The sequence below is a fragment of the Dipodomys merriami genome, unplaced genomic scaffold (genome assembly GCF_024711535.1).
Source record: "Dipodomys merriami isolate MVZ:Mamm:240054 unplaced genomic scaffold, mDipMer1.0.p SCAF_29, whole genome shotgun sequence".
Taxonomy (NCBI): Eukaryota; Metazoa; Chordata; class Mammalia; order Rodentia; family Heteromyidae; genus Dipodomys; species Dipodomys merriami.
Genome location: NW_027204381.1, coordinates 14,467,783 through 14,539,871, shown reverse-complemented (window position 1 = coordinate 14,539,871; position 72,089 = coordinate 14,467,783). Strand labels below are relative to the sequence as shown.

Sequence of the window (72,089 nt, the reverse complement as noted above, 5' to 3'; positions counted from 1 at the left end):
TCAGTGCTCTTTTCTAGTATAAGATGTAGATAATAAGCATCCTGGTGGAATGTTAGATAGTGCTGTATAAAATCCTCTTCTTTTTTATCATCTTCTTTCTTTTTTATTTTTTAATTGTGAAAATACAATACAGAAGGGTTATAATTACATGAGCAAGTTAATGAGTAAATTTCTTATCAAGCATTGTTGTCTCCTCCTTTGTTTCCCCTTACTATCCCTTCCATCCCATCCTCTCCTCCTTGTCCCCCCACCCCAACAAAGTTCTACAGTTCATTTTTTGAAATAACGTCTTGAACATCTCATTGTTGCAATGGGTCCACTCGTATTCTTATTTAAACAATTTGTTTTTTCCCTTCCCCTCCACAAAGTATACCAACATCAAATACAGTGAAAACAGGGGTTATACCATGGAGGAGGGACATACAAAGCAATGAAGAAATCATATTATAAATATGTTAAAAACAATAGCAAGAAAGATAAAACATTTGAGTCCTTATCTTGGGTTCATTTCACCTAACATCAACCTATCTGACGATTTCTGCTTGTCTCAGACATATACTAGTTATTGCAAATAAGGGAAACCATGGGACTTATGTGCCTTTGGGCCTGGCTTACTTCACTTAATATAATTTTTCCAAGTCTTTCCATTTCGTAACAAATGGGGCAATGTCATTCTTTCTGATGGAGGCATAGAATTCCACTGTGTATACATACTACATTTTCTTGATCCATTCATTTACTGATGGACATCTAGGTTGGCTCCATATCTTAGCTATAGTAAATAATGCTGCAATAAACATAGTTTTTCTGGTAGCTTTAGTATGGTCTTCTTTGTGATCATTTGGGTAAATGCCCGAAAGTGGGATTGCTGAGTCATAGGGGAGCTCTATGTGGAGTCTTTGGAGAAACCTCCATACTACTTTCCAAAGTGGTTGGACAAGTTTACACTCCCACCAACAATGCAGTAAGGTTCCCTTCTGTCCACATCCCCTCCAGCATCTGTTGTTATTAGAGTTCTTGATTATAGCCATTCTAACTGGGGTGAGATAGTATCTCAATGTTGTTTTGATTTGCACTTCTTTCATGGTTAGGGAGGTTGAGCATTTTTTCATGTGTCTATTGGCCATCCTTCTTTCCTCTTCAGAGAAGTTTCTCTTTAAGTCTTTAGCCCACTTATTTATCGGGCAGTTGTTTCTTTGAGGATTTGTTGTTGGGGGATTTAATTTGTTGAGTTCCAGGTATATTTTAGATATGAGACCCTTGTCTGTTGTATGGCTAGTGAAGATCTTCTCCCAATCGGTGGGCTTTCTATTGATCTTGCTAGCTATGTCCTTTGCCATGCAGAAGCTCTGTAATTTCATGCAATCCCATATGTCCAGCCTTTCTTTGATTTGTTGTGTTTCTGGGTCTCTATTATGAAAATTTTGGCCTGTGCCAAGGAGACCTAGGGTTTCTCCTATTCCATCCTGTAATGTTTTCAGGGTTTCTGCTTTGACTCTGAGGTCTTTGATCCATTTGGAGTTGATTCTGGTGCAGGATGATATATAAGGATCTAGCTTTAGTTTTCTACAGGTGATTGACCAATTTTGCCAGCCCCATTTACTGAAGAGGCTGTCTTTCTTCCATTCTATATTTTAGCTCCCTTATCGAAGATTAGATGGCTATTTGTCTGTGGGTTCATTTCTGGGTTTTCAATTCTATTCCATTGGTCCTGAGGTCTGTTCTTGTGCCAGTACCAAGCTGGTTAGATTACTATGGCTTGTAGTAGAGTTTGAAATTTGGTATTGATATTCCTCCAGCAATGTTCTTTCTGTTAAGAATCGTTTTTGCTATTCAGGGTCTTTTATTGCTCCATGTGAATTTTTTGATTGCCTCTTCTATTTCCTTGACGAATGAGGTTGGAATATTGAATTTGTAGATAGCCTTGGGAAGTATTGCCATTTTCATGATGTTGATCCTTCCAATCCAAGAACATAGGAGATTTTTTCCACTTTCTAAGCTCTGTTTTGATTTTCAGGTTTTTAAAGTTTCATCACACAGGTATTTCACTTCTTTGGCTAATTCCTAGATATTTTATTTTTTGTGGAGCTACTATGAATGGAGTTGCTTTCCTGATTTCAGCCACACTTTTCTCATTGTTGGCACACAGAAAAGCCATTAATTTTTGAGAGTTAATGTTATACCCTGCTACTTTGCCAAAATTTTGAATAAGCTCGAGTAATTTGGGAGTGGAGTCCATGGGATTCTTTAAATACAAAATCATGTTATCTGCAAAGAGGGTGAGTTTTACTTCATCTTTCCCTATTTGGATACCCTTTATGTTTGCATCTTGTCTTATTGCTGTAGTTAGCTAGACATTCTAATACTAATTTGAAGAGAAGTGGAAAGAGTGGACATCATTGTCTTGTTCCTGACTTAAGAGGAAATGGCTTTAGTTTTTCACCATTAAGTATAATGCTGGCTGTAGGTTTGTTATATACAGCCTTTATTGTATTCAGGAATGTTCCGTGGATTCCTAGTTTTTCCAGAAATTCCAGGATAAAAGGGTGTTGGATCTTGACAAATGCTTTTTCTGCATGTCTTGACATAGCCATTCTTATCCTTGTTCTTGTTGATGTGATGAATTATATTAATTCATTTGCATGTGTTGAACCAGCTTTACATTCCTGAAATGAATTCTGTTTGATCGAGGTGTATGATTTTTGGATGAATTGTTGAATCTGATTTGCCAAAATTTTGTTGAGAAGTTTTGCATTGATGTTCATCAATGCAATGGGTCTATAGTTCTCTTTCTTTGATGAATCCCTGCCTGGTTTTGGGATGAGGGTATGGTGGCTTCATAGAATGAGTTCGGTACTGAACTTTCTCTTTCAATTTCATTGAAGAGTTGGAGGAATATTTGTGTGAGCTCTGCTTTGAAAGCCTTGTAGAATTCCGCTGTAAAACCATCTGGTCCTGGGCTTTTCTTTGAGGGGAGGTCTCTTATTGCTTTAACTCATCTTGGTTTAGTTTGGGCATGTCAATATTTGCTAGGAAAATGTCTATTTCTGCCAGGTTCTCAAACTTATTAGCATAAAGGCTTGAGAAGTATTCCCTTATAATTTTTTGAATCTTTTTCTGATAAGGTTTGCTAAAGGTCTGTCAATTTTGTTAATTTTTTCAAAGAACCAACTCTTTGTTTTGTTGATTCTTTCTATGGGTGTTTTTGGATTCTAATTCGTTTAATTCTGATTTAATTTGAATAATTTCTTTCCATCTACTGGATTGGGGTTTAGTTTGCTGCTCTTGTTCAAGGAGGTTCAGATGTCTCATTAAATTGTTGGTTTCAGATCTCTCCAATTTGTTGATGTAGAAACTCAAAGCTATGAAATTCCCTTTGAGCACTGCCTTTGCAGTGTCCCAGAGTTTCTGGTAATGTACCTGTTCATTTTTCTGTCATGAATATCATGAACATTTGTATTTCCTTTCTAATATTTTCCATGACCCACTTGTGATTCAACAGTGTGTTGTTCAGCCTCCATGTGTACAGAACTTTCTTTGGTGGCTTTTGGTGTTGAGTTTTAATTTTATTCCCTTGTGGTTTGAAAGAATGCAAGATATAACTTCAATGTTTCTGAATTTGGACAAGTTTGCTTTGTGACCTAAAATGTGGTCTATTTTGGAAAATGTTCTGTGTGCTGCTGAGAAAAAAAGTGTATTCTGATGCTGCTGTGTGAAATATTCGGTAGTTGTCTGTCAAATCTAGTTGATCTTTGCAGTTGTTTAGCTCAGTTGTTTCTCTATTGAGTTTTTGCTGAGTTGATCTATCTAATGGGGATAGTGGTGTGTTAATGTCCCCAACAATTAATGTCTTTGGATCTATGTGAGATTTGAGGGAAAGTAGTGTTTCTTGGATAAATCTGAGTGCTCCGTTGTTTGGCGAATAGATATTTACAATTGTAATATCCTCTTGAAGGAGAAATCCCTTAATTAGTATGAAGCGACCTTCTTTATCTCTTCTCACTAATTTTAATTTGAAGTCTATTTTATCTGATATTAAGATTGCAACTCCCACCTGTTTATGGGGGCCGTTTTCTTGGTAGATTTTGTTCCAGCCTTTCACTTTCAAAATATGTTTGTTTGGGGGGCTGGGAAGGTGGCTCAGTGGTACAGTACTTGCCTTGTATGCCTGAGGCCCTGGGTTCGATTCCTCAGCACCACATAAACAAAAAGAAAAAAGCCGGAAGTGGTGCTGTGGCTCAAGTGGTAGAGCACTAGCCTTGAGCTGAAGAGCTGAGGGACAGTGCCTAGGGCCAGAGTTCAGGCCCAGAGTTCAGGCCCTATGACTGGACCTCCCAAAAAAAAGTATGTTTGTTTTTATGGGCAAGGTGTGACTTCTGAAGGCAGCAGATAAAAGGATTTTGCTTTTTAATCCAACTAGACAGTTTATGTCACTTAATTGTCAAATCAAGTCCGTTAATGTTGAGAGTTAGGACTGAGAGGTATTTGGTAGTTCCTGTGATGTTATCCACCTTCTTGGGGACTGTGGCAACTGGGATCTTCCTATGGTTCTTGGATTCTCAGTTTGGGTGCAGTTTCTTGGCCTTTATTGTGGTCTTGTTGGTTTTCTATGTGTAGGACATCTTTAAGTATCTTTTGTAGGGCTGGTTTGGTGGAGATATATTCTTTCAGTTTTTCTTTGCTATGGAAGGTTTTTATTTGACCTTTGGTTATGAAGGAGAGTTTAGCTGGGTACAGTATTCTTGGTTGATAGTTGTTTGTCTTTAGGACATAGCATACATCATTCCAGTCTCTTCTTGCTTTAATTGACTCTTCTGTGAAATCTGAGGTTATTCTAATTGGTTTCCCTTTATAGGTGATTGATCTTTTCTCCTTGACAGCTTTAAGTATCCTATCCTTGTTCTGAATTGATCTTGTATAGATTATAATGTGACTCTGGGATGTCCTGTTCTGGTCTGGTCTATTTGGGGTTCTAAAAGTTTCTTGTACCTGAATAGGTGTATCTTTTTTGCATGTTTGGGAAGTTCTCTGCTATTAAATAAATTTCCTAGACCCTTAACTTCTGTCGCTAGGTGCTCCTCTACACCCATTATCCTCAGATTAGGCCTTCTAATGGTATCTTCCAAATATTGAATAGATCTATCATATTTCTTGGATTTGTCATGGATAGTTGTATGTTCTTTCTCTATAACATCTAGGCTGTCTTCAATCCCTAAGATTCGATCTTCTGCATGTTCTAACCTACTGTCAAGACTTTCTACTTTGTTTTTTATCTCTTTTCCTTCTAATTGGTCAGCTATGATGGCATCAAATTCTTTGTTGGAGCTTTGTTTTAGATCTTGTATGAACTTCTTTACTTACTTAATTTGGTGTTCAGTGTTTATTCTCAAATCACTTAATTGATTGGTTATGGTTTCCTTGTCCTCCCATTCCTTCTGTTGGGCTCCATTCAGTATTCCCTTTGTGGTCTCCCTGAATTCTTTCACCTGTCTGTTTATGGATTCCATGAATGCCTTTAGTGATCTTTGTGTATTCTCATTCTGCTCTTGCAATTCCTGTATTACTCTTTGATTAGCTTCCTCATGTTGACACAATTTCTGTAATTCTCTTTGACTGTTCTCAGCCTGCTCACACAATTCCAGTCTTTCTCTTTCACTGTTTTCAGCCTGAGAGAGAATGCATCATTTGTTTCAAAAGTATTTGAAAAATTAAAATATAAATAAATATAAAATAAATATAAAATCAAATCAAATACAGACAAACATACACTGACATTTATCATACAAATAATGATACTTTTCTAGAGAACATGCTTTGGCAGATCTCCACAAATGTCTTTTTCCTATTCATTTGCCTCAAAGGCCTTGGTTTTCACCATGAACGCAGAAGTATCAATCTCAGAGCTAGAAAATGGATGGCAATGCTAGGACTGGTTAAAATACCACAAAGCTTTCTATTATACTGAGTCAGCAATAGTCCTTGCTTAAGTGCTTCCAAATGGAGTAAACAAAAAACTTAGGATAAATTTTAGAATTCTGACTTACCTAAGATTCATTGTGAAAGGAGAGAAAGTTAATATATATATACTCTGCTGTTCTCCCAGATATCACTCACAAAATCATATTTTGTTACTAAAAGGTTCACCAAAAGGAAACCACCACATGGTTCAGGTAGAAAGGAATTTATTGGTGGAAGAGCAAACTGCTGGTCTGCCCTACAGTGGAAGGTGCCTGAAAAAGGGTAGACACCTGGCAGGATTGGAGTTAAGTAGGAAGAGGGTGGGGAGGAAGTGTGGCCACAGCAGATGCAGAAATGATCTCAGCATCTGGGAACCTCCCATGGTCCTAAGGAGGGCATGACCTCAGAGAAAAGGGAGGTAACTTCTCCCCGGTATTCCTGTCACCTACATAATGCAAATGCTAGCAGGAGACTTCCTGAATAGAATACAATGTGCAAGTGAAGTGGGGGGGGAGGGAGAAGCCTACAGGCAGACTGGCATGGAGAAAAGCGGCCTTTTCCCCAGTCAGACTTAACATCCCGGCCTTTTGATAATTATATGGGGGATCCTGACTCTCTCTGGCTACTTCCTTCCTGCTGGTAAGGAACATCAACCTTAGGGTAAAGGCAGAGATGTGGTCCCATCCAGGAGAGGGAAGCAAGCAGCAACTATTCCTTGGTGGTGGACTCAAGTATGTGTCCTTGGATGAAGTCTGGAAGAAGTCTTATAAAGCAGGGGTCTCATCTTCAGGGATGAGACAGCTTTAACTTGGTAGGTCTGAGAGAAGAGCTGGTATACCTTGGAGCCCATGTCAGTATAGAAGAGTCAAGAGCAAGAGCCTTTTTTACTCTTGACAGATGAAACCACTATGGCTGTCCATGAAGCTTAACTTCAGTGAGAGTAGACAGCAGTGTCAGATGAGGGTCTGTCCACTTAAGATGTAAACCAGACAGATAAAGGGTCTTGAGAAAGACTTTATTTCCAGGCAAATTTTGGGGAGAAAGTGAAATAGGGAGTTCATGTCTGGCCCGTGCCATCTTGGCCACATGGTGGATGGTAGGATCTGGCATTTTGTCTCCATAGTGGGGGCATTTTGTCTCCCAAGTGATGTGTATGGCTGAATCAAGGCAGGGGCAGGCATTTGGCTGATAGGTTACTATACCTGTCAGTCCAGTAACTGGGACTGGGAGTTTCCTATCACCCTGCCCCCTGACCTGACCCTATTTAGGCCCAGAACAGCTCAGGCACCATTAGACCACACTACATGTCTCCGTGATCCTGTCCTGGCTCCTGGATCCTGGATCTTCTCCAATAACCATGGTGTCCCAATTCAGCTTTTGGTGTGTCGGTATTGTTTCTGTTCTTTCTTTCCTCTCTGGGCTTCATGGCTCAGTTTCCTAATAGTTTCCTAAGTGTATTTGCTGCCTTCTGGTCTTTGAGACAGTAGTCATCCATGCAGTCACTGACCTTTTAATAAAAACTCAAAGATTCAACCTCTCAAAATGTGGCTTCTCTGTTTTTTCTCATCTTACAAGAAAAGGTGAGGCTAAGGGAGACTTGCAATTTAGAGAGTAAGTCCCTCCCTAGAAGGGGTATGGGTCAGTGGGGTAAGATTAGAAAGGAGATCTTGCCTTAGAGTCATTCATAGATGCTTTGCATTTTTATGTTATTTAATATTTTTGAACCGTTATTTACTAAGTATTTGTTAATTGACTTGCGTATATTGACATTACATTTGCTAAATTATTAGGCCTTATAGACTATCCATAAACTTGTTTATTTTTGATGGTGGATTGCTCTTCCAGGCAGGTACTCTACCACTTGATCCACACATCCAGTCCTTTTTGTTGCAGATTATCTTAAAGGTAGGGTCTTCATATTTATGCCTAAACCATTTACATTTCTTTTATAGATTCTCCCATTTACATTTCTTTTATAGCTGGGATTACAGGCATGAGCCACTGTTCCTGACTAGAAACTTGTTTTGAGTCATGTGGAATAAAAAGATGCTGTAATGTATATACATTGGTTCTCTTATTTCTCCCCCTCCCCCTCAGTCTTGTACTTTTGTTTTTGTCTTGCCTTGTTTTACATTGACTGTCTTCATGTTGAATGTACATAATGACATAAAGACAGTAGCAACCCTGGTTTGTCTTATCTCAGGAATGGCTGTTTGATCTTTTGCCATTACATATTGTATTTGCTATTATTAGATCAATGATGCCTCTTCTATTTCATTATTATTAAACATTTCAAATCTTATCTGATGCCACCATCACAATTGTTGAGACAAATTTCATCATATTCTCCTAATGCACTGACTTGTATTGATTGGCTGGCAAATATCAAATCAGTCCTGTAAACCCATTTGGTTAAGATGTATAGATAGCTGTATTCTATTGGCCAATATTTTATTGATGATTTTTACATGTTTAGACTTGGACCTTTGATAGGTCTTTAAACTTTCTTTTATACAAATGACCTATTAATGTTGTTGAAAGCAAAAATGTGGCTTCTAAGCCCCACACAGCTGAGGTTCCAAATGACAATTAAATTTAAGCCAGGCATTGGTGGTGGTATCTCCTGCCACTCACCTTGCCTTTTCCAGTTGTCACATGGTAGTTACTGTGGTTTTAATTTTCTCATTTGCCCAGTCCACTAGTTTATGAGTTATACATTCATGAATCTGTTAGTTGGTACTCTAGAGATTATAGCCTGTCTTTCATTTACAATAGTTTAATTGAAATTACTATAGGGAGGGAGCAAGAGAGGGATTAAGCTGATTAAGATATTGTATATGGCCAGGCACTGGTGGCTCATGCCTGTAATCCTAGCTACTAAGGAGGCTGAGATAGGAGGATCTCGGTTCAAAGCCAGCCTGGGCAGGAAAGTGTGAGACTCTTATCTCCAATAAGCCACTCAGAAAACTGGAAGTGGCACAATGACTTAAGTGGTAGAGTGCTAGCCTTGAGCTGAAGAGCTGAGGGACAGTGGTCAGGCCCAGATTTCAAGCTCCATGACTGACAAAAAAAATGATATTGTATGTGCATGTGTGACCTGTCAGGGTGAACCTCTTTGAATAATTAACACACATTGATTAAATGAGTGGAAGGAATTAAAATCAGGCTCTGGCTGAATTGTGGGAGGGGAAGGATGAACGGAGAGGTGGAGGGAATATGATGAAAATTCTTTCTGTGCATTCATGGAAGGGGAATAGAGAAGCTTGTTAAGATTGGACAAGGCATCAGCTGGCCAGTCTGGACCCAGCTCTAACTAGGTATTGCTATCAGGGTCTGCAGAGTAAAACTCCAACTCAGTCACTGCCTTGAGAGCCAAGATGGAACTGCCTCAGCCTGGGTTTCTGTTCCATTTTGCCTGGGATTCCATGGACAGCCACATCAAGTACATAGCCTCCTCTACTTCTTCCTCCTTCTTCACATGCTCAATGCAGACTGTACCTCTTCAGGTGCCACCTCTTCTGGGAAGGCCTCCTTGAGGTTTTCACTCCTTCCTCCTGGAATTTGGTCCCTGAGCTCAGCCATCCTAAACCTGTAGATTATCTTGGGCAAGAAATAGTCCTAAGATAGACTGAACAGGTGATAGTCCACATCTCCCCATCTTGTCAAGAGCAAGCCCTGGTGCTGTCCCAAGCAATTAAGATTGAGACATGAGCCAGACAAGTAGTTGTCCCATGCTGTGACGCCTGCCCTATGTGAAGGAAACCACAGATGGAGGAGGAAACCAGGCCCTGCCTCCCTTGGCCCTATGCTACCCTCTCCCCTGGACAAACTGAGAAACTACCAGAAAAAAGGCTTCCAACCCGCTCCAATATCCATAGGCCCCCCACCTGGCTTCCCCAGGCATTCAGGTAACAAGGAATAAGTGTAGAGGTTACTCACCTGGGGTGCTATGCATAGTGCCCCCATAACTAGATCCAATGCATCTCAGGAGGGACATCCAGACCCACTCCTCAGATGAGGAGTCTAGGCTGAGAGGAGAAAATGGGCTGAGGAGACCACAGCTGTGAGGACAAGGAACAGAAGCAAGGGGCTTGCCACACAGCAATACCCTGCTGGCCAGGCCAACCCATGTGGGAGAGCAAAAGCTTCTGGGATCCCATGGGAGTACCTCTGGCAACACAGTCTTGGCTTCTGGAAGCCCTGTGCAGGAAGGATTGGGACCTGTCCCTACTACCAGAGTGTCAGGTGGATTAGACAAGAAGGAACTGGCAAAGTGGCAATGGGGACTGAGGTCTCTTCAGAAGACTGTTTACTCTGCAGGAGTCCCTCCCAGAAGCATTTTTATCACCCCCTCACTAAAAAGCTGACTGAGACAGGAACAGCCCAGTGTCAAGCCTCTTTCCTGACCCTGGTACCCTGGGCATCTCCTTTCTACAAGGGAACTGGGGATGAGTGGGAAGCTAACTGTGCTTTCTCAGGGTTGTAAATCCAGTTACTGGTTTAATGAGGAAGCACTTTGCTCTTCCTTTGACAAGCAAGGCTCAGGAGAGCTGAGTAGAAAACTTGTTTTTAGTTATGGCAGGCATTTGCCTTATGTATGTATGTATGTATGTATGTATGTATGTATGTATGTATTTATGTTTTTGCCAGTTGTGGGGCCTGAACTCTGGGCCTGGGCACTGTCCCTCAGCTCTTCAACTCAAGGCTAGTGCTCTACCACTTGAGTCATAGCACCACTTCCGGCTTTTTCTGCTTATGTGGTGCTGAGGAATCAAACCCAGGGCCTCATGCATGCTAGGCAAGCACTCTACCACTGAGCCACCTCCCCAGCTCTTGCCTTTATTTTTAGTTTGTGTCAATATCTAAGAAACTGGCACTTTATTTGAGCTTGTGTAATGTGGTGTTACAGAATCTGGTACAGGAGACAACGTGTTCCTAGCTCCTAAGAGTTCTCAATGCAAATCTCAGCAGAGTAGAGCAGAGCTAATGTCCCTTCCTCCCTCCTTCCTGTTCTCCCTTCTTCCCTGGGCATTTCTTTGAAGCTCCCAGGCAGACATAATAAGATTATGTAGTTAGGTTTTAAAAGATCATGATTTGTGTCATTGTTTAAGGAAGTCTGAAGAAAAGTGAATAGGTATATGTTTCTCCTTTCAGGGCTCGGGTAAAGACTTGTTGAACTTAATTCAGTGTTAACTGGGTGTCATTTGGGTAGCTTATACATTATTTCTTAATTTCTTGAAGGCATTATACACATTTCTGTGGGGACAAGCTAACTTGGGCACAGATGGGCTGCAATGTGTGTGTGTGTGGGGGGGGGGAGAATTGTAGATCCCATGGGGAGGGGCAGCAGACTGTGAGGACCAGCCAAGGAGGTACTCTCCTTGTTCCAGGTTGATATCTGAAAATACAGATTGAAATATTTGCATTTCATGGCTTTTGCTTCTACTAATGGATGGTCCAGTGGGAGGGCAAAAGGGATTTCACACACACACACACACACACACACACACACACACACACACACACACACACACACACACACACAATTCATTTCTTTCTTTTTTTATTAATTGTAATTAAGTGATTACATAATTTCCCAAATTTCACAGTATTGTGCAATAATGATGCTCATTTAAAGTCACAAGTTCATTCTAACTTTCCTGGAGCAAATTGTCTATCACAGTCTATAACATATAATGGTGTACACATATACACCGTACATGTGATCAGCAGCATGGGGATATTTAGTAGTGGTTCAACCAGATGAGTGGGAGGTCTTTGTTTCTTAAGTCCTGTTAATTTTGTTGTATCACCTAACATTTTGGATTTAGCATCCACTTATCAGGGAGACCATGTACTGTTTGTCTCTTTGCTCTTGGCTTACCTCGCTCAACATGATTCCTTCTAGCTCCATCCATTTCCCTGCAAATGCCATTATTTTGTCATTTCTAATGGCTGCATAATATTCCATTGTGTATAGAAACCACAATTTTTGGATCCATTCATCTGTGGCAGGGCATCTGGGTTGTTTCCATATCCTAGCTATTGTGAACAGTGCTGCAATAAACATGGAGGTACACGTGTCCTTGTATATTGGTTCCTGTTGTTCAGGGTAGATGCCCAGAAGTGGTATGACTGGGTCGTAAGGGAGGTCAATCTTTAGCTTTCTAAGGACCCTCCAGGCTGCTTTCCAAAGTGGTTGTATAAGTGTACATTCCGACCAGCAGTGTAATAGGGTTCCTCGTTCTCCACATCCCCTCCAGCATTTGTCGTTGACTGATTCACACAACTCATTTCTAAATGGAGTTCCTGGTTTGAAGGACTGGGGGGTCTTCTTCAGAGTGCCCATCCCTTGCCCACTCCAACCTTAGGCATCCAGGCCATGCCCACCACATCTGGTTGAACATCCTTGGACCTTGAAGACATCCTATTCACTGTGTTACCTTTACACATCCCAGCCTTCTCTGAGCCTCAGTGTCCCTGTCTAAAAATGTGCCCTCCCCAAAATGTAAGATGGGACAAGTGGGATTTCACTTTGAGGTAATTGCTGGTGTCTTTCTTTCTGTTTCATGGGCATTGTGTCACTTGAGTTGCCAGGATTCAGGGACAAGAGAGTCTATGTAAGGGGTAACTGCTCCCAGCTCCCACCCAGCCTGAGTGTGAATGAAAAAAAGAGTTTTCTAGAAGCTGGATGTAGGACAAAGGAGGGTGTCCAGTGGAGGTGGGACATATAAGATCCCCATATGTACAGTCAGTTGTCAAACAGACTGAGCCCTAGTCAAGGAGCAGAGATCTAGCCAGGGAGCCAGAAAGCTTTAGCCAGGTTGTTGCCTCTTTCAAGTCTAGCAGGCTTGGGTACTTCTGGAAGGTCATGTACACAGAGGTCACAGGATTGGGCAGGTTAGGGAGGATAGACAGGAAGGACAGAAGGGAAGAAAAGAGGTAGAAAGACAAAATGGATCCTTCCCTCTTGGCTGTGTAGAATGAGCAAGTGACACAGGAATGTCCCCAGAGGACAGGACCCAGGCAGGCAACTTTCCCCCCTCATCTTTAGAGGCTGCCAAGTCTCAGAACTCCACTCTCCAGATAGCTCAGAAATGAGGTATCACTGTTTGGGGGGAACTGGGTGTCACTTCCGGATCTCCCAGGTGGGTAGAGTCACTCTATGGGGTCTAGGAAAGGCACTGATTAATTCTTTTTTGTTTTTGTTTTTGGTCAGTTGTGGGTGTTGTCTGGGCCTGGGTGCTGTCCCTCAGCTCTTCAGCTCAAGGCAAGCACTCTACCACTTGAGCCACAGCACCACTTCTGGTTTTCTGGTGGTTCCTTGGAGGTAAGAGTTTCACAGACTTTCCTGACCAGGCTGGCTTTGAACCGGGATCCTCAGATCTCAGCCTCCTGAATAGCTAGGATTACAGGTGTGAGCCACCAGCACCCAGCTTGGCACTGATTAGTTCTAACCATGTGACTCTAGAGTGTGAATTAGGGGAAACCAGAGTCACCAGAACAGAGTTAAAATAGGTAAGGCACACCAAGCTAGGGTGTTGGTCTATCCTGGCTGTACTGAGTCTGCCTGGAGGAATGACAAAGAATAATGGCCACCAAATACCCCCGTAGTGCACAGCACTGTTCCCAGGGTCACCAGTCTTCCAGTTCTAGGCCATGTGGCATGGTGCTTAGAGGTAGGGTCCTAGTTGAAGTACTTCTTATCTGCTTCTGTTTTTTATCTGCTGTCTGGTTTTCATATGTTCAGCAGATCCAGCAGCTGGGTAATAATGAGGCTGGGGTTCTGGCCTTGCTCAGCTTAGTTCCTGGTACACTGGAGGGTCCTGCTGGGACCTTTACTGCTAATATTGCAGTGGGCACAGCCCAGCAAAATAATTTACTGTAGGTAGACAGCTGACACAGGCAGGCCTAGTGTCTACCTGCCACCTCTCCCTCAGAACCCAGACCCAGGGCTTAGATGCCTGTCCCATAGCAGAGCTAGCTAACTGTCCTACAATGAATAATACCAGATTCATCCTCTTTTCCCAGACTATCACCTTTTGTCCACCCCAACCAAGGGCTCTCAACCAGAACCATGGCAATTCCTTGCCCTACCTCAGTCCCTCCTGCAAAGCCCTCACCCAGCTGCCTCCCAACCTCAGCCCTGCACATCTGCAGCTTTGCCCATGGAGGGTCTCTGTCCTGGACATCTCTTCTTTTCTGAATTGCTCCCCTCTCCTTTGGGATCTGAACACCCAACCCCAATCCTGATCTCTTTTATATGTTTCATGGATTAGGAACTCCCCACAGGAGTCCCTTGCCCCCAGCCTGACCCAGATCCCACTGGCTAATCAGGAGCCATCTCAGAAACTGCCAATGGTAGAGCTAGATCTTTAAGCAGCTGGCAGTCCCAGGACTAGGAAGAAGAGCAGCTCAGCACCTGGATGGAAAGGTAACAGGTGACCAGGAGGGGCCCTGCTACTCTCTTTCCTCCAGGCATGGCTCCTTTGCCCTCATTCCCTCTCCCCTCCACCTTCCCCCTTTCTCTGGAATTTCTGAGCATCATTGACTTCCTCCCTCCCCTGCTGGCCAGTGCAACTGCCTCCCCATAAACTCCAGGCTGGGTGGACATGGAGGCACACACACTCACTCATTTACACACACACTCATACATACATACACTCAAACTGCTTCCTCACCTGGCTTGTGGACAAAGCATGGTAAGACCAAAACATTAGAGAATGGGGGAAGGGGCTATCTGGCCACAGAACATTTAGTGCTGCTATTCCACACCCCACCTTCAACCAGGACACAGAAAACAGCCCCATGTGGAGGCTACCCTGCACTGAGTAGTTGCAAGGAAGGGCCTGCATCCTGGGCAGTTGAGACCAGCAGGGATCAGATAGTCCTGGGATGGCACCTGGGACCAGACTCAGAGCTGAATGACACTTCCTGCCCACCCACAACCTGCTCAGAGGTGAGCATCTCAGAAGTCCCCACTAGGCCTGGGCTGGACCATCAGAATCTGGATGGAACACAAGGGGCAAAGAAAGGTGAAAATAACCATCAGTGTGTGAGTTTGAACCCAGCATGGAGCTGCCTCACCAGTATTTCAATCACAGCCCAGAGTGAAACTCACAAGAGGATATCAGTAACTTAAGACAACACCTAGGGCCAGGCCCTCATTTTACAGAGGAGGAAACTGAACAGCAGAAAAGGCACTTCTCACCCCTTGCCTGCCCAGTTCTCCTTGCATTGTCACCCAGACCCATGGGAGCCACCTAGAAGGCTTGCCCAAGCTACATGGGGACAGAGGCTGCAGCGCCACCCACCCTCCCTTGCTGCCGCCTGACCCACAGCTGTCCAGATCTATGCTCTGGTCTCCCAAGACTCTCAATACATTCTCGCAACCCTCCTACAATTTTTCCTTCTTTATCTTAACTTTCTTTTTTCCCATCCTGTCCTCCCCACCCACCTCCCTCCTCTTTCTTCCCCATTTCCTCTTACACCCTCTCTTCCTTCCTTCCCTTCAACTCCTCTCTTCTGAGAATATTGTAAGTCAAATGCACTTGAGATAGCGAACATACCAAGGTTTAATGTAGTCTGCCTTAACCCTGCTCACAACACTTATAATAGGGAAAATTTACTAAGAGAAGGTCTATTTTAGAATAAAATGTTGGATAGCTTATGTAATTTATTGTCTACTACACTATAAAGAAAAAGAGTATGGGCAGGATTCTTACTGAGAGCATTTTGCTCTCATACCATTGTGAACTCAAAAACTTGTAAGTTAAAGAATTTCTTCTTTCTTTCTTTCCTCCCTCCTCCTGTCCCCGTTTTCTTCACCATTCCTTCCCTCCCTTCTTCTTCCTTCCCTCTTTCCCTCAATACTCCCTCTGACCCCCTTCTCTCCCCATCTATTCCCTCCCCTTCCCACCCTTCTTCGTTCCTCCCTTACCCATCCCTCCCCTCCCACTCTCCTTTCCGTTCTTTTTCCTTGCTCTAGAATTCTTGTCAGCTACTCTGTGGTCACTGGCAGGGTCAGTGGGTTGCTTGGGGCCTCATGTCTTGGCGGTCCTCAGGCTGAGGAAGATGCGGTTGCTGAACTCATTCAATGTCAGTGGAAGCCAGTCTTGATGTAAGAAGGGGTCCCAGCTTCGGGCTGGGGTTGAATGGGAGCCTTAATACCTTCCCCTGAGACCCCCTCAGTGGCATCTGCCTCTCCTGGAGCCCCTCTGGTAGTAGGCCTCTTGGATACCCCTCCTGCTTCAAAGGATTTGTGGGGGACACCCAATTGACCCGAGGCATCTTGCTTGGCCTACTGCAGGGACTGCTGAGACAGGGTCACAGCTGTGGTAAGCAGGAAGGAGGAACTGGGAGGCCTCCAGGGTCCCCTGTGTGCAGTGTGGCCTCTGGCTCTGGCAACCCACTCTGTAGGGCCAGGGGCTAGGGTGTCTGGCTCTCCACACCTGGATCTTAAATCACTGGGCAGCAATGGCTTCTTCCCCTAGCCATGGTGTGCCCAGACTGAGCGATCAACTGCACACTAGGTCGGCAGCCAGGGGCACACTGTGAAGGTTAACAGCCCAGTTCAGACCCAGGTGTGGTGGAGATGCAAAGCCACCTCCCAGGGGGCGCAGAGAAACCTGTCTGAAGGGAAGTGTCTCCCTGACAGTGGCAACCCTGCCAGTGACTCCCCTGGGCAGGAATCCCACAGCAAGAACTGGGAGCAGTGCGAAGGGGGTGGGGCCCTTCCCAGTGGCAGGATGGGCGGCTGCCAGGGCCCGCGGCACATCGTGTGTGTGTGTGTGTGTGTGTGTGTGTGTGTGTGTGTGTGTGTGTGTGTGTGTGTGTTTATCATTTCAGTGACCCAGGAGGAAGAAGAGGTGAAAAAAGAAAGACAGGGAGCCGGAGGCCGGTGGCAGAAAGAGGAGGCTGGGTGGGCCTTGGAGCAAGCGAGTAGCGGCCCAGGCCAAGGCAGGACCATCAGCCAAAGCTCCCTGCGTCCCTGGCCCGGAGCCGGGCAGGGTGGCGGCTGTGGGTGGGGGCTTCGCGGCATGGGCTCCCTACCCACCACCAGACCGCTCCCGCGAGCGCTGGCTCTGGGCCGTGGAGCTAGCAGTGGCCTGCACCTGCAGGAGCTGAGCTGCATCGAAACCAGGGGGTCCTAGGGGGCCTGGCCCCGCGTTGAGTAAGGGTTCCTGCAGCCCACGCAGAGGAGAGGCGGCTCAAGGAGGTCTCCAGGAGTGGAGGGGGATGAGCGAAAGGTGCCATGAGACTCGTGCGATACTTGTGGAAAGAGGCTGGGTCGCCTGGGAAGGGTCCGGGGATGTGGTTGGTGCCGAACTCTTCTTAGGTCCTTGCCCAGAATCGCCCAGGTCGGATTGCTGAGTCCCGAAGGGAAAGGGCCTGGGTCGGACAAATCACCCAAGCTGTCCTTTGGGAGACTGGGATCCGCGTCTGAGAAAGAGACCAGCCTCTGAAGACAGAGTCTGGGACTGCCAGGAGCCTGGGCCTATGTGCATGGCGCAGGGGCCTGGGGCCACAAGGCGGGCTGCAGGTTCTGGAGGTTCCAAGGAGGGGAGGAGGGGCGGCGAAGCCTCCCAAGCACTTGCCCTTGGGTCCAGCCAGCTATGCCCCCCACCTCCATCAGCCACCTAGAATAGATACCCACACCCCATTGGAAGCTTTGGTGGTAAGATAGGCTTACACCTGTGATTCTATTTATGAGCCTGAAGGCTATAGGATCACAGTTCAAAACTACCCTTGGAAGGAAAGCCTGAGAGGTACTATCTCCAATTTACCAGCAAAAAGCTGGGGTGGAGGTGTGGCTCAGGTGATAGAACACCAACACCAATGGTGAGCACGAAAGCTGAGCAAGAGTGTGAGGAATTAAAGTGCCAGTACCACACACACACACACACACACACACACACACACACACACACACACACACACACACACACACTACCCCAAACCACCTGCGGACATTCTTCAATTCTGAATATTTAATTCTGAAGATGTTTTATTGGTGGAGAGGTCTGTGAATCTGTGTTTTGAAGTTGATCACCAGCTCTGTGGTGTGTGTGTGTGTGTGTGTGTGTGTGTGTGTGTGTGTGTGTGTGTGTGTGTGTATGAGAGAGAGAGAGAGAGAGAGAGAGAGAGAGAGAGAGAGAGAGAGAGAGAGAGAGAGAGAGAGAGAGGTCCACAAGTGATCTTTGGGCTGCACTATCTGGAAGTTAAGGCCTCAGTGAAGTATCTCTGAGACAGTGGTCAGCATGAGAACCTTGAATCTTCATAAGTTTTGCAAATGTCCTTCAGGGTGGTGCTAGAGTAACAACAGAGAAACAAAACCTGCTCACTGCACTGTCCCTACCCAACCACTTTATAACAAAAAGGCAAAGCAATTAAGGGACAAACTGGGTGAGAAGGCTGCCTTCTTCTTGCTGAGCCCTACTAAGGATTATCCTTGAACATGGATGTCTTTTTCAATGTGCTTCCTGCAAAACTGTCTCCATGAATGCAGAAAAGGCAGCAAAGCATCCTGACATGAAGGTATAAATACTAACAATGTACTATAATTTTGATTTTATTTTAGTCTTACTCATTATATAATTTCCAATTCCTTCATGATGTTTGCATTTTGCTGCACCTGCCTTGATGTTTCAATCAACACTTCTTCTTTGGGAATGTGGAATCTAGAGCAGAAAATTGGTAAATGGGTTCTGCATGTGGCACACATATCCACACATTTCTGACATAGTTAATGAGTGTTTTAGTAACTATTTTGTTGGAACAGCAATAAGCCTTCAGTATCTTGTTGCTTCTCACAATAAGTAATTTTGTATGTATTACCAATACTGCCATGTACAGGTGAGAGAAGTATGTATAGAAACTACACTGAGATAATCCCAATAGCTCTCAACAGATATGTAGTAGAACTAGAACTCCATCCCAAAGAATTGGTGGCAAGAATTTGGCCAAACTGTTTCCCCAAAAGTAGATGTTGACAACTTTGAAGAGTTCCAGAAAGAAACTAACATCCTAAGTGGTAGAGTTCCTGTGTTACAAGCGGGAAGTCCTTATTTCAACCCACAGCACCACCACAACTACCACCACCACAGTCAACAACAACAAAATGCAAATCACAAAGAAGGATAAGCTACCTATCTTAGGTACTCAACCAGAGCCACATGATATATAAAATACTGGGAGATTGGAAGGCACACTCTGAAATAGGAATGAAGACAATTAGCTGTAGCTAGAGTTAATGATATTCTACTCGATACATAGTTTGCATTTTATATAACAGATATTTTTTGAGTGGTAATGGGATTTCTACTCAAGGCCTCACATTTATTAGGCAGGGCTCTACCACTGAGCCAAAGCACTAATCTTTTAGCATTTTTTTTTGAGATAGTGTCATTCTTCCTGCTTATCCATATGCCTGACATAGGCATAGTTTTAGCTCATCAACACAACAGAAATGCAAGGAGACCAAAGTAACTGGTGGCAATACTTCACCTATGAATTGTTTCCTATCTATAAATGTAGAGGAAAAATATATTTACATAGATTTCACAAGCTAGTGACATTTAAGTAAAGACATGGAAGAAGTGTACAGTTTAATAGACTTTAACATATAAGTATTTGAGGTGAAGTGTTTCTCGTTTATGATCTCTTGGGTATCATTTCTGAAGTGGCTTTCTTTTTTTGCTTCTTATTGATGAATTATTTTTTATAGATTTTATAACCTTCTTTATACATCTAGCTTTTCAGACCTTTTTCAAAAATAAGCATTCACAGAGACAGGTGCTGGAACCTGCAAATGCAGCACTTGAAAGCTGACCTCAAGGCCAGCCTGAAAGATACAGTAACATTTCATCACTTTATTTTTTAGAGAAACTCAGCAAAATGAAATTCCAGTTTATTGTTGGATAACACTGAATCACACATACATCAAACAAGCAAAAAATAAAAAAAAATTGGAAAAAAGAAACCTTTTTATGTTAGGCCATTTTAGCCATCTCATACAAACCAACTACTTCATAGTCCAGGTAACCATATACACAAAAATGTTAGTGGAATGTTCAGAATAAGATGGTTGTTGTGGTTATTTACAAGTATTTTTTCTCCTCTGAGATTATAATGAACATTATCACACCAGAAGTAGTCAGAAGTAGGTCAGAAGGCTAGTTTGGTCATCATCTGAGATCATTAAAAATGGCTGACCCCTACCACTATGTACAAAATATAAAATGTAAATAAAAAATACAAGACTGACAAAAAAGCGTTCTTTATAGGAAAGTTATAGAGCTCTCAGAATGGTTTTTCTTCTTAGTGTAATTAGGTACATTTCTACATATTCTAATCAACTCAAATTATCTGTTATTGCTTCTATCATAATCAGGATAATGATTTCAGTTAAGTTACACATTTTATATGAACTGCTACATACGTTATTAAAGTATGAAAAAGCAATGTGTTCTTAACACTACCTTCTAAAGCTACCAGTTCTAGCTCACATGTGACTGATTTAAAGATATGTAGATACAATTAAATTCTGAATATATACACACATACAGATGTGTATATATATATATATGCACACATACAAATGTGTGCATATATATATATGTATATGTATATATATATATGTTATCCTTTTTGCCTCCAGTAAAATTCATGGCAATCGTTTTTATGTTTTTAAAAGGAGATGTGAAACATACATTTATGAGCCCTCAGAGGGATTTATTAAACATACTGGTTTCCCCAGGAGTCTAGCCAAAAGGACTGACTCTCTCATTGTTAAAGTAGATCATGGATTTACCAAGTGTATCAGCTCTGGGATCTTTCTCTAGAATATGTTTGCTGTGGAAAACAAGTGAGTTAGTTTTGTGTGTGTGTGTGTGTGTGTGTGTGTGTGTGTGTGTGTGTGTGTGTGTGTGTGTGTGTGTGTGTGTGTGTGTGTGTGGTTTTAGGTGATCATGTTTACAGAAAATTAACTTATTTTATAATAATTTAAAAAAATGTGTCTCTTAACCTGGTCACATAAAAAATTCCTAATTTAGGTGCTCATGTTTACAGAAAATTAACTTATTTTATAATAATTAAAAATTGTCTCTTAACCTGCTCACATAAAAATAATTTTTTGATAAATTTAACATAAATGGCTCTACTGAGCAATACATACAAATATATTTTATACACTATTAATCAGTAACTAATGTAGATTTAAAAACCTTTTATCATACATGCAATTTGACAGACAAGAGTCGTGGTAGTGGGAATTTTAGCATTCTTAATAACCTTTATTGATAAGCAGTAACCAGCAAATTAGCGAATTTAAGCAATCAAACATTTACAATTTTCTATTAGAAGAATAAGAACAACTCTAGCATAGCTTTATTAAAACAATGTAATTAAGCAAATTCTAAATGAATAACTGGATAACAATAATAATTAAGAGATGTTTACTTTTAGAGGAATCATTCTATATATTTATTCTTATATGTAACACCTTTATGTTTTCCCAACAATTACAGCTGTATAGAAAGAACTAAGAACAAACAAAACAAGACAAATCCTGAAGTTGGTAACTGTTTCATATGATTTCCAAAACTCATTGGCATCATCATTCTCTCAGCACTAGTATATAACCAAAATTATCATGAAAAATAAAACTTAGTTTTTGTGCCAATCCCTAGACTTGCTCTCAGGCATTGCCTGCTGTTCCTGAGCTCTTGTGCTCAAAGCTATTGCTATACCACTTGAGCCACAGTTCTGTTTTTCTGTCTTTTGGGGGATTAATTGGAGATGAGTATCACAAATTTCCTGTTTGGGCAGGAATCATATCTCAGCCTCCTGGGTGCCAAAGATTACATTTGCATGAGTTAATCAGATGTTATCTAAAATAAGAAAACAAAATCACAGAGAGTAATGTGGCAGTGAGTCTAAGCATTACTGATTAATTTATTTACTTTCATGGATTCCTTTGGAAATACAACTGGTTTGTTCATATTCCTTCCTATTTTACAGCTTAGTATGTCTCTCATGACACAAAAGTAAGTGGTAGATATGGACAAATTTGACTGTAGGTTAATATGAGTCAAAGTCAGTAGGACACACAAGTACACTTAACGTAGTCTCTTTTCTTTTTCATTTCCAGATCAGATTGGCTGAATGCTTAGTTTGTTAGATTCATATAAAAGAGTCTTCAAAATCAACAATGGATTATATTCATCTTTTTTTACTCTCAGAAAGTACAAACATCTTCAGTATGTAGTAAAACATCTTGAGTTCTTTGTTAGAAAAATGTTAGTCAAGTAAAATGTGCCTCAGACAGACATTTGTGGAGAAAAACCATAGAATACTAAGAAAAAAATGCCCATATTGTTGATGTAAAATTATGTGTTTAAAAAGTTATTGTTGTTGGGTGATAGTGGTTCACACCTGTAATTGTAGCTACTCAGGAGGGTGAGCTTTGAGGAACATGGTTCAAAGCTAGCCTGGAGAGGAAACTCTTGTGACTCTTATCTCTAATTAACCACCAGAGAACCAGAAGTAGCGCTGTGGCTCAGTGGTAGAGCACTAGCCTTGAGCAAAAAAGCCCAGTATGACACCTAGGCCCTGAGCTCAAGCACCTGGACAGCAAATAAAAAACTGTTACTGGTAATTGAAGCTAAATTCAATTTTTGGATAATGATTCAACTTTTAGACTGGAACTACTCCTCTTTATCCTTATAATGATAGATGTTTCCTCAAAACATTCTTAAATATTCAACTAGTATACCCAGAAAAACAAGTGTGTGCTATCAGTCCATTCTTATGCAATGTTTACAAACTGGGATGAAGAGCCTATTTACATGAACATTCCTGTTGAGAGAATATATTTTCAGATGTATGGGTAAGAAACTATAAAGTCTCTATCACTTAGCTGGAAATATAGAATGGGTGTGTGGCTCCGTGGTACAGTATGTACTTGGCATGGAGTTGGTAATTCAGAAAAAATAAATAAAAACTAAAAAGCTAACCTCGATAGGATCATCCTTATTTTTTCCCTCAATCATAGATAGAGTGGCATGATTTGGTAGTGTGGAGACATTAGTATTTTATGAATGATACATTCTGTGATGTTTTAAAAGCTAGAACTCATTCTTGCTGTATATCTATGTTGTAAAATAATTGGATCTCTAAAATCAAATAGGTAGCTTTCTTCGATTGAAACAATAATACAAAGTACATATGTGCTTATCAAAAATTGTATCTCACCAGTACAACCAAACAATTTTAATATGTCTATACCTTTTTCCTTTAAGAAGGATCTACTTGGACTTGATTTTTGGATTTTTTCCAATATTAATACAAAAATACAACTTTTCCATTCACATTTTTTCAAATTATAAGAAAAGTGAATTTGTTCTAGTTTATTTATCTTACCCCAGTCCCAGTTCTTCCTTTTGTTGTTTGGTATTTGTGTTATATTACAATAAGTAATAAAACTATGTGCAGGAATTAAACAGGGCTATGAAACCAATTTATTTCTGGACTATAGAAGTATAAGATCCTTATGAAGTCCTGGATGCTTAAACATCATCATTCAGTAGTTGAATTTTATGCTTTAGTTCAATACACAGCAGTATTTAAATGGATACTTTGATTAACAAGAAAAGTAATTTGATTGCTATGGATTCTCCAGAGACTGGTAGAAAAAAAAATTGTGGAGAATGTAAAAATATCCATTCTACCATTCCAGAAATGAATCATCATTTTCACCTAACAAATTGGTGGAATATTAAAGACAGAAACAACTATTCTGGTTTTAGAATGGTGAACTACAGGTGGATTTTAGGATTTTTGTGCAATAATTAAAGACACTTGAACAGTGGAAGTTATATTTTCTAGGATTTCATTCTATCAAATGATAGACTCTTGTCAATTCACCTTGATTTGCCAAAGATTTGTTTTCCTAGAAAAAAAATAAGGCGATAATTGTGATTTATTTTGCCTTGTACTATTTACTTCTATACCTGTCATTACTGGAGGATGTGTTACCATAATATAATGAGGCATAGAACTTCAAGGGGAATCATACTGTTCTATAACTCATGAGAGTTATAGAATTTACAAAAGGACCTTGATAGATGTAAAAATGTATACAAGTGGGTTGGGAAGGTGGCTCAATGGTAGAGTGCTTGCCTTGCATGCATGAGGCCCTGGGGTCGATTCCTCAGCACCACATAAGCAGAAAAAAAAAGCCGGAAGTGGTGCTGTTGCTCAAGTGGTAGAGTGCTAGCCTTGAGGTGAAGAGCTGAGGGGCAGCGCCCAGGCCCAGAGTTCAGGACCACGACAGGACACCCCCCCTTCCCCCCAAAATGTATACAAGTTATAAGATAATTTCTATATGGAAGAAAATCTCTAAGTTCATTAATAGTCATTTAATTTTAATTAGTTTTGCATAGTGTAGTAAAAAAATAAGAAACAGAATTAGCCTCAGATCATTTTGAGCTTGCTCTCTTGAATCCATTGTGTTGCCTTTTTTCACTGAGATGCTTGTTTTGTGTGTATATGTAATTCCATATGGTAGCTTAGAAGTGAATATTAAAGTGATTCTTTTAAAATACAGATTCTTCTTGTGCTATTATATATAACACTAAATTATCTTTAGTGGGCTTTTAAACTATTCATAAGACTTTGGGCATTGAACTTTAGTCATTCCTGTAATCCAAGAATACAGTCCTAAAAATTTTATATAAATAGGTTCCTATTAGGAAAAAAATGAACCAAGACTTGCTTTTACTAAGGATTTGGATATTTATGCATTTGCTAATGTACATTGTGTATAATACAGATTAGTCAATATGAAAATATTAAGAAATAGATATTTGATATATATATATATTCTCTTAAATAGCCAGTTGGTGAAAATATAATTTCAATCACCATTGACATTGTTTTGCAAAAACTATATATATTTATGTTTGGAAGGAAGATTGACTTTGAAAACATACTTAATCAAATAAGCCTAGTACAAAAGACCACAACTTTTCTCATCTTGCCTGATAAACATCCTGATTCACCATGGTAACAACAATAAGGTGAGTGATATTGAAGCATTTACATTCAATCCAAAATGGAGCTTTATCATGTGTTTCCCATATATCTACCTATTATTCTCTTCCAGATGACTATCATTGCAAAGTACACATCTGATGACAGGATTATAGTATGTTGCCACCCTTTCGTGGACATTCCATATGGATACCCTAAACCCATCCCTTCACCAGTTCTGTGCATAATAATGAAGAAACACATCATCAAGTGCTGAAAACCAGATTGAAGGTAAAAAAATCAACACTTTGAGCAAGGACCCATGATAGAACAATTTATCAAAGTGTTCCATACTACTAAGCAGTCCATGCTTATGATATCTTCATGGACAGTTCAGTTTCATTAGAAACTGAATCCTCCAAAAGACACAATATCCGTGTTCTCAGAAGAATCAGAGAGAGAGAAAGAGAGAAAGAGAGATAGAGAGAGAGGGTTATCCTGTGCTTCATTTGCTATTTGAGCAATGCAATCTGGTATACTGATTAATTGGGTATAAAGAAAAGTAATAAAATATGTTCTTTCATTAAAAAGTAATGATAATCACTAAAATATATACTTAAAATGAGTAAATCTTGTATTGCATTACTTAGTCAATATAATACACTATTATATAATTTTTCATATTTCTCTTAAATTAAAATTACCTATAATAAATTGATTTGTTTTAAAATACAGTTTTCTATCCAGGAAATGGAGAAAAGTATAGTTTTGTTGTACTAGCTAACTGCTTGATCATAAATATAGTTTACTTTAAAACAGTTCAGGACATACTGAAAATCAGATTCACTGTAGTTTTGAAATACCCTAAAACCCTCTGTTTAGATTTATGTACAAGTTGTTATGTCAAAAAATGAACTTTACAACTTTGGCCGGGGGACGGGGGGAGGCGGGATGGAGGAGGAGATGGGAAGGGATGGGAAGGGGAAACAAAGGAGGGGGCAACAATGCTTGATGTACTCATTATCTTGCCCATGTAATTGTAACCCCTCTGTCTGGTATTTTCACAATAAAAAAAAATTGTTTTTGCTGCTTCATGTGTTTGGACACTTGAGTACTAGTCTGCTCTAGGTGGACTACTCATAAAAACATTCCTGAATTATTTATATTTTCTTCATTCTATTGAATATTAATATTTTCTAAAGATATCCCTTTCTAAGGTCTCACTTTTACTAATGAAATAATATTTTATTTCAAAATTTTCTAAAAGTTTGGACTGAGTCACCAATTCTCTTCTTCCAGCTCTTCCACTGTGGTATGTAATTATTTGGCCAATACTTGATACTTGAGGGAAATAAAATTATCTGTCAACTGCAAAAACTTACTGGCACCTTTTCCATTATTTTCAGTGATGGTATAGGTTTTCTGAAAAATTAGGATAACTCTTTTCTGATTTTATGCATTGTACTTGCTCAATGATAGCAAATTTTACTCTGCTCTATAATTTTCAGAGAATTTTCCTTCTCAGGATCACAGAAGCTGCAAAGGCAAACTCATTGCAAAATATTACTAAGATGATCTCCAAGGAGAGGAGTTTGGATGTCTTAAAGCTTTTTCCTTTTAACCAGAACAAATTAATTAAACTATAATAAAATCGTTCAGATGTAAGTACCTTACACACAGGTATTAATTAAAGTGGGAATAAGCGAAGGAGTAACATTGTCCAAGAAGAAATAGAACTCATTACCTGACTTATGAAATTAACTCCTGTATACAGTACCTTAATAATCACAATAAAACATATTAAAATATTTCACAATGAAATCCACTCTTTATAACTAATATGTAATAAGAAAAACAAAATACTTATAAAAATAAATTTCCTTTTTTGTCAGGATATGATGAAGTATAAAAGTCTCATATACATAGATATATGTATATATCTATATATATCTATATTTGTTCATGAGCACATTTGGGGAGCAATTTGGCACTTTACCTTAGAATTGAAAGTTCTGCAGCAGTTTTATAGAGAAATTTCAGAATTTATACCCAAAAGTATTCAAACAAAATTAAATAGTAACAATGAAAATCTTTAATAACCAGATACGAGAAATGACCTCATAAAACAATAATACAACTTTTGATTTGTTAGAAATATCCATGTACTATCAAAAATGTATAATTTTTATTATTAATTTTAAATATAATTTTACTTTTAAAGTAAATTGTATTACTATGGTTATATATGTATGCATGCATGCAAGCATGCATTTATATTTTTATATGTGTGTGTATATATATATATATATATATATATATATATATATATATATGCAGAACACTGTTGTTTTATCTATGTCTCACATCAGGCTTCCTAGGTCCAGTCTCAGGCCATAGTCAACAAAATTACTTATTTACTGGCATAGGCAGGACCAATTTAAGAAAGTCCCAGGCACACAGCAAATCAGAGGCTTGACAAATGAGATTACACAAAATTATTTATTTAGTAATTATTGGCATAGACAGGACCATTTTAAGAAAATCCCAGGGCACAGCAAGTCAGAGAGGCTTGACAAATGGGATTATATCGAACTTAAAACTTTCTGTCCAGCAAAGAACATAGCTACTTTTAAGACCTTTATCAGGCATCTCTATAATGGCCTAATATCCAATATGTGCTATACAAACATTAACTTCTCCCAAACAAATGATACAATCAGAAAGTAAGCAAAGGAGCTACATAGAGGCTCTTACAAATAAGGAAAAATAACTAATAAACACATGAGGAAATGTTCACCATTTGTGGCCATTAAGGAAATATATACCAAAACAATTCTGAGATTCCGTTTTACCTTAATATTGGTTAATATGAAAAATTTGTACAATAACCGATGCTGGCAGGGATGTGGGGAAAAGGAGCCCTATTACATTATTGGTGGGAATGTAAACTAGTACAACCATTTCAGAAGGCCATTTGGAAATTTCTCAATTAAACATTAAAAATTAAACTTCCTTTTGGTCCATCTATACCACACTTTGGCATCTTTCTAGTCCATTACAAGTCAGGATATAGTAAAGACACTTGCACATCCATGCTCAATGCTACTATATTCACAATAGCCAAGTTATGAAAACAGCCTTGATGCCCTAAAATAGACGAGTGCATCAAGAAACTATGGCATGTTCACACAATGCAGATTTACTCATCCATTAGAAAAAATATCATGTCATTTGTAGGAAAATGGATAGACATAGAATAAAGAAATTATGTTAAGTGAACTCAGGATTAAAGATTAAAATGCCACAGGTTTTGTCTCATATGTTAAAGCTACATATAAAATACAGCTAGGTATGGTAACACATAGGGCTCAATGCGTTTACTCACAAACTGACTAAAGGAGAGTGTAGTTAAGGGAGGAATCCAAAGACATAACTACTTGGAACAACTAAGGTAGTATTTATCAAAATGAATACAAAGTAATGGAAACATTTTTTCTGAGGGGGAAGGAGAGCAAAGGAATGGAGGCAGGAAGCATGAATAAATGAAGTCTTTTTATTCAGTGTGTACTGTGTAAAAATAAACTAATTTGTGGATAGGACCAAGAAGTGAGAAAATGGGGGAGAATGGAAAATAGGGCAATATTGTTAAGAAGCATCATTCTCATAACCTGACTTATAGAATTGTAACCCTTTCGTACATCTACTCAACAATACAAGAAACTTCTTAAGAAGTAGATAACATCCTTTAAAATAGAAATTTTTAGCAACTACTCTTATTTCCTTAAGAAACGCTTAAGGTTGAATGAAGTGGCTCTGTAGCTCAAGTGGTAGAGTGCTAGCCTTGAGCTGAAGAGTGCAGGGACAGCCCTCAGACCCAGAGTTCATGCCCCACAACCGACAAAAAAATATCTAGAAACTTTTTTTTGAGGGGGGGAGTCCGGCCGTGGGGCTTGAACTCTGGGCCTGGGTTCTGTCCCTCAGCTCTTCCGCTCAAGGCTAGCACTCTACCACTTGAGCCACAGTGCCACTTCCGGCTTTTTTTTCTGCTTATGTGGTGCTGAGGAATCGAATCCAGGGCCTCAAGCATGCAAGGCAAGCACTCTACCACTGAGCCACCTTCTCAGCCCTAAAATCTAGAAACTCTGAAGGCTGAAATGAAGAACCCAGACATGTACCTAGCTATGCAATCAGAAAGCCAGGAGGATCTTTTTTTTTTTTTTTTTTTAATCTCTACTTTACCAACAAAGTGGCTATTATAGCCCTACCTCTATGTATTTGTATCAGTTATCCCTTGGATTTCTGTAAGTCTTTAAATTAGCTTTTGGTCCTAATTCTTTCCATGATCCTAATTTTTTATATTACTGCCAGTATTGTTTTTAACAAAATCATGTCTTAATTGTGTTTTGGTATAATTACCTGTAGGGAGATGTAGAAAAGGTTGGTAGATGCTTAAACCATAGGTGAATAAATATGTTTAAGCCCAGTGCATGATGCAGGATTAGGTAACACTATCTTAGAAGCAATTTCTCACACATTTAACCAACTAAATTTAAGTAAGGGCAGCTTGTACTGAAGAAAATCCAAGTCATTGTATTTACACTAAAAAAAAAAAAAATACTATCAGTTATGCTAGAACATTGTTAAAAAAAAAAAAACCTTAACACAGAACTTATATACTTTAGAATATGCTCATCAGCAAAACAGTCCACATGTTTTCAGAGATGGATACCTGTCCCAGTGATTATCACTGAAACAATACCCAAAATGTCAAATATAGCCTGGGAATCAATCCATCAGCAGAGAACCACTGTTATATTGTCAATTGTACATATGAACAAATATTAACCCTTCTATTTATCTGTAGTACCAATTTTGATTGTTTTCTGTTCATTAGATTCTGCTAAACAAAACATAAATTTTCAGCCAGGTGCATGTGGCTCACGCCTGTAAACCTAGGTACTAAGGAGGCTGAAATCTGAGGATCACAATTCAAAGCCAGCTGAAATCTGAGGATCACAATTCAAAGCCAACTATGGCAAGCAAGTACATGAGACTGTTATCTCCATTAACTACCCAAAATACCAGAATTGGAACTGTAGCTCAAGTGATAGAGCACTAGCCTTGAGTGGATAAAATTCAGGGACAGTGCCCACACCCTGAGTTCAAACCCCAGAAAAATTAAATTTTGAGTTAGGCAAAAGTGCCTCATCTCTATAATCCTGCTAATCAAAATACTGAATTAGGAATGTGGACTGAAGCCTGTTAAGGCTGGAAAATGCTTGGGACTCTGGTCTTTATTTAACCACCAAAGAAACCAGAAGTGGAGTTATGACTCAAGTGGTAGAGCACTGCCTTGAGCAAAACTTAGACACAGTGTTTAAGCCCAGATTTCAAGCTGCAGGACTTGTACCCCATATCACTAAATGTATTACCTTCCATGATCTCTGTTCCATAAAATGTGGGACAAAAGATGACAGGAAAGATTTTATTCCTGTGCACATTTGTAATGAATAAGGACTAGTATCTTTCCTTAGATCTCCCACATTCAAAAAGTGAACTGGAGCTAGGCCCTGGTGGCTCACACCTGTAATCCTAGCTACTCAGGCAGCTGATACCTGAGGATCATGGTTCAAAGCTAGCCTGGGCAGGAAAGTCAGTGAGAGTCTTATCTCCAATTAAGAACCAGAAAACAGAAAATGGCACTGTGGCTCAAGTGGTAGAGCACTCACTTTGAGCTGAAGAGCTCAGGGACAGTGCCCAGGCCCAGATTTCAAGCTCCATGACCAACCAAAAAAAAAAAAAAAAAAAAAAAGTGAACTGGAAATAGTAAGTTGTGTTAAATGACATGGATCATACATAAAATCGGAAACATGGGAGACTTTAGGGGAGCAGTGGAGAAACTGATGATCTCATTGCCTTGGCTCAAACCACTGATAGTCTTTTCCCACCTATTATTCCCTAAACCACCTTGGAGATTCTGACTCTAGTCCAAAAGTGCCAGAGCTTCTGAGGAGGTTATAACATTACCTTGGCAAAACATTCCTTCTTATAAAAGATACAAATCAATAACTTCACTCTCCATTTGTCAAGCCTGGAAGTAATGACCATCATTTTGTCCAAATCCTTTGGATAATATTCAGGTACATCATCCCCATTCAACACCATGACAGGATAAGAAATGATGGGTCAGTGAGTGTCCAAGAGTAGAAAATGGACACCTACCTTACCTTTACCATGTAAGATTTCTCTAAATAACTTATCTTCTTATAATTAATTTATAAGAGATTTTCTTAAATTGGGTTTCGTTCCTATGTGAATGCTCTAATGCTTGAAGGTTGACTTCTTGTTGAAAAACATCCTCTATTCCTTAAAATTACAGGGATTCTGTCAGGTGTTCAGATCTCTAATACCAGTTTATATTCATAAAGTTTCTCTCTGTATGTTCTATGATGTACACTGAAGACGGACTTCTTATTACAAACATTGTACTCTGTTACATTCATTAGTTTTCTTTGATGTTTAGTTTTCTAGTTCTCTGATACATAGTGAGATTTGACTTCTGGTTGGAAGGCTTTCCACATTTTTTATATTTATAATGTCTCTCTCCTGTGTGTGTTCTCTGATGCATATTAAGGGTTGACTTCTGTTTGAAAGACTTTCCACATCTGTTACATAAATAAGGCTTTTCTCCTACGTGTATTATATGATGAACACTGAGCCATGCCTTCTGGGTGAAACACTTTCCACATTTGTTACACTTATAAGGTTTCTCGCTTTTGTATACTCTATGATGCAAACTGATATATGCCTTCTGGGTCAAAGATTCCACATTTGTTACATTCCCAATGCTTCTCTCCCGTGTGTGTTCTCTGATGCACACTGAGGTGTGATTTCTGCTTGAAAGACATTTCACATTGCTTACATAACATTTCTCACCTATGTGGATTCTCTGATGCAAACTGAGCTGTGTCTTCCAGGTGAAAGACTTTCCACATTTGTTACATTCATAAGGTTTCTCACCCATGTGAATTCTCTTATGGCTGCTGAGGTATGACTTCTGCTTGAAAGATTTCCCACATTTGTCACATTCGTAAGGTTTCTCACCTGTGTGAATTCTCTTATGTCTGAGAAGAGCTGATTGCTGAGTGAAGGACTTTCCACAAGTGTTACATTCATAAGGTTTCTCACCTGTGTGTGTTCTCTGATGAACAGTAAGATCTGCCTTCCGAGTGAAAGACTTTCCACATTTGTTACATTCATAAGGTTTCTCTCCTGTGTGAATTCTCTTATGTGTGCTGAGATCTGACTTCTGGATGAAGGACTTTCCACATTTGTTACATTCATAAGGTTTCTCACCTGTGTGCATTCTCTTATGCATGATGAGTGATGACTTCTGGGTGAAGGATTTTTTACATTGATTACACTCATAAGGTTTCTCACCTGTGTGTGTTCTCTGATGAATAGTAAGGCTTGCCTTCCGGGTGAAAGACTTTGCACATCGGTTACATTCATAAGGTTTCTCTCCTGTGTGAATTCTCTCATGTGTGACGAGTGATGAGTTACGAGTGAAGGACTTTCCACATTTGTTACATTCATAAGGCTTCTCACCTGTATGAATTCTCTTATGCCTATTGAGGGGTGACTTCTGCTTGAATGACCTCCCACATTTGTTACATTCATAAGGTTTCTCTCCTGTGTGTGTTCTCTGATGAATACTAAGGTGAGCCTTCTGGGTGAAAGACTTTGCACATTTGTTACATTCATAAGTTTTCTCACCTGTGTGAATTTTCTTATGCCTCCTGAAAGTTGACGAATTAGTGAAGGACTTTTCACATTTGTTACATTCATAAAGTTGCTTGCCTATGTGAGTACTCTGATGAACAGTAAGGCTTGCTTTCCGGGTACAAAACTTTCCACATTTGTTACATTCATAAAGTTGCTTGCCTATGTTAGTACTTTGATGCTTGCTGAGCGCCAATTTCTCAGTTAAAGATTTCCTACATTCATCATATTCACAGGGGTTCTCTCCTTTGTGAATTTGAGGTCGGAAAGACAGGTCTAACTTCTGACAGACAGATTTTGCACATTTGTTATACTCATCAGACTTCTCTACATATCTGCTCTGAGATTTTGTAAGGTGTATTTCCTTACTGAAAGATTTCTCACATTCACTACATGTACAAGGATTCTCACATGTGTGCATTTCCTGATGTGTAGTGACTGTTGATCTGAAGTAGACTGTTTTCTCACATTTAGTACATTCAGATATTTGCCAACCTCCCTGAAGCATTTTTTGCCCAATGAAGGCAGACTTATCTCTATATTCATTATTGCTATAGAAGAGCTCTCTCTTTAGGCAATTGTGCCTAAAGAATTTGCTCTTGGAGTTTAATACCTTTCCTTCTCTACCATATTCAAAATACTGCTTGTCATTTGGACTCTCATAATGCTCCAAACAGCCGAGGTATTGTTCAACTATATGAGAGACATTAGGCCTATAGGAAGCATGCATCTCATCAGATTCACTACAGAGAAGCATGTTCTGACAGCCAATGAACTCCTCACTCCTCATCCTTAAGTTCTCATTATACCTAATCTGTTTTGGCATATGTTTTGAGCTCAAATGAAAGGTTCTTATTAATCTCCCTCTTTCCTCTACTGCATTGCTCTTGGTAGCCGATACTTCACATGGACATTTATCTGGACTTTCCTGGTATGTCTTAGTCACATCTTCCATTTCTTGGACATCTAAAATGATTAACAGAAAAGAAGAAAAACGAATGAAATAGATACATTTCTTAATATAAAGATAAGACATTTCCTCCCATTCTAATTACTAGCCATTTTAAAGTATCAGTACTAGAAACTGATTTATGACAAATATATGCTTTTTTCCTTCCTTATACACTACTGATATTTTACAATTCAAAGTAACTTTTTTATACTGTTTTATTAAGTTATAGGGGGTTAGTTTCTTTTATTTTCTTGAAATAATTTATATTTTGTGCTGCTTTGCTTCTCAACCAGTAGTTTAAGAACAGGAATATTTTCCAGATTAATTGGCCATAAGAATGTTTTATAGATCCCTTTGCCTTTCTTCTAAGCAGGAATGGGTTGTTTTTTTGTTTTGTTTTTTGGTCATGATGCTTGAACTCTGGGTTTGGGCACTGTCCTTGTGCTCTTCAGCTCAAGGCCTGTGCTCTACGACTTGAACCACAGCACTACTTCTGGTTTTCTAGTGATTTATTGGAGATAAGAGTCTCATGGACTTTCCTACCCAGGCTGGCTTTTGAACTGCAATCCTCATATCTCAGCCTTCTGAGTAGCTAGGATTACAGGCATGAGCCACCAGTGCCCGGCTGGAATGGTTCTTAAGAGTAAGGATTTATACCAATTTCTTCACTTCTAACTTCTTACTAAGAATTATTATAGCTTTCTATGGGGATTTTTTAAATCCCTTTTTCTCCATCTTAGAGAAAGTTTCATCCAAATTCCTTTCCTGAAACTCCTGGTCCAAAAGACCATAGAAAAGATACTCTAGCTCACCACCCACGTAACTATATTCTCTAGACTAAAAGCTTGGGTTCTGATTCCAGTCTCTGCCCACCACAACTGATAAGCTTTTTTCCTTATCTGAGGAGAACAGCCCTGGTGTCCTTCTTACTTCCTAGTACATGCATACTCATAGTTCTACAGTTTTGTTTTTTTTTTTTTTTAAATGATTTCCACAAAGAGAAAGGAATATTGCTACCTTTAGCTCTATTCCCACACAAAATTCAATACATCTCCACATGAATTCCTGATTCACATGTCTTTGAGACAAAGGATCACCTACTTCTTGGACACACATGTGACTCAGGAAAATTAGGAACATTATTGCTCAGTATAGCTAAACATAGACATACCAACTGGGCTCTAGCTCCAACACCATTGTGCAAGATGCATGAACTTAACCTACCTGGGAAATTCTTGTTCCGGGTTTCTCCCATCCATGGTTCTGCACCTTGCTCCAGCTTGACAATCAATTTAGGTTTAGGAACACAGTGCCCTGTTAATAAGATAAAGTGAGAATCAGTAGGGTACTGATGGCTCACACCTGTAATTGTAGCTACTCAGGAGGCTGAGATCTGAAGATCGTGGTTCAATGCCAACTCAGGCGGGAAAGTCCGTGAGACTCTTATCTCCAATTAACCACCAGAAAACCAGAAGTGGCGCTGTGGCTTAAGTGGTAGAGTGCTTGCCTGAGCTGAAGATTTCAAGAACTGTGCCGAGGCCCAGAGTTCAAGCTCCACAACCTGTCCCACTCCCCGAAAAAAAAAAGGATACAGAGAAAACTATTGTTCATGCTGGGTCATCCTTTTTTTATTGATTTCAGACATCCTGGTATATGGGGTTGCTCCTAAATCTAGTTTCTCATTTCTAACCCTCTCCATGGTTGACTTAATTATTAATACCAGCTTTGGATATTAAATATCACCTTTAAACTAGTGATTTTCAAATCACAGTTCCAGTAGTAACATACATTTTATTCTAGATTATATATCCACCTATAACAATTGCCTTGGGGATGGGAAGGTGGCTCAGTGGTAGAGCGCTTGCCTTGCATGCCTGAGGTCCTGGGTTCGATTCCTCAGCACCACATAAGCAAAAAGAAAAAAGCTGGTGAAGGGTAAACAAAGGAAGAGGCTGCAATGGTTGGTAAGAAATGTATGCATTATCCTGCCCATGTAATTGTAGCCCCTCTGTACAGTATGTTCTCAAATAAAATAAAATAATATTAAAAAAAAAAAAAAAAGAAAAAAGCTGGAAGTGGCGCTGTGGCTCAAGTGGTAGAGCGCTAGCCTTGAGCTGAAGAGCTGAGGGACAGTGCCCAGGCCCAGAGCTCAGGCCCCATCATCGGACCCAAAACAAAACAAAACAAAAACAAAACAAAAAAAAACAATTGCCTTAAGTTTGAGTAGACAGTCCCCTGTTAATGTAACATTGTTACTATTTTTGTCAAACTGCTGACGAAGAATTACAGTAAAACTGCCTCAGAGTTACATAATCAAGTTGAAGTTTTTCTTAGAAATAAGTGATACTTCCCATGGACTGGAATCTTACATGTACATAGCACTGTAACTTATTCATATATCTACTAAGAACAAAGCACTTGACCTTGTGTGTTAATGTAACTTTTGCTCACCCAAGGATGCTAGGTTGCTATAGGTCTCCAGCATTACATCCTTATACAGGGTCCTTTGAGCAATGTCCAGGTCCTGCCACTCTTCCCAGCTGAAGTCCATAGCCACATCATCAAATGACACCAGATTCTGTAATGGCAAATATCCATCAACTAATTAGCCCAAGTCATTAAATACCAAGTCTGTAATTTCATTCCTCTCCATGTATACTTTAGTCTTACATAAAATGTTTGGTGATTTCTCTGTTATCTATAGAGTTGGAGAAAGAAAAATCAAAGTAGATATTTGTCTCTAAGGAGTCAAGCATCTGGCATGATGACACTAAGTATAAGTAAGTAGGTACCTTATTATGCTAAAGTGTACTACACATCAGGTAACAATGCAGTGAAAAAATTATTTTTTTCCTGCATTTTCATATTCTGCCTCATTGAAAAGCCTATTTAGATCTTCTATTCAGTTTATCACAAGGAAAAATACCGCATTACGAGATAAACCAAAGCACTGTCTTGATAAGTGTTAAAGGGAGCAACAATACTCAAGAATTGAATTAATGACTAATTTAGCACTTACAAGATATAACTTAGTTCCTACAATAAAAATTGTTGTTATTGAATTTCTAAAGATTAATGTATAATCATAGGTGCCCTGATACTTCCTTCCTACATAAAAAGGAACTCCTAGCATGTACTTTTGTGAACATCACCTACCCCATACAATATGGAACATAGGTGAGAGGGGAATGTTTCTTGATCAGATTTGAATTTTAATGGTTTTCATGGGATGGAAAACAAATGGATAGAGTTTTAAGAAACATTCAAGATGACAAAAACAAAAAACAAAAACAAAAAGTGAAGCATGACTGCCATAAGCAGGACAGAGAAAAACAAGAATAAAAAGGGATGGGATCTAAAATACAGAAGAAAAACTTTACAAGTTGGAATGAAATATAGTACTAATTTGTTGTGCAAAGGCTAAATGGAGAGATGTTTTTACTCCCACATTGAACCATATTACAAATGAACAATGGCCAACAATCCTTCCAATCCAGCCATGCTTCACAACACCAGCATTCATTTCATAAAAAGGAAATGTATCTGTAAAGCGTTGAAAGAAAATAACCTTCAATTCACAATCTACTTGTCAGAGGAACTCTTCTAAAAATGTAGATTGAAGATATTTTCAGAGAGAGATAATTCATCAATAGTATATTTACACTTAAAGACTGCTACAAGAAATTATCCTAGTTCAAGAAAATAACAAAAGGTGCTAACTTAGATATACATCAGTTAAATGGCAAATGTGTAGGTAGCATAAAGAATATGTTTTATATAATTGCTCTAAAATGAATTTTCAAAGGAAAAATTACAGCACCATATTCGTGATTTACAATGCATAAAGATTCAATATTTATAGACATAAATGCATTAAAATAAAGTATATGGGGGCTGGGAAGGTGGCTCAGTAGTAGAGTGCTTGCCTCACATACATGAGGCCCTGGGTTCGATTCCTCAGCACCACAGAAACAGAAAAAGTTGGACATGGTGTTGTGGCTCACATGGTAGAGTGCTAGCCTTGAGCTGAAGAGCTGAGGGACAGCGCCCAGGCCCAGAGTTCAAATCCCACAAACCAAAAAAATAAAGTATAATATGAAATAAAGATAATATGAAAAGAAATAAACATCAGCCCAAACAGTATGGCCACAGATACATATGACCACTGATAACAGACAGATCATATATCTAGATAATAAAAGTTGTATGCTGAAAAACAAAGTCTCCAGACATTTTTAAAAAGCCATCAAATTTTATTTTTTATTCCATCATTGCTATTGGAGAAATAATTCTCTGCTTAACAACTGATAGAACAAAATGACAAAAAGTCATTTTGAAACACATACACAGGTGATATTATCTTAACCTAACTGCTGTTTATAAAAGTTCTGTTACATTTACCAAGAAAGACACAAGTAAAAATAAAGTATTAAGACAAACCTTGTAGAAATCAGCATGAGAAATAAAGCTGTAATGTAAAATACATTAAAATTAAACAGTATAGTTCTAATGATCTAAGGGAGAGATAAACATCACAGGAAAATTAGAATAGATCTAGAACAAAATGTATTCCAGTATTGGGATTTATAGTATATATTAAAGGTTGCCACTCTCTTACCTATAGAGTTCTGCTGGCCTAGACTACATGCTTAGTGAAAAAAACCTACCACAGTTAGAACAGTTATAGTTATTAGGAATAAAATATAACACTTGCTTTGAAACATGAAATATGTGAGTTTAGGTTGAATATTAATTTTTTTTAATTGTGAAAATACCATACAGAGGGGTTACAATTACATGGGCAAGGTAATGAATATATTTCTTTTTTTTAAATTATTTTTTATGGTGAAAATACTGTACAGAGGGGTTACAATTACATGAACAAGATAATGAGTACATTTCTTATCAAGCATTGTTGCCTCTTCCTTTTTTCCCCTTCCCATCCCTTCCCATCCCCCCACCCACCAAAGTTGTAAAGTTTGTTTTTGGATATAACGTCTTATACATCTCATTGTTGCAATGGGTCCACCTGTATCTTTAGTTAAATGATTTGTTTTTTCCTTTCCCCTCGACAAATTACACCGACATCAAATACAGTGAAAGCAGGGGTTATACTGTGGGGGAGGCACATACAAAGCAACAAAGAAATCATCTTATAAATATGTTAGAAACAATCACAAGAAAGAAAAAACATTTGAGTCCTCACCTTGGGGTTCATTTCACCTAACATCAACTTATCTGACCATTTCTGCTTGTCGCAGACATATACTACTTACTACAAATATTAAGTGAATATTAATTTCTATATAAACCAGTAGTATGGGCTGTGAAGTTGGCTCACAGTGGAAGAGCGCTTGCCTTGCATGCATGAGGTCCTGGGATCGATTCCTCAGCACCACATAAGCAAAAAGCCAGAAGTGGCACTGTGGCTCAAGTTGTAGAGCACTAGCCTTGAGCTGACGAGCAGAGGGACAGCACCCAGGCCCAGGCCCCATGACCGGCCCCCCCCCCAAAAAAAAAAAACCAGTAACATCAGTCTCATTTTATTGTAGTATCCAATTAACTGTTAATGTTAAATGTTCAGGTAAGAAAAACTGAAACAAAACATAGGTACAGTTGCTTCTGGTTCAAGACTGTTATCCTACCCTAGCTAGTAAGGAGGCTAAAGTCTGGAAGCCAGTGAAGACAACTCAAATTAACCAGCTAATAAACAGGCTGGGAGCATGGCTCAGTAACAATGCCAGTAATGTGTGAGAAATCTGACTGTGAAGGCTGTGAGTTCAAAGCTCCAATACTGGCATAAGAAAGGCATGGTGGAGGTAGGTGTATCACATGAGCTTCTGAGTTAGAGAAAAGTATGGCCACATAGCAAGTCCTCATCTCAACATAAAGAGAAAAAAAGATGAATAGTGGGGGGGGGAGAGGGATGAGGGCAGGGAAAAGATAGAATAAAAGATGAGGAGCGGAGTAGAGAGGAAGGGAGAAGAGATAAAGGGAAAGGAGGAAAGAAAGGAGGAAGGAAGAAAGCTTCATGACATCAGATTTGACAATTACTTCTTGAATATGACACCAAAAGTGCCTCACACAAAACCAAACAAGCTTAAGTGCATACAATAAAACCTTACACATCAAAAGGCACTATCAACAAAGAGAAAAAGTATCTCACTGTATGAAAAAAATCTGCATATATATCTAAATAGATTAATAATCACAATTAATTAGAAAATATAAAACAAAATCCTCTAATTAACCTCCACACACAAATCTGATTTTATTTTTGTGTTCAAATGGCATGCCTATTTGTTCAGTACATCAAATAGGATGCAAGCATGGTCATAACAAGTATACAGAAATATGCAGATCAACATAAAAACAGTAATTTACTTTGAATGGAGGGAATTCTTTTTCATGTTATAACAACATACGCCCCAAAAGAATCTCTTCCTTAATTATACATTTTAATAACATAAGGGTAATGGATTAAGTGGTAATCAGCTTGTCATTTTTCCTTAAGAATAAAACTCCACCTCTATTAATCCATGCCAGTTAAACACTAAAACTAAAATGTATAAATAAGTGCAAAAGAAGATGAAGTAGTTACTTTTTCTGTATGAACAGTCCAGAGAAAAATATTTACTACAAATATAGCAGGCAAACAGACTGATCCATCTACAATGTAGTGTACTAAATTTCAGTCTCAAATTATGCTAAATGCTCATCATGAATATGACATATTTTATTTATTTATTTTTTTTGGTCCAGTTGTGGGCCTGAACTCTGGGCCTGGGTACTGTCCCTCAGCTCTTCAGCTCAAGGCTAGCACTCTACCACTTGAGCCACAGCACCACTTCCGGCTTCTTTTTCTGCTTATGTGGTGCTGAGGAATTGAACCCAGGGCCTCATGCATGCAAAGCAAGCACTCTACCACTGAGCCACCTTCCCAGCCCCGAATACGACATATTTTGATCCATGATGTGGTTCAATACCAATATAGATCACAATTTGTTAAAAAAAAACACAAAGATCACTGTTGTCTTTTGGTTGGTTTTAAATACACACACACACACACACACACACACACACACACACACAAGTTACGTATATGTCCACATACAAAGAAAGGGTTTCTCAGAAGGAATTTACAAAAAGTAGTCTGGAGTACACCTGTTAACATGAGGCTGTCCTCAACAAGGTGCTGGGTTAAACCAAAGAACACGGTATTTTAAAGTGTCATCTAATTCAATGATAGCAGCCTGGTTCCCACAACAGTAAGAGTAATTGGGTGCGCTAAGAATGGTAACCATACTCTAACCATGGCACCAATGTAACCCTCTAGTGTGAGACCAGTATGAGACTGTTGGCATGGTTAAATATTTCAGAAATGTCTTGTCCAAATGTATAGCCAAAACCATATGCTGAAATACCCCATCAACCACAATCATCTGGATCCAACCATAACAGTTCACACGTCAGCCTTTGGGTGGAACTTCTTGTTAGTGATCCAGAGCTCTTATATGAGCCATGTATTTATGGATGGAGGGAGGCCACCATGAAGGCAGAGCAAAATATTTGTCCACCTACTAAAGCTGTAAGTGGAAGATAACCAAATAAATCTGTAAAATATTCCCAAATATTGGCATATCTATACTTCTGTAGACATTTGTCATACAAGCCATAAACGAGTATTTGTAGTCTTTCATGATTTCCTCTCAATATTGTAATACATTCAGGATATGGAATCTTTAATGCTACAAGAAAAGTCTCCACAGAGTAATAAACTCAATCTACATAATTACCCATGATATATAGTTTGTATCTGGTCATGGAAGTGGTCATGTACACCTCCACAGATAATGACAACAAACTTCTTTCACATTTGATACTTTTGTTAAAATGTCCTTAACTTTTGCACACAGCATCAACACTTAGCTCTCACTGAGCTGTTCCACTAGTTCAGCTGCTTGACCCACTGGGTCCAGCTCCTTGATGAATGCCTTATCATCTACTGCTACTGGCTCCCTGGCAAACTTCCCACAAGCTGTCCCCAGGGACTATATAACCTCCCCAATGGCCATTGGCCTTAGCCAGCTCCCAGCAAGAGAACAAGCTTGGTTGCCAGTCCCTGCCCTGCTCAAGTCCAGTGGGTGGTTACAGGAACCTGCCTCCAAAGTCCAGGTTGCTAGCTCTAAAGGTGGGTGAGCAGCACCGTAAAATGTGGAGGCAGAGTGTATTTCCTCAGGACAGCTCCCCCTGGTGATGACTGCCCACCTCCTCTACCACTGCTTATTTCTACAGACTTTCAAAATTTGATTTTAATAGGAGGGGAAAAGATTGAAAAAATATTTCTAAAAGGAATATAGGCAAAAATAAAAAGAAGTTCGTATTTGCAATAACAAGTATATGTCTGAGACAAACAGAAACTGTCAGACAAGTTGATGTTATGTGAAATGAACCCCAAGATAAGGATTCAAAGGTTTTTTTTCTTTCTTGTGATTGTTTCCAACATATTTATAAGATGATTTCTTGTTGCTTTGTATGTACCTCCCCCAGGGTATAAGCCCTACTTTCAGTGTATCTGATGTTGGTATAATTTGTGGAGGGGAGGGAAAAAACAAACTGTTTAAATAGGGTTATAGGTGGACCCATTACAACAATGAGATGTACAAGATGTTATGTCGAAAAATGAACGTTACAACTTTGGCGGGGTGGGGGGAGGGGGGAGATGGGGATGGTGGTGGCAGGGAGGTGTGGGGGGTGTGGGGGTAGAGAGGGGAAGGGATGATATGGGGAAACAAAGGAGGAGGCAACAATGCTTGATAAGAAATGTACTCACTATCTTGCCCATGTAATTTTAACCCCTCTGTTGGTATTTTCACAATAAAAACAAATCACAAAAAAATAAGTTCAATATCACTAGTCATGACATAAATACAAATCAAAATCACAATGAAATACCTACTTTATACCCCATAGTCTAGAAATTATTTGAAAAACAAAAACCAATCCCTGAAAAATCTAGTGAGTGCCAGGAAGGATGTAAAAAAATTGTGAACCTTGGTGCAAAACGATCAAAGATGTTATGGTGAAGCCTAAAAAGAACTACAAAATTCACAAGAATATGGTGCAGGACTCCTATTTCTAGATTTGTACCCAACAGAAGAGAAAATGTGGACTAGAACAAGTATTTAGAGAATCATTTCACAACTACTTACAATAACCAAAACATAGAAACATGCAAACGAATGGGTAAATGCATTGGAAAGGAAGAATATTCTAATACATGTTACAGCAGGAATGCACCTTGAATACAATAAACTAAATAAAATAACACCAGTCACAAAGCAACAGCCATAGCAGGATTTCCTTTACTTCCAAGGTTCAACAAACTCATAGAGCCAACAAGAATGATGACTCTAGAGACTTGGGTAGAGAGGAACAAGAGCTGTATATTTAATGATTATACAGCTTCATACATGGAAGATGAAAAATGCTATAGATGGATGGAAGGGATGGCCACACGACAAAGAGACCATATGTAATACCAGCAAATTGTACATTTAAGAATGGTTAATGTAGCCAGACAGGATGGAACATACCTATACTCTCAGAACTTGGGAAACTCAGAAAGGATTACCAGTCAGCCAAGGCTACATGTTAAGTTCAAGAGCAGCCTGGATTACATAACAAGATTTATCTTCAAAAAGAATATGGAAAAACCAATTTTGGGGTTATGTAAATCTTATTAGATATATAGGTGACATATGGATCAATAACAAACAAAACAGTATCAATAACAAACACATATAGACAAAAGACATAAATTATTATAATCTGTGCATCTTGCTTTTACAGCAGTACATGTTTTCATTGACTGCTATTCCAATGTATCACAGTTATTTCTGAATGATTTTTTTCCTTTTGCTTTGTTTTTTTAATCAGTCATGGGGCCTGAACTCTGAGTCTGGGCACTGTCCCTCAGCTCTTCAGCTCAAGGCTAGCGGTCTACCAAACTCAGAGCACCGCTTCGGCTTTTTCTGTTTCTGTAGTGCTGAGGAATCAAACCCAGGACCTCATGCATGCGAGGCAAGCACTCTTACCACTGAGCCACCTTCCCAACCTCCTGAATGGCTTCTTCCAATAGCTTCCTAGGGATATACTGCCCATACATGTTGGCTAGAAGCAAAGTTTCCATGAGATCCAAGTTTATTACTGAACAAATGTTACTCAGATTTTGCCACCAGTGACACTTCAAATATAAAAACCTGCCAGGTGCTGGTGGCTCATGCCTGTAATCCTAGCTACTCAGGAGGCTGAGACCTGAGGATCACGGTTCAAAGCTAGCCCAGGCAGGAAAGCCGTGAGACTCTTATCTCCAATAAACCACCAGAAAACGGGAAGTGGTGCTGTGGCTCAAGTGGCAGAGCATTGGCTTTGAGCTGAAGAGTTCAGGGACAGTGCCCAGGCCAGAGTTCAAGCCCCACGACTGACCAAAAAAATTAAGTTAAATTAAAATTAAAATTTATATATATACATATATATAAATATACATACAAATTTTAATTTTAATTATATATATATATACATACATATATATATATATATATATATATATATATATATATATATATATATATATATACATACACCTAGTCATTGTATCAAACCTGGCTTATATCTTATACTGGCAGTGAATGAAAATATTCAAATGGAATGAGAAGAAAGAACAAAACTGTAATACCTCATCAAATGAGATTAGACCAGAGATAGACAACAGAATCAGGATATATCAATTTTTTTGCTGTGTATCAATGGGTGTAAGGTTGTAATTTTCCTATATATAGGGAAAGAAACATGCCAATTCTAAGACCCATCTCAGCAAAGGAAAATTGATCAGTAAGAAAAATTAGTTCTAGGATATATCTTTTGTAAAAAAGAAAAAAGTGAGAGATATAGGGAGAGAGGGAGGGACTGAGAGAGAAAAAGAGAGAGAAAAACAGATACAAAGAAAGAGCAAGAGAGAAATAAAGAAAACTAATGCTAGGTGCCAGTGGCTCACAGCTGTAATCCTAGCTACTCAAGAGACTGATATCTGAGGATCATGGTTTGAATCCAGTCTGGGCAGGAAAATATGCAACACTGTCATCTCTAATAAACTACTAAGAAAAGAAGGGGCACTGGCTTAAGTGGTGGAGTGCTAGCCTTGAGCAGATGAAGCTCAGGGACAATGCCCAGGTGCTAAGTGCAAGGCCCAGGACTAGCAAAAAAGAAAAAAAAAAAAAAGAAAGCTGGGGAGCAAGAAAGAAAGAGAGCAAGAAGAATAAGGAGAGAAGAGAGGAAAACAACAGTAAAACAAAATCTTGGAAGGCCACCTTTGAAAAACAGAGGAAGTTCTAGAAAGACAACAGACTATATCAAATAAGTTTCAAGTAAGACAAAAGACTAGGAAACAGTCATGGGATTTAACTAATGAGCTTCTAGAACACACAACTCTATGCTGTAACTCAGTCCTCTAGAACATTCAAAGGTGTTTATGACCACACTATTTTAGCAATTTCAGTAAGACTTCATTAAGATAGTTCAATATTGCTTGTGAAGATGTGCCTTCTGAGCAGTTGTCAGTGAACATTCACCTTCCATGAAGTCACCTCCTCGGTGTCACTGAATCACATAACAAGTGTGACTACTTCTCACATAAGAAAAACTAGAAACAAACTGAAGCAAATCTGAACTCAATTTAGATAGAATGTAAGATTTTATAATTTGCTAAATCTACAAGCTATTTTTATCTTATTTATGAACATTTTCCTGAAGCTCAATCTATTTTTCTATTTTAACTCTTGGATCTCCTTAAGTTAATAAGTTGGAATACAAAACAAAGTTAGAAGTAAAAAGTAACTCACCAGAGATCCATTCATTCTTTGTTGCTGATGACAATGAACTGAAGGTTCAGGAAGCATAGCTTCCCCAGCTATGAGGTAAATGAGGTAGTCAAGATAGAGCCAGTGTAAGTTTGTCCCAGATTTTCCTGCTCAAAACATTACAAGGGCTGGAAAAGAATAAAGCCTCCTTATAGGAGAAGAAACTTTTATAAATCAAGTAGAGCATTAAACTCTCCATTAAAGATAAATGCAGTCCATTAGTTAGTAGATAGATATTATAAAAGCAACTAATTTCTAGGTTAATATATATACAGAATTCATAAAAACTAATATTCCCACACAAAATAACAATAACTGAAACAAAAGACATATTACAACATCACTAAATTAGTTATTACTGACATACACTTAGGAATATATGAACTATTTTTCTATTAATGCAAAGGTATCACAGCATTCTCACTATATCTCATTTATTTATATATTTATGCACCACAGAAAGCATATTTGTTATAACTCAGTATTTTTCACCCAAAGTTATACAGGAAAAATGAATGCAATATATACTTCTTGTAGTAGCATACTATTTCAATCATGGTTCTCAAATTTATCAAATACTCAGAATTCGCTTGTGAAATGACCTGCCATTTGCCATTTAATTTGCTTTGGCCAATGAGACATCAGTAAAGATAGGCGTCATAATAAGGGAGCATAAAATACCGATCATAGGAGTGACACAATCCCAACCAACCATCCTCAGCCAAGGATTAAAGTCTTTTATGTTACTTAAGCAATATTAACACAAAATACCAAATTGAGCACACGCCAAAATATAGAGCCACAAAACTTAAATAAAATGACTGTATGTTTTACTAATAAATGTGCTCTGGAAGGTAGAACCAATTATTGCTGAAGGCTAAAAGTATCTTCGCCTTTCTGTGATTTTCTGCCTCCGCTCTTTAGGGTTTGTCAGAGTTCTCACGACTTATGTAAAACTGTCTCTAGAAACAACAGCGGGAACCGGTGATCTCGAGCTAAAACGGCTAACATGGCAGGAGCAGAGCAGAGACACTTCTAGGACAAACAACCCAGAACCCAAAAATACAACTGCAATGTAACAAGACCCGGCCAGCACAACACAATTTTACTACAATTGTTACCTCGAGACTTACAGCTGGGCAAAGTTACATGGGTTCACAGCGCGATCTGTGTCGCGGAGTAAAAACGCACACCTCTCCAACTAATCATCCAACTTGCTCTCGGAGCTTCGGGAGCCAGTTTCGGGCATCTGGAGGCACAGGGTCTAATGGCAGCAAAACTCATCAGACCCAGGCTGGAGGAACACACGGAGAGCAGACTCCGGGATTGCGCCCCGCAGTTCGTACCTGACATAGATTCCCCGAGCCTGAGATCACTTCAAGTTACAGCTCCCAAGGTCAGCCGAAGAGAGGATGAGCCCGGTTTGGGCCTCCAACCTCCGGATGCAAAACTACTTTAGAGCACTTTCAGCAGCCAGGCAAAGGGAAAGAAACCGGAATTTACGGACGGAAGACACCAGTAGTGGGCGGGAAGGCGCATGCACAGACCGACGCTTTAAAAAAAATGCTTTCAGCGTCTCAGTGCTGGACGTGAGAACTACATTTCCCACAATGCACGCCGCCATCCTAGAGGAAGTGGGCTTGTTTCTGGTTTTTGACCCGTGCCAGACCCTAGGTCTCAGGAGTGTGCTGGGAGAGTGCGCGCTTTTCTCTTCTTGCTTCCGGAGGTAAGCTGGATGATTTCTTGGAAGCTCTGCTTGTGAATCCTTAGTTCTAATAAGGTGATTGAAGTTATGAGAGTACGATGGTTTTGTTTTTATTTCCGTTTTTTTAAATATGCATTCTGATGAATGTAAGTTATGTCTGTGTTGCCTTGAATTGTCGAATATGGTATCTCTTTTCTCGCTTTAAAAAAGTGTGCTCAACCACCAAATTGATCGCTGGATTTTCTACTGCTTTTATGTATCCAGGGGAATAAAATAGCATAAAAATCGTTCCGTGGATATGCAGCATAATTGTTGTGTTGGAGGTTCCACCGAGATAGGCTCCGGCAGCTTGGGGGACTCCAACGGACGCTTCTCGGGGTAAGTACAGGCGCTTTAATTGTTAGTGAGATCGCTTAGGTTTTTGTTTCACTTTTGTACATTTCTGTATTTCTGTTTCTGTTTCCGTTTTTGGTTTGGGACTTGGCAAGGTGGCCGCTGGTGTGGGGCTTGAGCCCTCACTGGCTGTGGCTGACAGACGTGTCGGCTGACAGACGTGTCGGAGCCTCAGGCCCTACCCCTGGGGGACGCCCTGGTGGGTGAAAAGGGGGTCCCAGCTCTCCCGCACGCTCCTCTGAAAGACAGGTGGGTCCCGGGGTGCTCGCATGCTCCTCTGGCTGGGGGTCCGACTGTGCTCGCACGTTCCTCTAGACATTGAGGGGGTCCGATCACTCTCGCACGCTCCTTGGGTAAGGTCTTCTTCTGATTCCTTCCAATTGTTGCCAGTCAGTTCAGCCAGCAAGTTTGTTCTGTCTTTTGTTAAGTGTTCATCGTATGCTGTCCATGGTTGTTGTGTTTGTTTTTGTCCCGATTGTTTGATTGTTTGCGGCCATGGGACAAGGGCCCTCTACTTCCCTGACTCTGATCCTTGACCACTGGTCGGAGGTGAAAAATCGGGCCCAAAACCTTTCTCTTACTGTGAGGTGTGGTAAATGGCAAACTTTTTGTTCCTCAGAGTGGCCAACTTTCAATGTCGGCTGGCCCCCTGAGGGGTCCTTCCACATGTCTCTGATCAGACAAGTTCGAGATGTTATTTTCCGCCCTGGCCAGCATGGTCATCCTGACCAGGAGGTCTACATCCTAACTTGGCAGGACTTGTGTGAATCTCCTCCACTATGGGTAAAGTCATTCCTCCCCTCCCCCTCCCCCGTCACTATATGGTTCTGCTACTATGCTTCTGGTGAAGCCTTCTGCTCCCTCATCCCCCTCACCTCGTGTCCTACAGGAATCCCAGGACCCATTTTTGCTTGAATCTCCTCCATCACCCTATCCCCAGAGTAGGGTTCAGTCTCCACCAGTATCCCCACCCCTGATCCTTCCCCTTCTTCTGTTTCCTCTTCTTCCACCATTTCCCCTCCCGGGGAGTCCGGCCCTGCCCAAGGGACCCGAAGCCGGAAGACAGTCGTTTCTCTCACAGGATCCTCCGTGGACGTGGCTGTCACCCTCCCCCTATGCCCTTATGGCTCTATGATAGATGATGAGAATGGGGGGAAATGCCAGCCCTCCAATACTGGCCCTTCTCCTCCTCAGATTTATATAATTGGAAAAATAACAACCCTCCTTTCTCTGAAGAACCTACTCGTTTGACAGGTTTGGTGGAGTCTCTTATGTACTCATACCAGCCCACTTGGGATGATTGCCAGCAGCTTTTAATACTCTTAACAATGGAAGAAAGAGAGACAATTCTGCTTGAAGCCAGAAAGAATGTACTGGGGCCAAATGGAAGGCCGACCCAGCTTCCAAACCTGATTGAGGATGTTTTCCCCCTAACCAGACCGGACTGGAACCCAAATACCCTGCAAGGTAGGGAGCATTTGTCCTCCTCTCGTGGGGCTCTCCTGGCGGGTCTCCACGCAGTCTCTAGAAGGCCCACCAATTTGGCTAAGGTAAGAGAGGTCATTCAAGGGCCCACTGAGTCACCCTCTATGTTCCTGGAAAGGATCATGGAGGCTTATAGGAGATATACTCCTTTTAATCCTCAGTCTGAGGAACAGAGGGCATCAGTCGCCATGGCTTTTATAGGACAGTCCGCACTAGACATTAGAGGAAAGCTGCAGCATCTAGTCAGTTGCCATGGCTTTTATAGGACAGTCCACACTAGACATTAGAGGAAAGCTGCAGCGTCTAGTCAGTCGCCATGGCTTTTATAGGACAGTCCGCACTAGACATTAGACGAAAGCTGCAGCGTCTAGATGGGCTTCAGGACCTGACCCTAAGAGACCTAGTGAGAGAGGCAGATAAAGTTTTCTATAAGAGAGAGACTGAGGAAGAAAAGGAACAAAGAAAGGAAAGGGAGAGAGAAGAGAGAGAGAGAGAAGGATAAGAGAAGGGACAAAGCAGTAACAAAGATTTTGGCCACAGTAGTGGAAAAGCTAGGATTTAGAGATCAGGGAGACAGGAAGGGAAACCTGGGCCCGTGCTGACTGTCCTCTCTGACCTCAGACCAATGTGCCTACTGCAAGGAAAAAGGACATTGGGCCAGAGACTGCCCTAGAAGAAAAAGATTGCCCCAGGCTCGTCAATCTACCTTGCTAGCCCTGGAAGAAGAAGACTAGAGAAGACAGGGCTCGGACCCCCTCCCAGAGCTCAGGGTAACCTTTGATGTGGAGGGGACCCCAAGTGACTTTGAAGTAGACACAGGGGCAGTATACTCAGCCCTTCAAGCTCCGCTCGGCCCACTCTCAAATAAAAGGTCTCTAGTCCAGGGAGCAAATGGCAGCCGATACCGGGCCTGGACTACCAAAAGAACTATGGATTTGGGTAGAGGAAAAGTGCAACATTCCTTTTTGGTCATCCCAGAGTGCCCAGCCCCTTTGATGGGAAGAGACTTGTTGACAAAACTTAGGGCATGGATCACTTTTAACCCTGGGGGGCCAAAAGTGGAATTCCTCAACCCTTCTGTAAGACAGCCCATGGTTGCGGCCCTAACCATGTCAGTTGAGGACGAATATCAACTGTTTCCTGATCAAGCCCAGACCCCCCGCAAATTGACCAAAAATCGCTACAGGAGTTCCCTGGAGCATGGGCAGAAATAGCTGGACTAGGATTAGCCACTAGTCAGCCCCCGGTGGTGGTTACCATGAAACCCTCTGCCACCCCTATATAAGTAAAACAATATTATATGAGCAAGGAGGCAAGAGAGGGCATCAGGCCTCATATCCAAAAAATTTTGAGATTGGGGGTGCTGGTTGAATGCCAGTCAATGTGGAATACTCTGCTACCAGTGAAGAAGCCAGGGACCCAGGATTATCGACCTGTGCAAGACGTGAGGGAAGTTAACAGCCGGGTACAAGATATCCACCCCACAGTCCCTAACCCCTATAACTTGCTCAGTACTCTCAGCCCTGAAGACAATGGTATTCTGTATTAGATTTAAAAGATGCCTTTTTCTGCCTACCCCTGCACAAGGACAGTCAGTCGTTGTTTGTTTTTGAGTGGATAGACCCTGAGACGGGTTCTTCTGGACAGCTAACTTGGACTAGACTTCCGCAGGGATTTAAGAACTCACCCACTATTTTTGATGAAGCCCTACACTAGGATCTGAAGGCTTTCAGACTACAACATCCCGAGGTAACTCTGCTATAGTATGTGGATGATCTACTCCTCAGGGCCTCTACCCGGGAAGACTGTGAGTATGGGACCGGGAATTACTGTCCGAACTAGCCAGACTGGGGTACAGAGCCTTGGCCAAGAAGGCCCGGATATGTGTAAAAGAAGTAATCTTCTTGGGCTATATGTTGAGAGAGGGAAAGAGATGGCTGACTGAAGCTCGGAAAAAGACTGTTGTGCAGATCCCTCCCCCAGCTAATCGGAAGCAACTAAGGGAATTCCTGGGCTGGCTTTTGTAGACTATGGATCCCAGGCTTTGCGTCCCTCGCGGCCCCTCTGTATCCCCTCTTAAAAGGAGATGCCAGCTTTCACTGGGGCCATGAGCAACAACAGGCCTTTGATGCCATCAAGCAGGCCCTATTCGCTCCAGCACTAGCACTCCCAAATATAGAGAAGCCCTTTACTCTCTATATTGAAGAAAAAGGGGGAGTGGCCAGAGGAGTGTTAACTCAGACTTCGGGGCCCTGGAAGAGACCGGTGGCCTATCTGTCAAAAAGACTGGACTCAGTAGCTGCTGGATGGCCCAGGTGCTTAAAAGCTATTGCAGCAGCGGCTCTCCTAACCAAGGATGCTGACAAACTGACTCTGGGCCAGAAACTCACCATTGTTGCTCCCCACGCCCTGGAAAGCGTAGTGAGGCAACCCCCTGACAGGTGGCTATCAAATGCAAGGATTACTCACTACCAAAGTCTTGGATAAGCAAAGAGTTGTTTTCGGACTTCCTTCTACCCTAAACCCAGCCAACCCTACTCCCCGAGGAAGCCGCAGGCCCGGTGTTACACACTTGCCAAGAAGTCCTGGCGGAAGAAGCGGGAGTAAGGCAGGACTTGAAAGACCAGCCCTTGAAAAATCCAGAAGTGGTGTGGTATACAGATGGCAGTAGCTTCCTCCAAGAAGGTAAGAGGCGAGCGGGAGCGGCGGTGGTCAGTAAAGATGAAGTAGTCTGGTCTTCCGAACTCCCTGAAGGGACATCGGCCCAGAAAGCAGAATTGATAGCACTCACCCAAGCGCTAGAGCTAGCCAAGGGAAGAAAAGCCACCATATATACTGACAGCCGCTATGCCTTTGCGACTGCTCATGTACATGGAGCAATCTACCAGAGGAGGGGGCTGCTGACCTTTAGTGGAAGAGAGATTAAAAACAAAAACGAGATTTTACAGCTCCTCTCTGCCCTACACCATTTTGTTGTTCCCTTTCCCTTCCCCAAATCAGATAAACCTACCTATAAGACACAGGGTACTAAAATCAAAAACAGTGACAATAGGAGATAAACCAAAGGGGTTACAAAATGAAGGAAAAAAGAAATAACTTCACACAGTACAGTAAAAAAACAATATCAATTCTTGTTTCCATATCTTGGAGTTCATTTCAATTAGCATCATTTTATATAGTCATATGTACATAGCTATTAAGCTATTGTGATCCTCTGCTAGAACTATCCTAAACATATTCTAATTATTATAATTGAGGGAAACCATGGAGCTTATGTTTCTTTGGGTCTGGCTTACTTCACTTAATATGATTTTTTTTGAGTCTTTCTGTTTCCTTACAAGTGGTGCAATGTCATTCCTTCTGATGGAAGCATTTAATTCCACTGTGTAGATATACCACATTTTCTAGGTCCATTCATCTAGTGAGGGGCATCTGGGTTGGTTCCATATCTTAGCTATGATGAATAATATCAGTTGTGCTGATAACTTTAATATGGACTTGTTGGTGGTCATTTGGGTAATTGCCAATTGGAGTGTGATTGCTGGATCATAAGGGAGCTCTATGTTTAGTCTTTTGAGGAACCTTCGTACTGCTTTCTAGAGGGGTTAAACCAGTTTATATTCCCACCAACAGTGGCCTTTTGGCCACATCTTCACCAGTAAGTACTATTGTTTGTTTTTCTTGATAATGGCCATTCTAACTGTGGTGAGGCGGAATCTCAATGTGGTTTTAATATGCATTTCTTTTATGGACAGAAATGTTGAACATTTCTTCATGTGTCTATTGGCTATTCTTATTTCCTTTCCAGAGAAGTCTCTTTTAATTCTTTAGTCCACTTATTAATGCGGTGATTGTTTCTTTGAGGATTTGTTACTGGGGGTTTAATTTTTTGAACTCTAAGTATAGTTTAGATATGAGCCCTTGTCTCTTGTATAGTTAGTGAAGATCTTCTCCCAATCTGTGGGCTTTCTATTTATCTTGCTGGCTATGTCCTTTGCCATGCAGAAGCTCTACAGTTTAATGCAATCTCATTTATCCAGCCCTTTTTATTTTTATTTTTTGATTGTGTTTCTGGATCTGTATTTAGGAAGTTTCAACCTGTGCCAAGGAGCCATAGTATATCCTTGTCCCTTCCTGTAATATTTTTCTTGCCTCAAGGTCTTTGATCTGTTTGGAATTGATTCTGGTACAGGGTGATATATAAGAATCAAACATGTAGAGTCATTTTCTACATGTTTATAGCCAATTTTGCCAGCACCATTTTTTGAATAGAGTGTCTTTCTTCCATCTGATAATTTTGGCTCTCTTATCAAAGATTGTGGGCCATAGCTCTTTGGGATCATTTCTGGGTCCTTGGTTATTCCATTGGGTCTCAGGCCAGTTCATGTGTCAGTACAAAGCTGTTTTTATAACCACAGCCTTATAATAGAGTTTGAAGTTTGGCATTGATATTCTTCCAGTGCTGTTTTTCCTGCTAAGGATTGGTTTTGCTATTTGGGATCTTCTCCTATTCCATATGAATGTTTAGATTGCTTTTCTATTTCATTAAAGAGTGTTGTTGGGATATTGATGGTTATTGTATTGAATTTGTAGATAGATTTGGGCAATATTGCCATTTTCATGATGTTAATCCTTCCAATCCAGGAGCATGGGAGGTTTTTCCACTTCCTTAAGTCTGCTTTAACTTAAAGTTTTCATTATAGAGGTCCTTTGCCTCTTTGGTTAAGTTAATTCCTAACTGTTTTTTGAGGCTATTACAAAAGTAGTTGCTTTCCTGATTTCAATCTCACTCATTGTTGGCATACAGAAAAGATACTGATTTTTGTGGGTTAATTTTATACGCTGCTACTTTGCCAAAGTTTCTGATCAGCTTAAGTAACTTTGGAGAGGAGTCTATGGAGTTCTTTAAATACAGGATCATGTCATCTGAAAAAGGAGAGTTTTATCTCTTCTTTCTCTGGATCCCCTTTATGTTTGGCCATTTTCTTTTTGCTCTGGCAAGGAATTCCAATGCTATGTTGAAGAGGAGTGGAGAGAGTGGACATCCTTGTCTTGTTCCTGATTTTAGAGGAAATGGTTTTAACTTTTCATGGTAGATTTGTCATATGTGGCCTTTATTATATTGAGGAGTGTTGCATGGATTCTAGTTTCACTAGAGCTTTCCTCATAAAGGGGGTTGGAGCTTCTCAAATACTTTTACCAGTCAGAATGGATTTTTTTCTTCCCACTTAATCTGTAAGTTTTGAATTAATGAATGAGTACACTCTTATCCTCTAACTATGACTAATTAAGCTATGCTATTTAGGTAATACTGTGAAGGCATGGATTTAATCATTTTCATTTATTCCCTTTGCTATGGATACTGTTAATTACTATTTAAGTTGCAATAACTATGCCTAATGACTATATTTTTGTATTACATCCCAAGGCAGTTAACATAGACCAGAGTGGTCTCTGAGGACCGCTGTCTTCTGGCCATGTAGATCCCTGGCAGCATGGATTTTTCCCTTTGGGGGTCTGACCAGATTCTTCATTGTGCCCTGATTCTTCAAATGGAATGATGTTTGAAGACCACTTTGGAGCTGGACCTAACAAGGTAACGTGATCTTGAGTTTGAATTGACACATCCCGCTTACGTTTTCACTTATAAAATACACTGTTTTGATCTTGACTTTATATTTTCTTCTTCCAAAATATGAGGGTTTCAAATCTAGAAGACCTCAGGCTCATCCTCCTTCTGTGTGCACTATTGGCATCATTAAAGTGACTATCCAGCTTCAGCTGGGCAACTTCTCAGCTCAGGCAACTTGTCAGCTCTGTACCTGATGCTTCTTAGCAGTCTCACTGTTCTTAATTACTTGACTTAGTTAAATATGGGATGTAGTCAATGGTGGAACACCCACTTAGCATGCCATTAAACCTAAGTTTAACTACCATCAGTATAAAAAAAAAAAGTGATTTTCCAGAGAGAAGTTCTGTAAAAGTCTAAGGAGGAGCCGGGCGCTGGTGGTACACGCCTGTAATCCTAGCTACTCAGGAGGCTGAGATCTGAGGATCGCGGTTCAAAGCCAGCCAGGGCAGGAGAGACTGTGAGACTCCTATCTCCAATAAACCACCAGAAAACCGGAAGTGGCACTGTAGCTCAAGTGGTAGAGCGCTCGCCTTGAGCTGAAGAGCTGAGGGACAGCGCCCAGGCCCAGAGTTCAAGCCCCACGACCAAAAACAAAACAAAACAAAAAGTCTAAGGAGGACCTATGACCTAACACGAGGTATCTCTCCTTTCCCTGTGTATTTCCCTTGTTGTTCAGTGGAAAGAACCTCAATGTGTGCTAACCATGGAATACAGAAAATGGAATAGAATACCACTTCCACATTAGTATTATATGAGATGGTCATCTGTCTTACTATGTCTGAAGTGGACATGTGGCTCAAGTGATAGAGCCAATTGAAAAAACAAGGTGAAAAAAGTCAATTGAAAGTATGAGGCTCTAATGTCCAATACCAGAACCTGCACCAAAAAATGTTGCCTGTAACCATTATCATCTAAGTCAGTTTAGCAGGATATAAATCCTTGTTTCATATTTTTCTTTGGACTGATAGACTTATGTGCTACAGTTTATACTTTTCTCTATCACCTGTCAGATTCCATCCATTAAAGACCTTGTCTCTACATTTAAAAATAACTACCTTTCCTCTGGTTTTTGTGAAACATTTTTTCTAAAAATAAAAAGTGAATGTATTTAAATAATTTCATTGACAAGCCTAATGTAAAGAAGAAACTAGTATCTGCTTGTTATAAATGGAAAAATAGGAAGAAAAATAATGTAGCAGTATCTATATGCACAATACTAAACTCTTATCTTGATTCAGCCAAAATTGCTTGTCAGAATCTCAGTTGATTTATGGAACAATTTATAGTCAAGAATATTACACAGGGCTAGAGATATAGCTCAGTGTTAGATGTCTTCCCTAATTCATTATAAACCTTGGGTTCCTCACTGAAAAAAGAAAAAGAAAAAATAGAAGAAGGAAGAGAGGAAAGTAAAGGTAAACAGATTTAGGTGTTGAGTAGCAATTAAAATAGTTGAATATGAATAATTTTGAACCAGTGCCTGCATTTTGTCATCAGTATCTGATATTCTATTTTCCATTTCATTTATTCTATTAACTGTGGCTTCCATTGTGGTTCGCATGGAGGAAATTGAATTTTGCATGGAGGAGATTGAGCCATTTATAATTTCTATGTCATTCCTTAGATTACTAATCTTACCTTTTAGTGAGGTGTGTACTGCATCTATTTTTGTGTTTATTTCTTGTTTGAAGGCCTGGATCTCTTTTGGTAGCTTATTCCTTTGTTCTTTAAATTTCGGATCTATTTCTCATTTTAATTCTTGAGTCATTGCCTCTATCATCTTGGGATGTAGTGCTTATCTTCCATTTCTTTTTTGCTTCCACTGGCGTCCTCCCCTGTGTGGTTGCTGCCCTTTGGGTCTGGTTTACTATCTTGGCTGTTGATGAATTTTGTAATTTTATAGTTTTTTGCTGTGATTTTCGCATGTGGATTCAGGAATTGTTGGAGACCAATTCCAGGTGGCTACCTTTGCTTGGTTCTGGATTTGTTCCTGAATCAATTGATGTAGCTTGCTCTTGGCTGGTTGAGAGTATTTTACCTGGCCCGAGTTTCTGTTGTGGGAGGGGTTGTTTTCCTGCTGCTGGTCTGACCCATGTAGGGCTTACTCCTGTTAGTTTGTGGTAGGAGGGTAGACACACTCTGCCCTCTGCTGGGGTGTGCACTCAGATCCTGTACAGTCAGGTGCAGACAGTTAAGATAGCTAGGCTTCCTGCTTGGGACACAGGTAGGGTTCCTTCAACTGCCTACTAGATATCCTAAGCAGTCCCCATCTTTAGTCAAGGAACAGCCACCTAGACTCCTTGTGTTCCCTCCCAGGGGCACACTCTTGGTCAAGCTTGGCCAGCTGGCTGTGCCCACAGGTTGCTGGTGCACTTGCACAGCTCCCAGTTTCCTTAGGACCTGTGGTCCAAGTGGTGTTGGGGGTCGTCAAGTTCTGTGGGGGGTTACCATAAATGCTGGTCTCCCGTGACTGGGGGGGGGGTTAGGTGAGGGTGTCACTTATCCTGGTACTGGTTGGGAGCTGTCCAGCAGTGCTGTGGCAGATTGCTGGTCTTGTGCGCTGTAGGTTGCTGTTCAACACCATGTTCCACATTCTTTGAAATGATGTAGGCTATACTGGGTGGTAGCACAGTCTGAGTCTGTGTTTTACAGCCTTTACCACTGTTTATGCTCTCCCGTTTGGTGTCGTGGATCTGGGGTTCCTCACCACTGCTGCCCTGCTTTGGGCTGGACTGCTCCTGCGGGCCAGTGCAGAGAGGCACAGGGTCATGCTGCGAGTTTGGGGTCCTTGGCTACCACTGCGCCAACTCGGACACCACTACTTTCCTGGGCTGGGTTGCTTACATAGGCCTGTGTAGGGAGGCACCACATGGCACTGTGAGTCTGGGGTTGTTCACTGACACCACCAAAGTCACTGCTGCCTTGAACTGGGTTGAGTTGCTTCCGTGGGCTTGTGGGGGGTGGGGGAGAGGGCGCCAGGGGCCTAGGGTCATTTGCTGCGGCTGTTGCCACCCGGCCATGACTGTTGCAGCCACCCCAGGCTGGGCTGGGCTCCTTATGCAGACTTGTGCAGCGAGGCTCTGTGTTCCACAGCATGTCTGGGGTTGGCCCGGACTAGCCCCGGCTGCATATGAGGGCCGGTGTAGGAAGGTGCTGCACCACACTACATATCTGGGGTCTTTCTCTGCCACTTCTGCAGTCACCACAGCCCTGAACTGGGTTGGGTTGTTTTCACAGGCCAGGGTAGCGAGGTGCAGGGCTGGGGAGTCTAGGGTCGTTCACTGCTGCTGCTGCCTCCCCCCACAGCTGCCGCTGCCACCCCAGGATGGTGCAGGGAAGTGCTGTGCTCACAGATAGTCTGAGGTTGCCCCTAGCTGGGCCAGCCACTTACAAGGGCGGGTGCCTAAAGACACTGTGCTGTGAGCCTGGGGTTGTTTGCTGCTCCCACTGCTGTTATCACTGTCCCAAGCTGGGCTGGACTGCTCTCGTAGGCCCATGTAGAGAGGCAGTGTGCTGCACATCTGGGATGGTTCACTGCCGCCGGGGCAGCTGCCTCGGCAGCCAGCTTCTGCTCAGGACTTGGCTGGAGCTGTTTATGCCACTGGGCAGAGGCACTGTGCTGTGTGTGTGTGTGGGGGGGGGGGGTCTTTCTGTGTGTTCCCTTCTAAGTTTTCTGTTTGTATTCTCTAGGTTGGCACTGGCTTTTGGGAGTCTTCCTGGAGCCTTGGGATGCTTGCAGCTCTGTGGTCCCTGGTGGGTCCTGAGCTGGGCCGCTCGAGTGGCTTGGTGTGGAGCCCTGCCTGCAGCAAGGTTTGGGGGAAGGGTCTTCCCAGTTTACCATCTTTGTGTAGGTTCTGGAGTTTTTTCTTTTTCTTTTTTTCACTTCCTGTATCTCTCTGAGGAATTGCCTTTTTGTTGTTGTCGGTCTTTTGAAGAAACAGAGCGTTGAAACCCAAACTCTCTATTTGGTTGGAGAGAGCTGCAGTGTTTCCCTACTATTCTGTGGCCATCTTGGCCCCTCCCTCTAAATGGAGATATTTTTCAAGAAGGGGTATGGCTAAGTTATCTTCCAGATGTCAAACTGAAAATCTTTCTTCTCTACCTTCCACGTAGCTAGGACTACAGGCATGTGTCCCTGTGCCTGCCTTGCTTAAGAGTGACTTTTAAGACAGACAATTACAAATATATGTCATATTCAGAGGGATCTAGTTTGAATATTTTCTCAGTCTCTTTATTTGTTGACTTGTTTCTAATGACTAGTTAGGAATTAATCTTAATATTGCTCAAAAAAGCACATGAAATTTTAATAGTAGTTGGGAAAGTTTTGTTGATGTTCTTTCTCATTTAAATAGGTTCTCCAAATTTAGATTTCCCTTTTTTTGCCTGCATGTGATGTGACTGCAAAAGAGTGGTAGACTTACAGAAGTATTTATTTAACTTCATAGAAATCCAAAAGTATTTCTCCTGATTAAAGATCTTGTCCTGTATAAATTCCAGAATACAGAAAGTGGAGGTTCAGCCAAACAATTATGGAAAAGGCAACAGAACAAACGTAAAAACCAGGTGAAAGTTGAAGTGCCAGTGGCTTATACCTGTAATCCTAGCAACTAAAAAACTGAGATATGAGGACCATGATTTATTCAATCTAGTCAGAAAAGTCACTGAGATTTTTATTTCCAATTAGTAAAATGCCAGAAGCAGAACTGTGGCTCAAATGGTAGAGTATCAATCTTGAGTGAAAAATTACAGGTACAATGCTCAAGCTATCAGTTCAATACCCAGGACAGGGACACACACACACACACACACACACACACACACACACACACACACACACACACACACACACACACACACACGCCGCACGCAAAACAACAACAAAACCACACACACACACACATACACACACACACACACACACACACGCCGCACGCAAAACAACAACAAAACCAAAAGCAGCCACAAAGGCAGTTTATGGAAAAGATACAAAATTTCTTTTTCAATGATAAAATTATTTTTATGTTTATATCTCCCTAGTTTAACTCCCACTTGGCTACATATAACAGCAGAAGATATTCTAGGTAGTGAAAGTCTTATTTTTAATTTCTAAACATTGTATGATGAGTACAAGGAAGATGATGGAAAGTTAACAGGGTCCAACAGAGCTCGTTCTGAAGAAGCAGAGTTTTAGGGTCCCACTAAACTATCTGTACCGAGAGACTCACACCAGGTAAGCTATAATTATACAGAGATTTATTGTAAAGGCTGTAAATGACAAACCTACAGCCAGTCTTACACTCAATGATCGAAAGTTAAAACCATTTCCTCTAAGATCAGGAATTAGACAAGGATGTCCATTCTCGCCACTCCTCTTCAATATAGTATTGGAATTTCTGGATAGAGCAATAAGGCAAGACACACACATTCAGGAAATCCAAAGAGAGAAGAAGGAGTAAAACTCTCTCCCTTTGCAGATGACATGATCCTATATTTAAAGAACCTGATAGATTCCTCTACCAAGTTACTTGAGCTGATCCAAAACTTTGAAAAAGTAGCAGGGTATAAATTAACACACCAAAATCAATAGCTTTTCTGTATGCCAACAATGAGAAGAGTGAGGGTGAAAGCAACTCCTATTGTAATAGCCTCAAAAGAAATAAAATACTTAGAAATTAACCAAATATGTGAAGGACCTGTATGATGAAAACTTTACAAATATGGAAAGGGAAATAAAAGCATATTTAAGAAAGTGGAAAAATCTCCCATGCTTCTGGATTGGAAGAATTAATATCGTGAAAATGGCAATACTGCCCAAAGCTATCTACAAATTCAATACAATACCCATCAAAATTGCAACAACATTCTTCAATGATATAGAAGAAACAATCTAAAAATTCATATGGCATAATAAAAGATCCCAAATAGCCAAAACATTCCTTAGCAGGAAGAACAGTGCTGGAGGAATATCAATACCAAACTTCAAACTTTATTATAAAGCCATAGCTATAAAAACAGCTTGGTACTGGCACATGAACAGGCCTGAGGACCAATGGAATAGAATCAAAGACCCAGAACTGAACCCACAGACAGACTTACAGACACCTAATCTTTGATAAGGGAGCCAAACACATTAGATGGAAAAAAGACAGCCTCTTCAACAAATGGTGCTGGCAGAATTGGCTATACCCATGTAGAAAACCGAAGTTAGATCCTACTATATGACCCTGCACCATTATCAATTCCAAATGGATCAAAGACCTCAATGAAAGACCAAATACCCTGAAAATATTACAGGAAGGGATAGGAAAACACTAAGGCTCCTTGGAACAGGTAAAAACTTTTTTACTTCCTAAGTAAAGATCAAGAAACACAACACATCAAAGAAAGGCTGGAATAATGGGATTGCATTAAACTGAGTTTCTGCATGGTAAAGGAGATAGATAGCAAGATAAATAGAAAGCCCACAGTTTGGGAGAAGATCTTTATTAGCTGTACATCAGACAAGAGCCTCATATCTAAAATATACTTAGAGCTCAAAAAAATTAACCCCCTCAAAAAATATCCTCAAAGAAACAACAACCCCATCAATAAGTGGGCTAAAGACTTAAATAGATACTTTCCAAAGAAGAAATAAGAATAGCCAATAGATACATAAAGAAGCATTCAACTCCTCTGACCATAAAAGAAATGTAAATTAAAACAACATCCAAGTTAGAATGGCCATTATCAAGAAAAATAATAACAACAGATGATGACATGGATGTGGTCATAATTTATGAGAACTTAATTAATGAGAATTTAAACTTGTTGAACCACTCTGGAAAGCAGTATCGATGTTCTTCAAAAGGCTAAACATAGAGCTGCCCTAGAACCTAGCATCCCACTCCTTGGCATTTACTCAATGACCACAAACCAGCCCACACTAATGCCACTAGCACAACCATGTTCATTGCAGAATTATTTACCATAGTTAAGATATGGGATCAACACAGATGAACTTCAGTGGATGAAAAGATCAAGAAAATGTGGTATATATACACAATGGAATCCTATGCTTCCATCAGAAAGAATTATAAAGCCCATTTGTAAAAATATGGATGGACTTGGAAAAAAATATATATTAAGTGAAGTAATCCAGACCCAAAGAAACATAGGCTGCATGGTTTCCACCATTTGTAATAACTAGAATATGTCTATAAATCTACAAGTTAATCCAATGGATAGTAATAGGTGATTACACTTGGACATGATTAACTAAACAGTACTTTAAGTATAGTGCAGTGAGAACAAAGGAGGATATTCTTAGGAAAGGACCACAATGGCTCAAGAGTTATATGCATATGACCATATAAAAGGATGCTTATCAAAATGAGCTCTAAGAAATGGAAGCAAGAGGTTTTTTTATTTACTGTTTTCAGTCAGGTATTTCTTTTATTCTTTTATTTCCTTTGGTTAATTCCCTGTTGTCATCTTTTTTATTTCTGAACCGTTTGTGTTGAATATGTTTATCTTATTTGGGGAAGGGAAGGGCATCACAGCAACAGTGAGACAGAGGGTGAACCAATTCAAAAGTGATACTCTCTAGACACTATGTTGGAAATAACCTTACAACTTATGGGAAAGGAGGTAGGGGGAGGTGGGAAGTGGGAGAAAATGAGGGCTGGGTGACAGTGTTCAAAAAGAAATATACTCACTACCTTATTTATGTAACTGTAACCTATCTGTACATCACATTTACAATAATATTTAAATTTAATTTAAAAACAAAATTGTATAAGGGACTTAGAATTTACCATGTCCATGTAAGCATAAGTGTGTAGATTGGGATCACAACTTTTGTCATTTGAATGTGCCCTTTCTCATATTTCCCACTTATTTTTTCACATGTGTACAGTGAATATTCTTTAATTTTTGAACTATTAACAGTTCAACAAAATTAATATTAGGAAGCTGGAACATGAGGTAATGTTAAAATTCATAACTCAGTGAACTACAGGATTTCAGTGCAGAGTGTGAATCACCTAGAAAAGTCAGGAATATATCCCACATTTGGAAAATAAGCTCATCATCCTATTGGGAGGGAAGGGTTATTGAGTATGTGTTTAAGTGAGGAGTACTGCATCATATTAGGAAGAAGTATGGTTGTACTCATGGCTTTATATGAACTTTACTTGGAATTAAAGTAGGTGCAGACAGAACTCAAGGTGACAAACAGGTGATGTGGTAAGCTGTCTACTGTCTCCACATAACTAGGACTCTATTTCTTAGAATGTGTTTTCTGGAGTGGTTTAGCTTGTATAAGTCATGCACAAGATTTGTAATGTAATTGTGATTAACTATGTCAAGTATAATCTGCAGATTTCCAGTTCCAGGCACTAGGAAGCTTGCGGGCATTGCCCTTGGTCTCCTTGTTGACTCACAATCCCACCACCTCCCACATTGCCTCCTTGTTCACATTCTCTTGTTTTGTGTCAAGAATATCTGAAGAATGAAGCAAGTAACATTGTTTTTGCTGATGCCATGGAAGATAGTGTGTATAGACAAGATTTGTTTGCCTTTTTAGGTTCTGATGTAGAGAATCTTTTAATTGGTGATTTGGTCATTCCTATACTTTTTTAGCTCAATAATTTTTCTTACCTTAATTTTTTCTCTTTTATTGAGTTGTAAGAGCTCTATATATGTTCTACAAAAATATCATTTCACAACTTATGTGCTTCATAGCCTTTATCCTGGCTAATGGTGTATCTTTTTATTTCCTTAAAGATTTACAAATTACTATCCAGAAAAGTTGAAAGCAGTGCTAAAAAATAAACTTCAACAAACTGGAATATAAAAATATGCATATATTAGAGAGAGCTCATGAGCTTTAAGTTCCACAAATTCTATGCAATGCTGTTCACATGAACAGCAGACCTACTTTTGCTTAAGTAGATATAGTAATTCAATCATCATGAAAAGATGTTTATATAATGAAAAGAAGTTTAAAAGGATTAATATGGAGAACTCACCCTACCAGGATCTACCAGAAAGAACAGTGAAATAGATGGTATTGGTGAAAATCAGATATATAGGCTAATGTAGATATTGCATCAGTATAGAAAAAGTAGGTAGTAGAGAAATAGTCTTACATATATATGTTCAATAATTTTCAGTTAAGGTAAGAAACACTTCAATGAAAAAAGAAAAATTATTTAAAGAAATCAAGTGACCATATTTATCAAGTGAAAATGAACAGCGGGTTTGACTTTTAAGTACTTTCAACATACATTCATTTAGACAGCAATTTGGGACTGTAAAGCAGTACTTTTTAGGTAAGTACATTAAATTTTTTTACTTAATTCCAATTTACAAGTTATTGTAACATTTCAGATCCAAATCAAGGAAATAGAAATAAGGTAAAGGATGGAAAATGTATGGTGCACATAGAGCCAGAAAGATGGTATTGCTATAACATTATTTGATAAAATACATTTTAACCAAAAAAGCAGTCCAAAGTTAAGGACTACTTATAATAATAAAAAGTCAATACATTAGAAGAATATAGTACTTATAGCTTACACAATTGCAGGGAGAAATAGATTTCAACCATAATAGTTGGGAATTTAGTACTTTGCCTTCAGTAAAAGATAGGACAACTGGGCTGGGAAGGTGGCTCAGTGGTACAGCGCTTGCCTTGCAATGCATGAGGCCCTGGGTTCGATTCCTCAGCACCACATAAGCAAAAAGAAAAAAGCTGGAAGTGGCGCTGTAGCTCAAGTGGTAGAGCGCTAGCCTTGAGCTGAAGAGCTGAGGGACAGCACCCAGGCCCAGAGTTCAGGCCCCACGACCAGACCCAAAAAAAAAAAAAAAGATAGGACAACTGAGCAGATTAACAGCAACACTATAAAGCAAGTAACTCTGGCACATCTCCACCCAACAAGAGAACACACATCCATTTCATTTGAGCAAAGAGCCTGCTTCAGTGTAAGCAGACCATTCAAGACACAAAAGCATGAGTGGGAATTAGATGAATGCAACATTTATATGGACTTTCTCCTCGGACATTGTTAAACTTCCGCTTCACTGATATTTTGGGTTGCAAGAATTGGAGAATGGCCTTTGCCCCTGGGGCATGTAATGAATGAAAGGAAAAGTAACCCAAGCAGAAAGAAACCAAAAGACCACGCAGACAAAAGTCATGTAGAGGAAAAGATTTATTGCCAACAGAGCAGACAAGGCTAAGTTGTCTTGCGGGAAAGGAGAAAATGGTGCCTTCCAGCTCCTTGGAGGACCCTTTTACACAGCTGGGGGCTGGATGTGTTACCTGAGGCTGAAGGTGGAAGGTGCCTTACCTGCGGAGCTTAGGCCTGTGAATGGGCATTGCTGACTTACAGTGAAAATGCCTGAATGTTCTTGAAATGCCAAACTAAACTGCACTGATGTCAATACATCTTTATCTCAATGATTTTTTTCTTTTTATTGCTCTTACATTTTGTCCTGTTGGGATCCAACACACTGTGGTTAATTTATTTTGATACCATCTTGTGTCAGAAACTTGGCTCATTCCAAGTAAGGTATTTGTAGTGAAAGATGAAGTATAGACTGAGAAGGGAAGAAAAGACTAAAGTCTCAAACCCATGGAGCCAAAAACAACTGTGGGTGAAACTGCCAATGTAGGAAAGAGACATGAAACTGTACAACGCTGCCCAGATGGTCTTGTAACATGCATGGCTGTGAAGGGGCCGTGCCAGGTTGAGGGTTTATGTACAGGCTGCAGGTGCCCGGGGAACACTGTGTCTGACATAGCACAGAAGTAAGTGGCAGAGTCTGTACTCTGCGCATGCAGCGTTCCTGGGTGACTATCATTGTTGTGAACGTCCCATTGTGCTTTGTTCCTGAAGCAATGTAAAACAGGCTGGTGAGATTTCCTCTTGGATGTTGCTGAAACCATTGCACACCGATTACTGTGTTAGAAAAGTTGCACTGCAGCGTGGAGTTCTCTCCCTCCTGGAGAAGCAAGGTTGGAGGACTCTGCTCCACCTGAATTCCTCTCACACTGAATAAAAGAGAGACATAATCAGCTGCGTGACTGTCATTACCACAACTGCAAAGTTCTGAAATTGCTGCCATATGAGGACACATCTTCCTGCCTCTCCTCCACATGCTACAGTTGAGAAACCCTCTGTGTACCCTGGATATGTGCACAAAAGTCCCAGCAGAGTGCCCAATAGCTCTTTCATGCTGCCTGTCTGGTTATGTGAGATAGGTATATGTAATTCAACTGGACCAGGGAAGTCAGGACTTGACTCTGGCACTGCAACTAATCAGCCAAGTTGCTTCACAGCTTCTGTGCAGAAAGCCCCTCCCCCACACCTAGCTGAGAATCTTCATGGAGTGGAGGGGGAGAGCAAGAGTGTGATTCAGATGTTTTCTTAGGACATTGAAAGGGTTATTAGGAAGAAATAATCTATTGAAAATGTACATATTTCTGACACCTCAGTTTATGATTCTGAATAAACAAATGTTTAGTCAGAAATTCCTTTAGCTGCAGAGAAGGAAGGTTGGTTCACTTTAATCTACAGAAAAGCCATTTCCTTTATAGCCAACAGTGTCCTCTTGTGACCAAAAATATAAACAGGATAGGCACCATTTTTTTAGGGGGGTCCGGTCGTGGGGCCTGAACTCTGGGCCTGGGTGCTGTCCCTCAGCTCTTCAGCTCAAGGCTAGCACTCTACCACTTGAGCCACAGCGCCACTTCCGGCTTTTTTCTTTTTGCTTATGTGGTGCTGAGGAATCGAACCCAGGGCCTCGAGCATGCAAGGCAAGTGCTCTACCACTGAACCACCTTCCCAGCCCCAGGATAGGCACCATTTGAGTGAACTTTATTTTTCACGCTCTTCCAGGGTTGAATATAATAATTCATAGACAAAAGAGAAATATTTATGTTTTGTGAAGACAAAAATTATCAGACAATTTTTAAAAGAAGGAAACACTATTAAAAATTGAAAATTGACATAAAATTATGCCTGGCTTGGCTTCAAATCATGATCTTCAGAACTTGGTCTTCTGAGTAGCTAATATGACAGGTATGAACCACCATTGCCTAGCTATATTTATGGTACTTTTAAAATGTAGGTCTATGATCCAAATTAATGCATTAGGCTTCAAATCATTCTTGTTGCATAGGTAATTCAGGACATACAAATTATTATCAACTCTAATGAATACATGATGGCATATATTCATGTGTCCTTTTTGGGAGGTTTGAACTCATGACCTAAATAAGCACTCTGTCACTTGAACCACACTTCCAGCTCTTTTGAGCTTAGGTTATTTTTCATATAGAGTGTATATATTTGCTATGGACAGTCTCACATTATGATCTCAGCAATGCCTATAGCATAAGACATGACAACATTTCCGCTCTGCTTGTTTTTTGAGATGAGGTCTCACTAATTCTACCTATGCTACCTCCATTCATGATACTCCTAATCTCTACCTCCCATGTCATTGCACCAGATTCTCAAGCACATTTATGTTCACCATATGTCTCCTTTTCTTTGGACAGAACCAAGGGTGATAAGGAAGCAATGACTTTTTTCCAGTTTGTGTTGCTGCTTTGCCAGTCATAGGATTTAGTAAAATTCACTATGAGAAATGTTGTTCATGAATGATTTCAAAATATGCCTCCTGATCTAAAAATATTTCATGTGTGTGCCATGTCTAAGGACCACAGAAAAGAGAAAACATTCATGTATATATTTGATATGCCCCATTTGTTAGGAAATGGAAAGACTTGGAAAAATTATATTAAGTGAAATAAGCCAGGCCCAAAGAAACATAGGTCCCATGGTTTTCCTTATACATAACTAGTATATGTCTGAGACAAGCAGAAAAGGTCAGATAAGTTGATGTTAGGTGAAATGAACCCCAAGATAAGTATTCAAATGTTTTTTCTTCCATGCGATTGTTTCTAACATATTTATGATTTCTTTGTTGCTTTGTATGTCCCTCTCCCCACCCCCGTATAACCCTTGCTTCCATTGTATTTGATGTTGGTATAATTTGTGGAGGGGAAGGAAAAAAATAAATCATTTAAATAGGGATACAGGTGGATCCATTGCTACAATGAGATGTATGAGTCGTTATGTCGAAAAATGAATTTTACAACTTTGGCGGGGGCGGGGGGCAGGGAGGTCAGCGAAGGGTTGGGAAGGGGAAACAAAGGAGGAAGCAAGAATGCTTGATGCCCCTCAGTAGAAGAATGGATCAAGAAAATGTGGTATATATACAAAATGGAATTCTATGCCTCCACCAGAAAGAATGACATTGCCCCATTTGTTAGGAAATGGAAAGGCTTGGAAAAAATTCTATGAAGTGAAGTAAGCCAGGCCCAAAGAAACATAGGTCCCATGGTTTCCCTTTTTTGCAATATCTAGTATATGTCTGAGTCAAGCAGAAAAGGTCAGATAAGTTGATGTTAAGGAAATGAACCCTAAGATATGTATTCAAATTTTTTTTCTTTCATGCGATTGTTTCTAACACATTTATAAGATTATTTCTTTGTTGCTTTGTAAGTCCTTCCCCCATGGTATAACCCCTGCTTTCACTGTATTTTATGTCAGTATAATTTGTGGAGGGGAAGGAGAAAACCAAATCGTTTAGACAGGGTTACAGGTGGACCCATTGCAACAATGAGATGTACAAGTTGTTATGTCGAAAACGAACTTTACAACTTTGGTGGTGGGGGGAAGAGGGTTGGGAGGGTGGGGGAGGATGGGAAGGGATGGGAAGGGGAAACAAAGGAGGAGGCTACAATGCTTGATAAGAAATGTACTCATTATCTTGCCTATGTAATTGTAACCCCTCTGTACAGTATTTTCACAATAAAAAAAAGAAATGTTCTCATTATCTTGCCCATGTAATTGTAACCCTTCTATACGGTATTTTCACAATAAAAAAAGAGAAAACATTCATGTATGTATTTGACATGACGCATGTAATTTAAAAGTTCAGAAACCTCCACATAGTTCGCTGGTACAGGTTTCTCAGTTAAGATCCAATCTATATACCAAGAAAACCCTTGTGGCTCCTTTAAAACATGAACACTAAGTTTTGTGGATATTACCAAAGTGAGATCAAAATAGATCATTTGCAACCAGAGCACTAGAAAGACAATAGAAATGCTATTAAACTTTACCAGTAGAAGACAAGCATGTTAGACAACACTGTTATCCCCACACTAAGAAGATGGAAGTAGAACGTTCATGAGTTTTAGAGCATGAGATTCTGTCCAAAAAAAAAATTACCTATAGGATTGAAGCTCTATTGGCATTTGACTCTGGAATAATAAATCTTTGCAATCCTAATAAAATTTATATAACCTCTCTACATGTACATTTTTAAAAGGTCTTGCACTTAAACTAAGACCATATGCATCAAAGTTTTGCATTATTGTTCCTCATAAATCAGTATTTTAAGATAATAATTATGTCTCAATAGGTATTTTTTCTATAGATTTTGTGTTTGGGAGCAATATTAGGTATACTTCACAAGTGATTGAATAGAAAGTACAGAATTTTCTCTCAATCTCCCTTACCCCACATTCACAACTTTCCACCATTATCATCTTGCTGTACCAGAGATGTATTTGTGATTACTGATGAACCCACAAGGACGTGCCATTGTCAGTCAGGGTCCATAGGTCACTTAGGGTTCAGTCTTGGTGTTGTTTGCTGGATGGATGTACACAAATCTCTGTGAGAAGTGTAAATATCTCATTGTATATTAAGATAATAGATTTGAACATACAGAGCACACTGTCACATTTTAGATAGGTTCATTCTTTTACATGATTCTAAGAAATGATAAAAGGTAATTACATCCATGCTGATTTCTTTATATTTCTAACAAAAAGAAATCGGGTAAGTTAAATGTTTCAATGAACAGCAGTATGATGCCTGCTTAATCATTCTGACAAGAGCTGTGTACAAAGTGACAGAAAGACAAATGGACACAAGCATATGTTGTAAGGATCATAGTTGTGAGAAACAGGGAAGTCACCACTTAACAGGCTGAGTTGGGAGTCTTTATTGGAGAGCAATGGACTGCTGGTGGACTCTTGTCTCAAAGACCAGCAGCCAGCTAGCACAGAGCTTATATATGCCAAAATCACCTAAGGTGTGAGGAATTTATCCTAACAAAATTGTTATACATAAGCAAAGAAAACCATATGACCACTGAAATCTAATAAAGGTTTTAAATCTAAGCAAAGCAAACCAGCTAGGGAAACTATCAGAAGAAATCATGAGCCAACTATTTAAGGGAATTAAGACTTTCCTGGAGCTTAACAACTCAGGACACATTTGTGATCCAAAAATGTCCTCTATTACCTCTAGAGTTTTTCAGAGCCATGTGGAAAGCCTGCTCCACCCAGCAAGGCACCAACATGGCAGTAAAGACAAGGCATATTTCTTAGACCCAGTTTCCTTACTTCGCATGGACACACTGGACAGTGATCACTGTTGTTCTGGATGGGACAACAGAGGTGAGGTCATGGTTTTATCATGCTACTCAGCATGGTGTACACTTTACAGCTTATTAACCATTTATTTAATATTATCAGATTATAACTGGCTTCTGGGCCCTGATACAATGAATATGTGAGGATGACAGGGAAGTATTGTGTGTTTACCAAATGCCTCCTGGATGGGCGGTATATGGGTCATGTTCACAAAAGAAACGGTCCCTGCCTTCAGTCACCTGAGTCATAGTGCTATATGTCAGCAAGATAAGGCAACCAGAGAGATCTGTGAGTCCAGACTATTAGAAAAAGAAAAGAATAAACTCTGCCTTAGGTCTTAGTCAGAGAAGGTCTTGTGGAGGAGATGCTTGAACTGGGTCTTAAACTGGGCTTAGATTTTCCAGTGGAAAGGGTGAACAGAATTCTGGAAAAAGTTGTTTCACTAAGCCAGAGATGGGTCATACATGGGAAAGAGTGTAATACATCCATATTAGATAAGGTAATGTGGCTGTAGCCTTGAAGGATTAATATGTATCTTTATAGAAATTTCTCATTCCAAAGTAAGTTTCAACTCTTTGAGCTACTGATTAAGTAGACAGCTCTTAGATATATCCTTTATATCTACATTAATTGAACCAAAGTGAAAGATAGTAATTTACTAGATGGTAGAGGATAGTCTCCTGCTAATTATTAGATATCAATAAGAGAAATTAAGTTTGATCACTGAGCTAGCATTGTCTTTTCATGGTTATAAAGGATTACTCTGGATAATTTCCTACAGCCCCAGAAAAGTTTGTCTTTTACAGAAAGTGTTTGGTCTTCTTCTGTGGCCAATGATCTCCTCGTGTTAAGAGACACTTCCATTGTTCTATGAGTGGGTCTATAGGAATTATTTGGTAGGCTGTTATTACTAGGGGAGAGCAAGGCTACAAAAATTTAGCATATGCACCACATTTCAGTTGGCTTCCTTTGAGAGTGGATGTTGTCTCTAAGGCTAAGATACTGCATGTGCTCTTCTCCTTTCCCTATCAACATCAGATCACAGTGGGGTCTTTTTTGTCTTTTTTTTAAATTATTTTTATTGTAAAGGTGATGTATAGAGAGGATACAGTTATGTAAGTCAGGTAATGAATGTATTTCTTTTGTTTTTAAAACAGTACCACCTCTACCCTCATTTTCTCCCAGCTCTGGCCTGCCTTCTCTTGGTCCCTCTATAGTCCATCTCCAGTCCAATCAGGCACCACTTACATGCATAGGCATGTAACCCTCCCACAACCACATCCGCAATTCAGTTCAAACAGGGTGAACAGAGAGACCAACCTTGCCTTGACATGGAGTCATCAGGGATGGCAGGTCCCTCTGTGCTGACATGGACCAGAAAGATGAGGCCCTCACACACGACCTTCACCTGTAACAGGTGAAGCATTGGTTGAGGTGGGCGGTAGCACCCCCAGCTTCATCTAAGCATGTAACCCTGAACTACACAGGACATAGCTGAGAAGAGAAACAGGGCAGACACCAAGCCTTGGCACTCCTTGTGTTGGGTCCACTAGAGTGCATGACCAGACCACTCTACCAGCACGTATGTGCATTTGTGTGAATGTGTATACAGAAACACACAATCTTACATGCATGATTCAGTTCCCACAGGTGTTTAGGGGAGGCCCACTTACCTCGGGATGGCACCTGAACCTGGGCCAACTCAGATGGGGAAGATGAAGGTGACAAGG

General features: G+C 40.2%; 1 protein-coding gene and 1 long non-coding RNA gene across 11 annotated transcripts; one reads left to right on the top strand and one right to left on the bottom strand.

Annotated features, from left to right (window-relative positions):
* Positions 1 to 27,475: 27,475 nt before the first annotated feature.
* Positions 27,476 to 47,107, bottom strand: LOC138838914 (zinc finger protein 420-like). Of its 9 annotated transcripts, none has more exons than XM_070038393.1 (6): positions 46,989 to 47,107; positions 46,764 to 46,906; positions 45,625 to 45,790; positions 36,176 to 36,302; positions 34,949 to 35,038; positions 27,476 to 33,738 (listed from the first exon to the last, which is right to left on the bottom strand). In XM_070038393.1, the coding sequence occupies exons 3-6, from the start codon at positions 45,679 to 45,681 to the stop codon at positions 31,493 to 31,495; spliced, it is 2,520 nt and encodes an 839-aa protein (XP_069894494.1). In that variant the 5' UTR covers positions 45,682 to 45,790; positions 46,764 to 46,906; positions 46,989 to 47,107; the 3' UTR covers positions 27,476 to 31,492. The 9 variants fall into 9 exon arrangements, with proteins under 9 accessions (XP_069894494.1, XP_069894495.1, XP_069894492.1 ...); XM_070038394.1 differs by having other exon boundaries at positions 45,625 to 45,770; XM_070038391.1 differs by having other exon boundaries at positions 45,625 to 45,692.
* Positions 47,108 to 47,299: 192 nt separating this feature from the next.
* Positions 47,300 to 68,581, top strand: LOC138838913 (uncharacterized). 2 transcript variants are annotated; one of them, XR_011375789.1, is made up of 6 exons: positions 47,300 to 47,368; positions 47,612 to 47,725; positions 48,995 to 49,207; positions 49,847 to 51,910; positions 54,654 to 54,821; positions 58,548 to 68,581. It is a non-coding gene; the product is annotated as an uncharacterized lncRNA (long non-coding RNA). The 2 variants fall into 2 exon arrangements; XR_011375790.1 differs by lacking the exons at positions 47,300 to 47,368; positions 47,612 to 47,725 and adding an exon at positions 48,075 to 48,523.
* The last annotated feature ends 3,508 nt before the right edge of the window (positions 68,582 to 72,089 follow it).

Bases quoted from the DNA above. Each gene is read 5' to 3' on its own strand.
- LOC138838914 (XM_070038390.1), bottom strand. The intron at 35,039-36,175 runs GTGAGCAAAAGT...TCTTATTAACAG, and splicing joins TAGCAACCTAGCATCCTTGG to GGCACTGTGTTCCTAAACCT. The intron at 33,739-34,948 runs GTAGGTTAAGTT...TAATCATTTTAG, and splicing joins CCGGAACAAGAATTTCCCAG to ATGTCCAAGAAATGGAAGAT.